Source organism: Miscanthus floridulus, chromosome 4, assembly GCF_019320115.1.
Source record: "Miscanthus floridulus cultivar M001 chromosome 4, ASM1932011v1, whole genome shotgun sequence".
Lineage (NCBI taxonomy): Eukaryota > Viridiplantae > Streptophyta > Magnoliopsida > Poales > Poaceae > Miscanthus > Miscanthus floridulus.
In genome coordinates, this window is record NC_089583.1 from 80,968,738 (window position 1) to 81,040,826 (window position 72,089).

Sequence of the window (72,089 nt, forward strand, 5' to 3'; positions counted from 1 at the left end):
AAGTGTTAAGTGATTTTATAAAGTTTTAGTAGTAATAGAGTGGATGTTAAAATAGATTCATCTGGATGTTGCAAAGGGTAGTCTCACAGACATGCATAATATAGTCTCTCACACATACATAAATATATAGTCTCACACACATACATAAATATATAGTCTCACACGCATGCATATATGTTGTCTTACAAACACACACACTTACACAAACACTCCACATTCAACAACTAGCTAGCCTGCTGTAACGACTTTTGCCATGACACCTTTTTGTTTCCATGGCAATATGTCTTTGGGCAGGTTCTTTTCCACAACATTGATCTTCTTAGGAAAGTCTGTGAATAGCAGCATCTCATCATAGTTATTGTAAGCTTCAACATCGTACACGCCATCAACTCCGATAATGTGTTGTTTCCCGGAGACAACCACATGCTTTGTCTTCTTCTTTAGGGGGAGGTTACTTTGTGGGTTAGGCATATAGAAAACTTATGCGACATGTGAAGCGAGCACCCAAGGGTCACCTTGGTAGCCTAGATTCTCAAGGTCTAGGACTCTTAATATGATCTCATTCAGTTGGTGTTGTTTGATCCAGCGGCATCGAAATAGGGCCACCATTATATCCCTTCTATAGTCAAGTTCCCATATCTCTTCAATGATGCCAAAGTATTGGATCTTTCACCCCACTCCATCGAGAGCTTCTATTCAAACATTGCTATTTTGGTTCACATATTTACTATCCTTTGTGTGGGTATAGTACTTGTACCCATTGATGTCATAAGCCTTCTAAGATGTCACTTATCTCGATGGCCCCTCCACCAACCTACTGATGATAATAGAGTCTATGGTTTCTCCAAGCAGTATGTTTTGGTCCTTCAACCATGTAGTTAGTCGTTGCTTGTGCTGTTTCATGACCCAATCATCTGAACGACCATTTCTCTCCGCCATAATGATAGCCAAGTGTTCATCAATGTATGGTTGCATTAGTTGTGTACTCTACAAGACACTGTAATGCGCTCGACTCACCTCTTTGTAATCATGGTCGATGAACACTTTTCTACCACTGGTGCCCTTCCCAGCCAACCTACCCTTGTGACGATAATCGGGTTTACCAATCTCTTTTTGTACTTTTAGGTACTCTTGACAACACTCGATGATTTCTTCAGTATTGTAACCCTCTATCATGGAGCCGTCTGGGTATGCTCGATTATACACGTATCAGCTTAGAACCAACATGAACCGCTCATAGGACCACATTCATGCAAGTAGCAAGGCCCAATGTCTGTATCTGATGAACCATGTGAATCATGAGATGTGGTATTATATAAAAAAAGTATGAGATAAACACATCTCTAGTTGGTTTTGTGTCTCCACCACAAATTCATGTAGGTCACTCAGCTGTTGCTTGTCAATCATCTTTTGTGAGATCTTCAAAAAGAAGTAGCACATGTGGGTGATGGCCATTTTCAAGAACTCTGGCTTTATAGCCTTGATTGCAATAGGTAGAAACACTATCAGCAGCACATGATAATCATGAGCCTTGCAGTGTGTTATTGGCAAGCCCTTCATCGATAATAGCTTCTTCACATTTGCTGAAAACCTAGTTGGGACTTTGACCCCACTTAGGAAAGTGCATATAGCTCTCTTCTCTTCTGATGTTAGGTTGAAGCACGCCACGGGTAGAGTGTATTTTCCATTAGCCTTAGGTATTGAGTGAAGCTATGGCATCATGTTTAGCTGCACCATGTCTTTCCATGATTTCAGACCATCCTTTGACTTACCTGTGTCCATCAAGGTAGCAATGAGACTCTCAAAGATATTCTTCTCCACATGCATAACATCAATGGCATGGGAGACCTCCAAGTCTGGCCAATAAGGCAGATACTGAAAGAAGATCGATTGTTTCTTAAAAGGTACGCCTTCGACAGGAGGTGTGCTTCTATCTCTGTTCGTCTCATTCGGATTCTTCTTTCCATAGACGACGCGTATGTTTTTCACTATTCTATACATGTGTTCTCCGTTATGATGTCTCTCTAGAGGGGGTTCAATCTTCGAGGTGTTGTCATAAAATCTAAAGAACAATTTGCTATGGTACTTATGACTTGTCTTTAAGAAGGGTCGATTTCTTAGGTAAACTATCTTCTTAGATGCATCTAGGAACACCCATGTAGTACCATCCAAGCAAACTAAGCCTTCCATCTTCACTTTAATCTGTCTAGACAAAGCAAACAACATGGGGTAATCATTGGTAGTAACAAATATTATTGCTCTACATATGAAGTCCTCCTTTTGGAACGCATCGTATATCGGCTCCCCATGCCTCCATAGCCTCTCCATTTCTTGCATCAAAGGCTCAAGGAACACGTCTATATCAATGCCTAGTTGTTTATGGCCAGAAATAAGAATAGTGAGGAGAAGGTACTTTCTCTTCTAACACAACCACATTAGGATGTTGTACATGGTCAAGATCACTGGCCAAGTGCTGTGGTCGCTCATCCTCTCATTGAAGAGATTCATTCCATCGGTGCTCAAGTCAAACCGTACATTCATTGGGTCATCGTTGAATTCTTTGTGCTTCTCATCGATCCTTTGCCACTGACTACAATCAACCGGGTGTGCAATCTTATCATCATCCACCTTGCGCTCATCATCCCACCATGTCATGAGTGTGGCTTCTTTAGGGTTTAGGAAGATACGTCTCAAGCGGTCAGTCACTGGCAGGTACCACATTACCAAGGCAGGAATTCTTCTCTGCTTTGCATCATTGCCTAATGGAGTATCCTCTGGGGGCTGAGATTCTTGTACCACATTTTTTGTACCCTTCTTGTTTCTCTTTTTCTCCATGGAGGCTTCGTCCCCACCATAAAGGTCATTGTTCTTGTACTGGCTGGCCCCACATCAGGGACATTTATCTAGTGACTTGAATGTTTCACCACAAAAAAGGATACAATGGTTGGGGCATGCATAGATTTTTTCAACCCCCATTGTCAATGGACTTATTACCTTCTTCGCTTGGTATGTGTTGGCGGGAACTGAGTTTGGTTGTGGCAGCACCCATGATAGGAGACGTAATAGATCATTGAAACTATAGTCTGACCAGCTGTACTTAGTCTTCAGGATGAGTAGCTCAAGCACAAAATGTAGCAATGTCCAATGTGTTGGCAACCCTTTTCAACACCATACATAGTCTCCTTCGATGTTTTTGTCACCCTTTCCAAATTTTCTAGACCTTTTGGGCTCTTTAGTAAAATCTCTGGTCCAAGGGCTCAAATCATGTCCTCCAAATCATCTTCATCCCCGACACGTGCTCCGCCATCATTATTGGCACCACCTTCGTCGTTACCATCCCAACCACCAGGATCACCACCTTATTCATTGCCAAACTCAGGATCCATTTGTGCATCAAGCTCTACTGAATATTGGGATAGTGATTCTAGGGTTTCGTCATCGTATTCCTCTTCATCCTCGTCGTTAACAATAACCATTTCACCATGATGAATCCACACTATGTAGTCCTCAACAAATCCTCGCATAATCAAATGTGATCTAGTGATAGTCACATCTGTCCATGTCATACGGTTCTTGCAATGTTTATAGGGACAAATAATTGTATCCTTATTCTCTGTCAACATCGTTGCATGCTTCTCTATGGCTTTAATAAATTTATCCACCTCTTTATGGAAACATGCCTTGAACATTAACGAACCATACATTCAAGAGTTCTGGTACTCCATCTTTTACAACAACAACAAAATAAACATTAAAGGACTACTTATTCATATATATATATATATAAATGAATCAAATTAATAATTACTTGAGAATAATTGTATATACTTCAGATATATGAATATAAATCAAATATAATTACATGGAGCATACAAACACACCATGGTAGAGAAAAAATAATTAATGGCCCATTTATCCATAAATAATTAAAATACATATTTGTTGATTACAATAAACAATTTCAAAGACAACAATTATATTTTACCCAATATCTTTCATGCAAACCCTAGTCCAATTTCATCAAACACAAATTTACAAAAACAAAATTAATAAAAAAAACCAAACCCTAGATCTAGATCTAGATGCACATGAAACATCTATAAAACTAACTAATTGTTCACTAAAATCAAGAAACATGGACCAAATAATGGTATGATCTTGTTTCCCTACCTAATTTACCCTAGTACATTCAAAACTTAGGTCTAATTTGCTTCATAAGTAGCTCAAGCACCATAGAAGAGAGAGAAAAGCAAAACTCAAATTACTCACTAACCAACCATTAAAACTTCAAAAAAAATATGGAATAACATTTTCTTACCTTCTACAACCTCTCCACCAAAGGATTTGAGACCAAAACCTTTCCCCCTTAGTAGAGCAATTTTTGGGAGGTGCCCAAGGCCTCCCTACCTTTTTTTCACGGGTTGGAGTGAGTGACCCGAGGAGGAAGAAGGGGCTGTAGGTATTTATACATGGGTCATTTGTAGGGGCGGCTGGTGATTGAGCCGCCCCTACAAATCGTAGGTATTTATACGTGGGGCATTTGTAGGGGCAGCTTATGATTAAGCCGCCCCTACAAATCGCAACACCGGGGGCGGCTGGTGAGTGAGCCGCCCCTACAAATCGATCCATTTGTAGGGGCGGCTCGTATCACCAATCGCCCCTACTGTTCCATTTGTAGGGGCGGCTGGTCTTGTGGGTCCCGAGCGCGCCCACTATAGGGGCGGCTCCATCACCAGCCGCCCCTACAAAAAAATTGCCCATTGCTACAAACGTTTTTTGTAGTAGTGTGATGAAGATCATCGTCGTGGTGCTTCGGCATCAGGCGTGTATTCAGCCTACCACGATGAAGCGTCGGGCGTAGCCCAGACGCGCCGTTCAGGTTGACCAGCTGGTCGTATTGATTCTCTTATCCAATCTCTTCTGGGCTCGTATGCTTGGCTGAACAAGTCATCGCGAGCGTGTGTTGCTACCGTGAATCCACAGCGAGTTGCACCATGTCACCACGGATGATGTTGTTCTTGAGATACGCCATCTGGCTTGTCATAGATCAGCATGCACACCCCCTACCTGGCATGTAACTATCGATGAAATCTGGTTGGCAGTCTACCGAGGGGTATGCCCATGGTAGTAGATGAATCAGTGGAGGTGCACGTGATAGGAGCTGAATGGTGACACAGAACACGTGAAATAGCGATTAGGTAGGTTTGGGCTATCTGCTTGTTGTAATACCCTACGTGCAGTGTCTTTGATGGATTGTATTATGAGATGAGATCTTCTAGGTGACTTGCGGTGTACGCCAAGCTATGTCGTGTGCCGCAAGTCTTGATGTTGTGGGATGGACCGTCCCTGATGGTGCGACCCATGTCCCTTACCATGGGTACCTGGGGTTATACCCCCACACTAATACTATATATTTTGTAGCCACTATCCAACTTAGGGTTTTGGTTTTGCTTAGATGAATATATCATCTAACAATTTTGCCATTATTGATGGTAATTTTACCATGTTTTTATATCATCAAAACCGTCATCAAAACACTCTTTCTGGGAGCTAACAAGTAAGAACATAGTGACTTAGGTATAAATAACTTGGTTTCACATGTACATGTCATTATTTGCTTGTAGGTACACAAAGCATGGACTTTGGGTGGCTGAAGGCTCCATATGTAGGTCGCCTGACCTCTATATGGGCCCACTGCCCCCTCTCAAGCCTCCCATGATCCTCCTAACACTTATAGAGTCAATCTCCACCCTTGGATCCTGAGGTTCTCTTCTCTTATTGGACAAAAGGGAGAGCACACGGATTCATGGGCCCACAACGAAGCATCCAACGTGACCAAAGTATCCAACCTTCACTATGACACGTGGGGACACCTTCTAGAAGATGGTGACATGGCCTAGGGGCCATATATAGGTCGGCCAACCTATATATTACCACTACCTAGCTCCCACTCACTCCATGACATGTGGGACTCCTTCTAGAAGGAACATGGATGGACCCACCTATATCATAAGGAGGTCGACTGACCTCCCTATGGTGGCTATCCAGGCTTAGTTTTCTTTCACCGCCTCTCTACATGTCTCCATGCAAGGGCCTTGATCTCCATCATCCAAGTCAAGTCGGTTTGATCCAAGGATGAAGAAGGGATGTCACGCGGATCGTAGACGTGGCGCAGGAGTAGCCCCTACTCCACCTCCACCTATAAATACCCCCTATACCCCCACTCTCACCTCATGACTACAAGGAGGAAACTACTCTCTCTTTAGTTAGGCGAAGCCATGCTCTAGTAGTAGTAGTGCTATGAGATTAGGGAGAGAGTGAGGGGAGTGTGGAGAAGAGCCATGCCTATCTAGTGTCTTCACCAAGCTGTACCTCGACGGATGCAATCTTCTTGTAAGTGACACATCTAAGATCTTTTATAGCATTTGATACTCTAAGTCTGGTATAGTAGATATATACTTGATTCTCATTAGTACCTGCTTTACTTTAGTTGAGTGCTCTAATCTCTTGCAAAGGTTAGAGTAGTAAGTGTAGTCTAGATGTGGTGTCTAGACTATATCTTACCTATGTATGCCACTTGTCATACGGATTGTTTGTGTTAGCTAGCAGGTGGTGACAACCCTGTCTAGTCTTTGTATTCCACCACATGTTTATTGGCAAGCTTTTAAATCAGCAGGGCTCTAGTAAAAGAGTAGCTGCTTTGGATAGGGGTTTTGTCTCCTCTTGTCTCACCTACTGTCTCCGTGAGCAAGGGATGTGCCATTATATCTACCATACCTTCTTAGATATCATTGTTATATAGATCCTCTCTACCCAAATACCATAGACTCTTTTATATCATCATAGGAAGATCTTGATCCTTAGTTAGTTTACTTCTCATTCCCTATGGAAGTATGATACCTGGAATACTCATGGTGAAGGCTATATATATGCTCCTTGCACTGCTCATGGAAAGAGGAATTTTTTACAATGGTTTAAAAATATCCAAATGCTAGAATATGTTCACTGGTTAGTGGTGGGAGATTTCAATCTTTATAGACCCCCAAGATAGAAACAAACCTATGGGTGATCACCATGAAATGTATCTCTTTAATGAGGCCATTAGTGCCCTTGGGCTAGTGGAGTTCCCCTCAAAGGAAGAAGGTTCACCTGGTCTAATAAGCAGCTATCTCCACTTTTAGAAAGATTGGATTGGTTTTTTACTTCTGCTATTTGGACTGTTATTTACCCTAACACCTATGCTTCCCCTTTGGTTATTGAAACTTTTGATCATGCTCCTTGTGTTATAACTATCTCCACTGTCATACTAAAGAGAAGCATTTTTAGGTTTAAGAATTACTGGATGGAGCACCAGTAGTTTATGCCTTTGGTTTAGCATGCTTTGGCTCCACCAACAAATGTAACTGATGAAGCTAAAATTATCACTGCAAAATTAAAGAATTTAAGAAGGATTTTGAAGGATTGGCAAAAGAATTTATCCAGCCTCAAGGTGGCAATTGAGAATGTGAAGCTGTTTCTAACCTTTTTCATTCATTTAGAAGAGTTTAGGGATTTGTCTGTTCCTGAATGGAATTTCAGAAAGATGCTTGAACAAAAGCTGACAGCTCTTCTTAGGCAACAACATACTTATTGGAAGCAAAGAGGTTCCATCAAGTGGGTAACCTTAGGAGATGCTAGCACTAATTTTTTCATGTTAATTCCTCAATCAAGTTCAGAAGAAACTTAATCACTTCCCTTGAAGATTTTGATGGTAACATTGTTACTGATCAAAATCTAAAGCTTGGTTGATTTGGGAATCTTTCAAAGAAAGATTGGGTGTTTCCTCCTTCTAGGGTATGAATTTCAATTTATCCACTTTGGTCCATGCTGACTATGATCTCTCTTTTCTGGTGAGCCCTTTTTTAAATGAGGAAGTCGACTCTGTGGTTAGACACTTACCTTCTAATAAAGCTCTAGGCCTAGATGGTTTCAATATAGATTTTCTAAAGAGATGATGGAAAATCATTTACAGTGATTTCTATAACTTTTGTTCAGCTTTTTTATAATGGTATTGTCTGCCTTCAAAGTCTGAATGGGTCAAACATCACTTTGATCCCAAAACATGATAATGCGGTGAAAGTTTCTGATTTTAGGCCAATTTCACTTCTTAACACTTCTATCAAGGTTCTCACTAAACTTTTGGCAAATAGACTTCAGTCAGCAATACCCAGGCTCATACATAAAAATCAATATGGGTTTATCAATGCTAGATCAATACAAGACTATTTAGCTTGGTCCTTGGAATATCTTCACCTTTGCCATCAATCTAGGAGTGAGATCATTATTCTTAAGCTAGTTTTTGAGAAAGCTTTTGATAAAGTGGAGTATGAACTTAAGATTCAAATTATGCAAAACAAAGGTTTCCCTGATAGATGGATCACCTAGATGAGGAGGATTTTTGGATCAGGAACATCAGTTGTTCTTTTAAATGGTGCCCTAGGAAAGTTTTTCATTGCAAACGTGGTGTTAGGCCGGGAGACCCTTTATCCCCTTTGCTTTTTGTACTAGCAACTGACTTCCTCCAATCTATTTTAAATGCAGCAAAATAACTTTGGCTCCTAGCTTCACCAGTAAATTTACCACATGATTAGGATTTCCCAATCTGACAATATGCAGACGACACTCTGATTTTCATGCAAGGTGATACAAGGCAACTCTTCTTTTTAAAAGCTATTCTTAACTCCTTTGCTGAATCCACTGGACTTAAGGTCAATTATAACAAGTCAATGATGGTGCCAGTTAATGTCAGTGAGGAGAAAATGAACATTCTGGCAAATACTTTTGGTTGTTCAATAGGCTCACTTCCTTTTACTTATCTTGGTTTGCCTTTAAGCATCACAAAGCCAACTGTGGCTGATTTTTGGCCTCTGGTATCTAAGTGTGAAAGAAGATTAGTTAATATATCATCTTTCTTGAGCGAAGCTAGTCGATTACAAATGACTAATGTTGTCCTTAGTGCTTTGCCTACTTATACAATGTGCACATATCTTTTACCAAAGACTGTGATCAAACAAATTGATAAGTATAGGAAACATTGTTTGTGGATGGGTTCTAATATCAATTCTAAAAAGCCTCCAAAAGTAGCTTGGAAGCTTGTATGCAATTCAAAAGAAAATGGTGGTCTAGGTGTTCACAACCTCTATACTTAGAATGAAAGTTTGCTGCTTAAGCATCTCCATAAGTTTTTTTAATAAGTGTGATATACCATGGGTTCAGCTAGTTTGGCACTCTCACTACAACAATGGCAGCATTCCATTACACAACAGGAGGGGTTCATTTTGGTGGAAAGATGTTTTAAAGCTACTTGACTCTTACAAGGGCATGGCTTCAGTTACAGTTGGTGATGGTTCTACCAGTCTTTTCTAGACAGATGTTTGGCATGGTGCACCTCTGAGTGCATAATGGCCACATTTATTCTCTTTTGCCCAAGAGGAACACATTTTGGTTCAAAACTTCCTGGCTGCAGAAGATAAGTCTGTCTTTTTTCATGTTCCTCTTTCAGTTGAAGCACATGAGTAGTATCTAATGATGATCGATGAACTAGAGGACATTCATCTAACCCAAACCAAGGACATATGGGGTTACATCTAGGGATCCTCTATTTTTGCTTCAAGCAAGGCTTATTCTCAACTGTTGGGTTCTATACTAGTGTCACTAGTATACAAATGGCTGTGGAATTCAAGTTGTTTACCAAAGAGGAAGGTGTTTTTTTCGCTAGTCTTAAAGGATCAACTAAGTACCTGGGAGATTTTGAAAAGGAGAAATATGGAACTACAAAGCCATAATTGTGTTCTCTGCCATCTGGACACAGAGGAGTCATTACATCATCTCTTCTTGGACTGCCCGTTTGCCATGTCTTGCTGGAATTTGCTGGGGCTGTCACATCTTATCTAGAGGAGTATTTTTGACACTCTTATTTTGTTTAAAGCTCAAATTCATAGACCTTTTTTCATGAAAATTATTGTTGCAATGTTTTAGGCTATTTGGTCTGCCAGGAATGATGACATCTTCAAGAATCAACAACATTCTTTGCAAGGTTGCAAAGTAGTCTTCAAACAAGAATTAGCTCGAGTTAAGCTCAGAGCTAAAAATGATCTACGATTACAGTTACAGTTATGGCTAGACAATTATGTGTAATTTTGCTTATTTTCTTTGTCTCCTTTGTTTTTTGAAGCTTGTATTCGGCAAACTCCTTTATTAATTTTTAATAAAGTTCAGTTGGGGGCAACCCCTCCTATTTTCCCTCAAAAAAACAAGGTGAGTAAGGAGATGCACTGATATATCAAAAAATATCAGTGGGCCAGAAATGCATCTCGAGCCTATAATAGTATGGACCAAGTCTATCTATAGCTTCTCTAGTCTGCCCAGATCTATGACCTTGTGTGAGATTGCGTTGAAGAATGAACACACCATTAGGATCCGGTCCCATACCTTCACAGGGTGTCTGAACTTTCCATCATTCAAGCGCCCTTCGGCATGCCACCACATCAGCTTGGCTATATTTTTGTTCATAGATAACAGCTTCTATGGAGAAATTATAGGGAAATATCACATGACCTTTGCAGGCATCTTTTATTCCGACCGCCTTTCATCATGGTAGCCAAGTCACACTTGTAATGTGAAGTAGAGCACACTAGACATGCATGATTTTTTTGTTCTTCGAGCCCAATTGCGTAGATCATTTGCTTGGTCTAGTTTGTGTTCTCAGGCAACTCATTCGGGCTTGGGAGCAACTTTCACAAAAGACTTAACAAATCATCAAATCCTTTGTCGGATAGACCATTACTTGATTTCATCTTCAATAGCAAAAGGTCAGCTTCCAATCTGGTCACATTTGAACCCAAGTACAATGATATTTTTTCACCCTTTCTCATTTGCTCCAGCTTCTTTAGATTTCTTACACCAAGGAATTCTGGCTCCCCATCACGCATCATCTGGTCTAGACCATCTACCACAACATCATAAACTAAAAATTTGTGGCCAGTTTCACTGACATTTTCCTAGATAGTCTCATTCACGGTTTCCTAGCTGGATTCATTCATGGTTTCCTAGCCAATTTCATGGATGGTATCCCGCATGGGTGCATGGATCGTATCTCGTGGGGCTTCCTCAGGTAAGTTCTTACCATCTTCCTCATGCTTACTCCAAACCTTATAGTTTTTCATGAAACCCCTATGCAGTAGATGACAATGGATTTGCTCGATGTCCTAAAACTGGTTCTGATTTTTGCAATCAACACATACTTAGTATATATATATTCATCATCCCATATATTATTTGTGCTATACGCCTTAATAGCCTTCACAAAAAGAATCAGTGCCTTCCATGAACCTATTAGACATGGGCTCCGAACAGTACATCCATCCGCAATTTGTCTATGAATAATGAAACAGGTATGATGTAGCACTCGGTTTTAAGAACAAAACCAGATACACACCATATGTGAGCCCAGGAAGTCAAATCTCACATATAGCTACAAATAAGGATAATATCAATAGACAATGTTCAATATATAACATACTTAGTATAAAGAATATAACCTTACATAGCAAACAATGGAAAGACAACTCCGATCTTCGGGTGAAGACTCCAATTCTACAGGGACAATTGACTGGTTGATCACAAGTAAGCCTAGACGTTCGGGTTACTCGATTTTTTCAGGTCGGGTAATTCGGGTAATTCAAAATTCGGGTAATAAAAATTGCTACCCGATATTACCCCCGAAAAAACACTACCCGCAAATTCGGGTACCCGATAATTCGGGTTCGGGTTTGGGTATTACCCGATATACCCAAATTTACAGAAAACAACAAACTACACTAAATTTCAGTAGCGATCTATACATAATTTCAGCAGCAATTTGTATAGAATTTCAATAGCAATTTGTAGAGAATAATATATTACAGTCACTCATTCAAATAGAGAGAATTATATTCTAATAAAGTGATAAGTTAAATGGTTCAGCTAACAACACATGATGAATACAAAAACAAAACAAATCTTTGGGTAGTTCGGGTAGTTTGGGTACCGGGGGATATTACCCGAATTACCCAAACTAATTTTGGGTAATCAAAATGGCTATCCGAATTTGGGATCGGGTACCTCGGGTTCGGGTAATTCGGGTATGGGTAATGGGTATCGGGTATTTTGCCTAGGCTTGATCACAAGCCTAATTCCTCCAAACTCTAGCAATCTGATACCCATCCAGGATTTTTCCAAAGATTTAAAAAGTAAAGCAAGCATAAGTACATGTCGTACTCAACAAATATAACATGGGGTTCATGAGGCTCAAAAGGCCGACACTGGTTTAACTACAATTAGCTTTTAATGAGTCACAATTTTAAGCAATTGAGTAGCAACAAGTTTATCACAGCCCATGTAAACACATGATCAGGTAAACATGAATAATAAATAGCATAAATAGTAATCATTAGTGAGCATCTTCATCATCTATTCTGTAAGGGTCCAAGGCTGCTCGTGACCATGAGCACGGCTGATATACTAGTTTTACACTCTGCAGAGGTTGTACACTTTCACTATGAGTCATGATTTACCCTTTCGCCCGAGGCGGCCAACCTCTTGACCCACTACCAAGAAAGGTCGACAGTGTTCACTATGAAGCTTTTCAAAGGTTTGTCTAACAAGTTAGGGCCGCTAAGGTTTTCCCATCAATAAGCATGAACCCCCATCCAAGGAGTGACTAACGAAATCCCAAGAAACCAAAGTGCACCCTCTTAGCAGGCCAAGATCATACCTGTCGGAGCCCCTCTTACGTCATAAAGGTAACCACTAACAAGCTACAAAAGGTCCTCATACTGAGCTAAAGCCAGAGCCATGTAGCTTTTCAAAGGTAAGTCCCAGATGTTCGCTTACAGATGAGTCCTTAGGGAGAGGAATCTAGAGCACCATAAAATAGCCCAATGCTCTAGCCCCTTGTTCCATATTGCTAAAAAGTATCTTTTAATGTTTATTGCATATATCATTAGTCAAGTTATAAGATCATGACTTTAGTTGAGCTATAGCATCATACTACCCAATGCAATAACCCATAGGAATCTAGGATATCAAATAGCTAGGAAAATTATTACGGTTACCAAGGTAGACACACGCATATGATTAAAATGATATTAAGCTGAATAGGACAATAAGGAAGATTCCATGCTATACTTGTCTTAAACTCATATCCTTCTTCTATTGAATTGTAACCTCCAAAGGACATCTTCTGGATCACCAACTTCTTTTATATCACCAACGCAAAGCTCACCGACTGGACATGATCATAAAGCACCACACAAGCATCCATCTAATCATACATGAAACAAACAATAGATCTAAATTAGAATGGTACACTAAACATAAAATCAAGATAAAAAGTTTGTAAAATGAATCTATGTCTCGCTATGAACACACAGACACGAAAAGCAATCTAATCGGAGCTATAACAAAAAAATTATAAATTAAACAAGATTTTCTTTAATAAAATAATAGATTAAATCTAACCTCGAATTTCAAAAGTTGAAAATATATTTAACAGTAGGATGAACACGTAGATTACTCAATTACGAATCTAACGCAACTCGAATGGATCAAAACGGAGTTAAAACGAAGATTTTATGACCTAAATAAGACTAGTGGCAAAACTGTAAATAGATGAAAGTGTATTTTGAATCTAACCGAAGAAACTACGTTTTCAAAAGAAGAAAACGTATTTTGAATCTAACAGAGGGATTTTACGCTTTCTGAAAGAGAAAATCTATTCTGAATCTACTAGAAAGAAATTACGCTTTCGGAATAGAAAAACGTATTTTGAAAGTGCGCCATGGACTTTGGGTTATATTACGTGAACTGTAGGGGCTCTTTTGCAAATAAACCCGATGAAGGGGTACGAGCGATCTTAGACCGTTGGATTGAATCTAGACAGCCCAGATTAGAAAGGAGGGGGAGAGAGAGTCACTGGCCGGAGAAGAAAACCGGCGCAGCGGAGCTCCATTACCGGCGGCAAGAAGCTTCCCGGAGCGCTCGGTTCGAGTCCTAGAGGCCACAGTTTGATGAGCTGAGAGCATAGGGAACAAAAGGAGAAGACGACAAACTCACCTAGGGCCTTCTTGCGGTCGACGGCGGGTCTACAACATCGAGCAGCGTGGCGGCGACGGCGACGGCGAGAGAAGCAGAAAAATCTAATTTACTACACGAGAGATTTCCCAAACTAGGGGCTCTCCTTACGTTAGTTTTGGTGTGCTTTGCTCAAAGGATTGGTACATATTTATAGGGAGAAAATATCCCCACATCGACATCAACTAGCAATATGCTACTAATTGATGTTGCACCCTCCACATTTACTGATGGACCTATATAATCATAAAGCTCATTAGTAAATAAATACATGTGCCTTTGAGATTTATTAGGATTATTGCACATGGGCTTTGAGAGTTGGTCGGAAAATGAGATATATTATTTTTTTAGAATTAATTAATTTCACGAATAAAATAATTCTAGAAAAGTCCAGAATTGATATTTAAGCCACGAAAAATACTCCGAGACCTCCAAAAATTTGGGGAAAATTCCCAGAGACACTTTGGAACATGATGAACCCAAATAAAGTATTTGGAGATCATAAAAAGATTGTTGGAAACTTGGAACATAAAGATTAAGGTGATGGAGGTATGAATTAAATTCCAGAAAGAAGCGGGAAAATTCTTAGAGATAGATATTCGTCTCCTAAATGTATTTTAAAATACACAATTTGCAAATAGAAACACAAGGTACGACCGTCATGAATGCAACAAACACGTTTCTACCTTAAGATAAATTTTAATCTAATGAAAATTTATTATTTCCCCATGTTTTCATGAACTTAAAATTTTAAAATTAAATCATTTTAGCTCTATTTCAACATAAGCAAATTTTAGGGTGTTACATATGACATAGACCATACTAATATATGTTACTCAATTTAATGGAAAATGTCCGCTAAAAATCTACATCATTTAATTTAATGAAAAATGTCCACTAAAAATATATGGCATCCAAACGGGTATGCTAGCAGTTAACTGAGTGGCCAGGGATGGACCTACAGGGTATGCAGGGTGGGCCACCGCATACCCTAGGGTCTGCCAGTCATAGAGATAGGTAGAAATTTTCAATGTAAAAAAAAAAATAAAAAAAGAAAATTTTCACCAAATTGCATAAGAAAATTTTTTGCTGCGCATACCCAGAGGTAAAAACCTAGGTCCGTCACTGTGAGTGGCTACATACCAATCTTAGAGTAAGTTGGTGATGTGCAACCTTCAAAATTTGGGAGCCTCCGTGAACAATTTGGTGAAAATTGCCATCTAAAATCAAGGAAGAGCCTCTCCGTCACATTCATATCAATATTGAAAACAATCTAACCAAGCAAAGAAGCTAGCAATTAAACGAGTGGCTAGATACCAACCATAGAGTAAGTTGGTGATGTGCAACCTTTAAAATTCGGGAGACTCCATGATCAATTGGGTGAAAAAGCCCTCTAAAAGGGATGAAAGAGTCTCTCCATCACATTCATCCTAAAATACAAAATCTAGCCAAAGAAACTAGATAGAAACTGAATGGATTGCTAGTTACCAACATTAAAACAAGGGAGTGATGTGCATCCTTCAAAAATTAGGAGCGTCCATGAGCAAATTGGTAAAAAAATGGCCGCAACAATGGTGAAACAATGGTGGGAGTCGGGGAAAAGAAGAAGAGGAGGTGAGGAAGACAAGGGGGACTGTACTCCTTTTCACCGCCGGTTCGTGGATTGCACCGACGGTGAAAATGATTATGACCGCCGGCTCGGGTTATGAACCGGCGGTGAAAACCTGCTTGATTTTCACCCCCGGTTAAAGAGACGAGCTGGGGGTGTGATAACCATTCTCACCACTGGTTCCAACAGCCACTACGTCCACTTACATACAAACCGGTGGTGAAAACTTATCGCAAGCGATTTTTTAACGAAACAGCAGTGAAAATGCTGTTGCGAAAATGTTTTCGGTAGTAGTGCGTGCCAGTTGACATGGTGTACATTATTGCGGATTAACCAAAAGACAGAAGGGTGGTGCCTTCAGAATCACAACAGGTGGATCAAGTGGACCAGTCATGTGTAAATAAAAAAATGGACCAGTCATGTGACAAAAGAAATGGCATCTTCACTTCAAGAAACGCTTATATAAAAGGGACACAGCATGCTGGCCCATAATTTTTTGCTTTACAGTGATTAAATCAAGTTAACAAAGCTTGCAAGAATCATCTCTTTGCTCTTTGCTCTTGCTGCAAGGAATGCATCCGATCCAACGAATAAGATCTTCTGCTGCTATATATACAAGCGTGGAACAACGCGTGCAGCACCCCATCTGCTTTCTTAATCAAGATCGGATGCAATAGTATCCTGTATGCAAGCATTTAGGAAACGATCATCAGGTAATAACAAATCCTTGTCTTATAATTCTTTTTGCCAATTATCTTTTTGAAGCATTGCCATCTCTTCTATCTTGAAGCTTGCTATTATCATATATCCAGTCTTCTGGGTTGGTACCATTCCATGAATTTTCTATATCCTGGGTGACGCTTGTCCCCATTTAAGAAAAAATTCAAATTTTAAGCATGTTGACATGAATTGGATCTTCCCAAAAAAAAATTATGGGCATATAGTAAACATAAGGATGTACAACCCTGCAAAAATTCAGCTTAAACTTATTCGCCAACAAATTCAGTTACTCTTTCCGCTAACCCAAAGATGGTGCGGATGAGTCTTCTTCCATGCTTCCATGCATGGTTGTGGATCGCCGGTAGGTAAGGCCTGAGGCTCCATGGGCCAATTCTTTGCTATCGTTGCCTTAGCGAGGGTTTTGTTTTCGGTTAATAGTCGTCCTCAGTTCTCAGTTGGAATGAGAGCATTGCCCATGATTCGTCATCATCTTTGCTTTTTTCGCGCTGGCTTGAGAACTTATTTAGCAACTTTAAAGGAATCATTGCTGGTTTTGGAACCCAAAATATATGTACTTATATATATATATATATATATATATATAGGGAGAGGCTATTCAGTAGCCGGCTACAAAATAAGTTATTCTGTAGCCACCTCCATTTACTATAATTTTATATACTAATTTACCATAATATAAATACATATTTACGATAGTTGGGTTACTATAACACATGGGGATATTTACCATAACGTTATATTAAACCACTTAGTAAGGAGTTACTATAATCTCGTAAATTAACATAGTAATTATCATAACTCAAAGTGGCTACAGAATAAGTTATTCTGTAGCCAGCTACAGGATAGTAGTTCTATATATATATATATATATATATATATATATATATATATATATATATATATATATATATAATGGCAGTATACCTCATAAAATCCCTTCTGTCTGTATATTTTACAGATCTTATTAAGAAAGAACTTATGGTTTAGATGTATAATTTTCATATATTTGTCTTAATCCTATTATCCATAATACTATTATAGAACTTGTTGTCAGAAAAAATTGACATTAATGAGTGTGGAGAAGAAATTTGTATTTTGTAATAAATAAGTAGACTGAATTATATTATCTACTGATATTTACTAGGTGTTTGAGCCATATATAGAATTCCAACTAGCAAAAATGGAGAGTTTTGGGCAACTAATTAATGAGTGGGAGATTGAGTCTCTTGTGCTCCTCAGCTTCGTCCTACAAGTGTTCCTCTTCTTTACGGGCAGCCTTCGGCGGTGTAGCCGAAATGCAGTGCTCAGAGTCACTATTTGGGTGGCATATCTGGGAGCAGATGTGGTAGCAATTTATGCCCTTGGGTCCCTCTCACGACAAAAAGATGCAAACATGGACAACAACAACAACGGATCACTGAGGAGGAACCACCCCCTAGCTTTCCTCTGGGCACCGTTCCTCCTCATCCATCTCGGTGGGCAAGACACCATCACTGCATTTTCTTTAGAGGACAACAAGCTGTGGCTGAGGCATATGTTGAACATGCTAGCTCAGGTCTCCCTAGCCCTGTACGTGTTTTGGAAGTCAGGCATCTGGCACAGCGTGTGGCTTCTCCTTGTTGCCATCTTTCTGTTCATTCCGGGGATCATCAAGTACGCAGAGAGGACGCTGGCTCTCATGTATGGAAACGTAGACAACGCTTTTGTTAGGGAACCCAGTTCCAGAAGCCGATGGTGGATTCCATCAAAGGACGCGGAGAATGATGGGTATGAGGGGTACATTTGCTTTGCGCTACGCTGGGCTCCTGGCACCAAAGACATGTTTGCAGGGCGTACCATCGGCTGGGCAGGAGAAGGGAATTACAAGAAGCTTACCCACTACAGGCTCGACCCCAACCAGTTCTTTAAGCTCTTCGATGTCGAATTCTGCATCATGTACAGTGATCTGTATACCAAGACTAGGTTGCTCCGAACAACAACTGGTGTTGTACTTCGTTTCATCTCTCTGGTGTCCACCATTCTTGCCCTTGTGCTCTTCACCGTTAGCAGCAGCAGCAGCAAAGCAGGAGGATATGGTGGTACAGTAGTAGCTGACATTGTCATCACCTACACACTGCTGTACGGAGGGTTTCTTCTGGAAGTCTGTGCGGCGGTAACGACGCTCGTAGCGTCACCTTGGACATGGGCGTGGCTAGAGGCTAAACAGCACCATAGTCTCGCTCGTGTGTCCAGGTCTCTTCTCTCCTGTGGTAGTTTTGGGTTGCAGGAGACAAGGCCGCTGTGGTCAAACACCATGGGACAGTACACTTTCCTGAGCTACCTGGGCTGCGACGAGCCGGGCACGAGTCTATCTCTATCCCAACGCGTGATGAGCAAGATAAGGAAGATGGCGAGATGTTTGGGCGTCGGAGAGGCGAAGAAGCTGTTTTGGGTGAGCAAGCTACTGGACTCCAAGCAGGAGGCGGTGGATGACAACATCAGAGCATGTCTGGTGCAGGAGCTTCATCGCATCAGAAGTGGTCGGCCGCGGCGGCAGTGGCGGCGTCTCGGCCTGTTCGTGACGCAGGCGGCACCCGAGTTGGCCTTGGATCTCATTTACTTTATAGGCACGTTGCATCTAATCACAGAGGTTTGCCTGAACAACAGGGTGGCAACGGCAACGGCATCAGCAGCAGCATCCGGCACCGCCGGCGGGGACGACGACGACGACGCTGATGATTTGGCCGACACTTGCCGGAAGCTTTCCAACTACATGTTGTACCTTGTGGTTGCACACTCTGCAAGTGCTTCCCTGCTGCAGGTCGCCACTGGCAGCCCCGAAGACGCTCTAGAGCTTCTGCGTCAGAAATTCCTGCCATCTATGTCGAGTGGCGGCAGCGGCAGCAAGGATGCCATTCTGCGTCAAGTCAGCGATAAACTCCGAGAACGAAGAATCTTCATGGGCCTTTCGGCCGAGCGGCGCAAGGAGACGCTGGAGGAGCTGAGAGATATGTGGGTGCGGCTCCTCCTGTACACCGCCGGCAAGTCCCGGCCGGCGGAGCACGCCGCCCAGCTGGCCAGAGGAGGGGAGCTCCTCACCTTCGTCTGGCTCCTCATGCTCCGCCACGAGATCGGGGATTGCGCCCTGCACCGGATGGAGCTTGCACCACGCCAAGCTGGTGGCCGCGGATATTTCAAGGTGATCTACGTCGCCGATCCCCATGAGGTCAGCCCAGAGCACGAGATCGACGACAGAAATACGGTAATATAATTATTATTAAGTCCGTCATATATACCGTACCTTTCTTCTCTGTATAAATGTTGTGACACATCTGAATTTGTATATATGTTTATTTTTTTTTAAAACAATGCAGGAGATAAGCTAGCTCTAAGAACGGCGTGCGGCAGTTAATTGTCAGTGGTAGTATATGCCCTATTTGTTTCTTGCCTGCAGCTGTGCGTGTGAGCTTTGTCTGGTTTGTATCTGTTTTCTTTCTTTCAGATGAATCGCAGAATACTGTCCGCGAGGTGTATCACCTGCCAGATAGAAATTAAAGTGTCAATCACTTTTTTTTCTCCACTCTGCTGCAGTATGTCACGATGCCATTGAAAGGATCAAGATGTCCAAGAGAGGTTGAATTAGGCTAATTCTAAATTTCTTTATAATAATTAAACTCTACAGTTAGCCCAACTTCACCCCTTGTGCCTAGAAAGTATTTCTAATGTTCTACCGCACAAAAGTTTAGCAACCTATGTTCCAATCCTACTCTAGCATGGCAATTCTATGAATGTAAATGACAATAATTGAATTGCTCAAAGTAAATGCTCAAAGTAAAGAGAGAAGGAGGAACACGGCGATGTTTTGCCGAGGTATCGGAGAGTCGCCACTCCCCACTAGTCCTCGTTGGAGCACCCACGCAAGGGTGTAGCTCCCCCTTGATCCGCGCAAGGATCAAGTGCTCTCTACGGGTTGATTCTTCGACACTCCGTCGTGGTGAATCACCCACAACCGCTCACAACTTGAGTTGGGTCATCCGCAAGCTCTGCCGGATGATCACCAAGCTCCCAATCAGCACCAAGCCATCTAGATGATGGCGATCATCAAGAGTAACAAGCACGAACTCTCACTTGACCACGATAAGTCTAATGAGAAGGGAGGATGCACACTTTGCTACTCTTGCTTTCACTAGTGAGGTCTCACTCTTGGATTCTCAAATCTCAATCACTTTACTAGGACCTTGCTCTTCTTGGCACTCTTAAGGATGTTTCTCGGCTGTTGGAATGAGCAAAAGTACCCCCTCACACGAATGGAGGAAGTATTTATACACCCGTGTTCAAAACGAACCGTTATGTGTCTCTGCGGGGTGACCGGACGCTCCGGTCAGTTCACCCCGAAACCCAGTGTTTAAGTGGTGACCGGACGCTGGACAACGTCCGGTCAGCACTGACCGGACGCGTCCGGTCGTGATTTTCTCTCTCTAGAACCTTACTGGAGTCGACCGGACGCTGGCACCCAGCGTCCAGTCGCACCAGACGATTTCACCTTGATCAAATAAACTGACCGGACTCTGCGCCAGCGTCCGATCACACCGGAACCAGCGTCCGGTCAGTATTTGACCCTCCATTCACTTCCATCTCGCAATCATATATGAATGAAGTTTGCTCCAATTGATCTAAGGGCTTTTTAGGAGCTACCTAGTGCTAGTTATGATAAGTGTGCATCACACCTAACCCACTAGACTCACCTAGGTCAAGATACCCGTCCATACCCCCTCTTAATAGTACGACCAAAGGAAAAACAAAGTCCTAAACTACTCTAAGTGTCTCTTCAACACCAAACGACACTTAGAACTAGTCCATCATTAACCTTGTCGTCCATCCTTTGAAAACCAAAACGATTTCCATCGTAGGGGCATGACAACCATTATTGCCCAATCGATCTCCATTACAATGACCTAACTTAATTGCCTTTGCAAAATACACGTTAGTCATAGTAATCACGTATTGTCATTAATCACCCAAACCCAACTAGAGGCCTAGATGCTTTCAGCCATTCTGCTGGCAGACATGGAATATTTGCTCTCATAATATCGTCCTTAAAATGTTGAAACTTTGTCTTCCCCATATTTTGCGCCCAGATGGCACCACATCTGACATGCATCGGGCAACAAAATGTCCCTCTTGCCCTTTTTGGGCTCCCTCACGCTCACATCAATGCAAACATCATGTTCATCAGCAGAAAAATGGGTCATTGTCTTCATCAGCATCATCATAAAGACCCTCGCAAAATTGATCACCACCAGATCGAATTGTCATCCGAAGTGAAATGAAGTTCTCAAACCATCTAAAGGCATAGGTATTTAGAAAAAAAGGGCATGAAACAGAAACACTCATTTATAGCTTCTATATTACAATCACTTCAACACACCACACATATTCGTATTACATAACATCAAATTAGTACTACCTTAAACTAAGTCCAGATTCCATAAGAACCTAATCAAGCCTTCGTACTAAGTTCATAGGATCTTCAACAGCAACAATAATTGAACAGCAGAATCAATACAACAAGTGGGACAAGGGGCAAGGTAGCCATTAACCGTCTTTCTTGCTACAAATCTAGATCAACGATTAATGTTCTCATCCATAAGATAGATTAGTTGTCGGTGGCATATACCCGGGGTACCCCACAATGCGACTAAAGGCGCACTTCGGGCGGCCTAGCAGGCCGCGGCCCATCAACCATGAAACGCCTCGACCTCTTGCTCCCCCCGACCACGCGGCCAGGTCGGGATGCGCGGTATGACCTCGACCACCCCTAACCTCGGCTAACCGTCAACGGATAGGACCGGGGGCGGTTGGCGCATTCAATGCGCCTGCCACGACGAGACCCACACACCTACTCAGGCCGAAAAAGACAGCGACCACCCCATGGATCGCAGGGCCTTGGGATGCATAGACCGCCTTCCGAAACCGCAGGATCTTGGGGTGAGTCATCACCCCTCGGACCGCTCCCCTCACAGGGTCCGAAGGCCACTCCGTGGCAGGACATGGCTCGGGCACCGTTCAACCAATATTTGGCTCGTCGGGCATGTGTATGGCCACGCTTGCCGCAGGGCACAGGACTCACGTCCAGGGACCTGACTCCTCGGAGTCCGGCCAACCACTCGCGTGTGGTCGGGGACGACGCCTCGCCATCCCTCCATATTTGGAGGTGGGCGGTCAATAGAGGATGACCGCTATGGTCTCACACTAGCCCCATGACGCCCCCCCCCCCCCACCCAAGGACGGAGGCCACGACTCACACTGTGTCCCACATCCCACAGTGCCGCAAGAGGACAGCCACGACCCGCACTGTAAAGGCCTGACTCGCACTGTGCCACCATACCTCAACGTGGGGAGCAGGAACCAGTAACGACATCTGAACGACTGGAAGCTACTGCTCCAGCGCTAGCGCCAGACGAATAGCTCCTCGCACCGCTGAAATCCAGAACAGAACATAATCTGACTGACGGGCACCAAAAGTTAACGAACTGAGCAAATCAAATTCATTCTGATTGAGCTGAGATTTTAAAGGTTTGCTTTGTTACTCCAAAGTAATTAAAAAATAACTATGGATCGTTGATCTACAGGGCATTTATCATCATGTATTACTCCCTATAAAATGTAATAAGGGAAATATATATTTATATTATTCTATTTAGAAAAATAGATAAAATATCCTCCTATTAAATCTAACTTCCATATATGATGTAAATTGTCATCAACGTGACGAAGCAAACGTTGTGAGGTGCGTGACATTAACATGTGCTAGTCAGCCTAAGATGATCGATCTGTTCACGTGACGTAACCTGCTAAGGTGCTTTTAGTTTTATTACCATCCTTTTGTAATACTTTGTCACACATGTATGTATGTTGTTACTTGCGATGTGATGTATCCTACACATAGACACGATGGTGATATATGTATACGTGACATGATGGATCTAAAATTTCATACGTGAAATCATCATGGGATGTGCAACAAACACTGTTTGTTCATAAAAATGGGGTACAGTAAAAGGATGAACATAGATCTAGAAATTCAATAAAAGATTAAGCTGGCAACTATAACTGATGACAGTTAATATTAATTAATGAGAAAAACAGGGAAAACCCGGCTGGGTGTTCGCTCGCGCGAGCAGAGCGTGACCACGTGAGGCACGCCCATGATGCTCGAGATTTTTCTTTTTGACCGGGAATCTCTTTTTCCTGGATTATTTTAATTATTTTGTTTTTAAAAATCAAGGATTGGGAAATTTTTAAAAACCAATCTTACCTTAGAAGGCCGCTGGCTGGCGTGGTTTAAGGCTATAGTGCCCAAACTGACAAACCCTCTGCAACTATGTAGTCTCTATTCAACCTCCACTGTCACAACACGAGTACCCACCAACCCACCAAGTATTTTTGCACTCCAGCTTGACTTGTTTAGGTTCCCGCCTTGTCTTTGATCAGTACCATCTTTGACCTCATCTCGCATATTACTCCTGCTTGTCGCCAACATGCCAAAGTGCTAGGTGTGCATGGTCCGCCCTTCGTCATTTTGTCCCTTGTTCCAAGTCTCCGTGTTCATTCTTGACCGCCTATATATGTGTCCACTGGTCCAAACCTCTCGCTTGACCATTGCTCTTAACTATTGCCAATGATCATTTTGATGCACGCAAACCCTACACATTACAGGCCAAAAGACATGTTGCACCACACACACATCAATTCCATATTGGTTAGCTCAAGTCACCCTAGAGCCAACTCAACCCAGAACTCGATATCTAATCTTGACAATCAGTCAATCACCTATCATTCTTGATATGAATATAAATCCACCATATCATCTCACCATCAATGAAATATCAGGTGCAGGACTCTTCGACTATATCAAAAAATTATGGAGCTCAACAACTCGGCTGAACACACCTCAAGCTAGTTTCGAATGGCACCAGATTGATGCTACAGAAACTTGTTCAGCTTCTCTCTCAAATCGCCAGCTGCACCTGTTAGTTAGACACGCTCCATGCTGCTGTACCGTGTTCCCTCAAATGCAACTCTTGAAATGTTACTGGAGCTTATGAAAACGGATAACACAATTCACAAAAAAAAATCGCAATATTACAGGTTCCAAATGGGCTCCAGGCCTCCAAGCATGAAAGGAACAGTAAACAAGTCTCAAATAATCAAAGTATAAACCTTAGCTTAAAAACTGAAGGAGCACTGCTCTTTCATTTTTAAGGAGAAAGAAGAAGATAAAACTCAATCCAGATGTCTTGAAACATATAAGCTCAAAGCTACATTAAGAAATATAGGCCATATGCTAAGTTTCCTGAGGTATATTTCTTCCTTGACGATGAGCATCTGTAGGGGACCTAAGGTCGGAATTCGTCCGAGCCCTCAGTGTGATCAAGACTTTTAAGTGCAGTGCGCAGAGGTGATCATCAGTCGTTCAGTGCTTGGGAATTGAATGCCGTCCCTCCCCCTTTAATCGACCCACAGCAGCATGCTCACAAGTCAAGTGTACATCACTGCATCCTCACCGGTGGCTGCAATCTCTCCCTAGCATAATCTGAAAACATACAGCGCGGAAAACATAAAAGCATGATATTACCAGACCGAGACTGAGATATATGCTTCAGAGTTCAGATTGGCTACAACGCGGAGAAGAAAACAATATAATAAAAAGTTCCTGTGTATAGACAATTTCAAAAAAATATTGGGGGCTATTTGAATGGAGTTCCTCCCAGACAAATGCATCCTGGTGCAGGCAAATATTTGAAGCCTTCATCCAGACAGCCCCTAGTCCTTAGCAAGTTGAACCAACCAAAGATAAAGTTGGAACAACTATGTGAGATTGCAGTATTTTAGATATGGATATCCATTTTTTCTTGATCCCGGCAGGTATCATAAACCATACTTTTGTGTCACTAAACTGAGACTGAGATAAACACTTACAAGACTGGAACACTATGAACGTTCTAACAAGATACGTCAATTATTCACAAATCACAGCTGAGGAAACTTATAGATGAGTATGTATACCAGGAGTGTAGAAACTTGCGTAGGGAACGATGGCCTGGAAGTTCTGGCTCTCGCATATCTGCTTGATCCGGTCAGATTTCAACTCGACGGCGAAGATCCCGTCATTTGAATGTATGAAAATGGTATTAGCACCCTCTGAGAAGCCGACCGCAAGGAGTCTGGTGGAGGGGTCACCAATGGTCATGGGGAGCATCGTATCCAGCTCGATCACCCTGCCCTGCACCCATCCCGCGGCAGCACCCCTCCAGGACCACAGGTGGAGGCTGTAGCCCTCCACGCCGGCGACTCCCAGCCCGCCGTCTTCCGCCTTCACGAGGGCCATGTTTCCCACGAGCAAGGGTGGCAGGTTATTCATCACTGACAGCTCATGCCTGCCCAATTCGTACCTGAGGACTCTGCGACCGTCCTCTAGGAGGAAGTAGAGCGCGCCTCCGGCGAGCAGGCTGGGCCCCATCACGTCGCGGGACCTCGAGATGGGCCCGATGTGAGCCGAGGCCAGCGCGCTCCACGTTCCGGTCTCCGACGAGTAGACGCTCAGCCACGTGAAACTGACGTCGTCCTCCACGAGGTTCTCGTCGTCGGCGGTGCCCCCGAAGACCACGAGGAAGGGGCCCCCGCGGCCGCAGTGGACGTGATCGCAGCCATCCGCCGCGCAGAGGACGGCTCCGGTGAGGTGGTTGTACGGGATCTCCGGCGCGTCAGGCAGGTGCTGCTGGTTGCCGGTGATGGGGATGAGGCCAGCCGGATGGATGGTGTGGACAAGCACGCGGCCGTGGCAGCAGTCGAGGGCGACGCAGCCGTAGCAGTCTAACGCCGGAGGGATGAGCGGGCAGGCGACGCTCGTGGTGGTCACGAAGCTGTTGTAGTTGAGGAAGCCGAGCACGGGGGTGTTCCGTGGAACTCGCGGTAGCGGCGGAGGAAGCCGAGGTCGGAGAGGAGGTGGCGCCAGGATCTGCAGACGAGGGAGGTGCGGAAGAGGTGCGCAGGCTCATCCGGCGAAAGGCGGACGAGGATCTCGTCGATGAGGTCGTCCGTCAACTCCGGCAGTGAGCTTGGTGGCGCCATCTCGCTGCTTCTCGGGCCGGAGGACTCGAATGGGACGACGCGGAGTTTTCTTTCCATTTTTTTTTTCCTTTAAGGCCTACTTCGGAAGCAGCTTTCCCCGCGGGGTCCCGCCATTTTCCCGGGGCTAAAAACCCACGCGGTAATTTTCTACGCGTCGCGGCTTGAGTCCATTTGGAAGCTCTCCGCACAGGTGTTTCGGCCCCGCGGGAGCCGGGTTTTGACGGGGAAACCTGCCTGGCCTCCAGACACGGGGCGTCGTTCCCGTCCCTTTCCCTCTCGCGACCCTCCGCCTCGACTCGACTCTCCGTCATCGCCTCGGCTCCTCCGGCCTCGCCTCGACTCTCTGTCGTCGCTTCGGCTCCTCCGGCCTCGACTTCTCCTCCGTCGCCATCACCTTGCGGCACCAGCATCTACGTCTCCGCAGGTGAGCTCACTTCCACTTGCATATCCCTGCACCGCATCTAGGGTTTCTGATCCTATCCTCACACGTTTCCTGTGGATCTTGGGACTGTGGATGGCCGCATCTTCCTCCCCACTCCGTCCTATGCATCCGCTCGCGAATCACGACCGCTCGCACAGCTCTTCATCCGCCGCCCGCCGACCCGACCACGACGGCTCCACCACTACTCCGTGACTGATCGGCCTCGTCGCAAGATCTGGTGAGCCATTGTGTCGTCCGCGAGCAACACCGACATCGCCAGCAACACGACACAACCTCTGCCTCTACAAGTTAGTCTTCTGTTCGCATCTCACACCCCTTCTTGTAGATCTGGCCAAAACAACTACTAGGAAGATCCACCGTGCTGTACCAAGGTTATTTCAGATCCAATTGCTTCATGTAGCTTAAAGAACTCAACTGTTGAACTACTTTACTATTCATTAGCAGAGTGATTCTATGGTTTCTTGTTTGTGATGTGAAAATAGATGTAGCTTAAAGAACTCAACTATTGAACTACTTTACTATTCATTAGCAGAGTGATTCTATGGTTTCTTGTTTGTGATTCTATGGTTTCTTGTTTGTGATGTGAAAATAGAACTCAATTGCTTCATGTAGCTTAAAGATTCAACTGGTGAGCTGGTTTCTGTGTTCAGAACACCATTGCAATAGAATAGGATGGCATGTCGTGATGGATTTTTTTCTAGCATTGCACAACAACTATATGCATGCTTATAACGGTTTAGACATACACTGGTTGGGACGTTTGGTAGTCTTGCTATTTTCTAGCATGCAGACTAGTATAGTAACCGATCACTGTAGTAGCAATTTTCTGCATGGTGACTGATGCATTTCTTTTATCCCATTGCAGTAGAGAAAATAGAATGCAGTTTATTTAGGAGCTGAGCACCTAGTTTTTCAAGTTTATGGGGGCTTAGCTGTGGCAATCATGCAAGTTTAGAGGAGCAAACCACAACTGAATGCCTTCTCTCTTTTCCTTTTTGTTTACACTTGTTTCTCTACTTGTTTACCTTGCATTCAGGTGCACATAGCTCAGTTCTCAAGTGCATACGACTCTTGCTAAATCTCTCTGACTAATGAGGGCATGATGCTTTTGCAGGAGTGATTTTCTGCTGCGTCTTGGGACGGGGTGACACTGGTGTTAGGTTAGTTTCCCCCACTGTTGTTTTTTCCTAATTTGGCTGTTCGTTTCTGTTGTCAGTTATGTTCTAAAAAAAATTGAATGCATGCATGCCTGGATGAGTAGGTGCTGCCTGGATGATTAGGTGTTGCTGGATGATTAGATGTTTTCTCCACTTTTTTAGACTTTTAATACTTCTTGATGCTACTATGTGAGTTGTTGGTGATTTTGTATAGAGAACTTTGTGGTATGGATGAGATGATGCATGTAGCCTTGTGATTAGTTATCCAAAGGTACAGTAATTAGCTAGCTGCTGGGCAAAGTTAGTTAGGGTCCATGTAGACTTGAGATGCTACATGTAGCCTTGTAAATGTTTTTCGCCCACTAGTTAATCATGGAGCTGCTGAAGGGACTGGCTTCTGGTTCTGGGTTTTAGACTTGAGCAGCTCGTCACTCAGCTGGGGCAGTGATAGTTGAAGTTTATTTTCTGTGATGTGCTTGAGTTTATTACATATGACACTTGTGACTTGCTGTGCTTGAGTATTGGCCTTGTGCCTTTTATTTTATATATATGTAATAATATAATTTCATATATGTAACACTAGATGGCTTCTTGGGAAGAGCTTTCTAGAAATTTTTTATTGGAAGAGGAAGAAGAAGAAGATGAGCTATTCTTTATTCTTCTCCCTGTTGTAATGCCCTTTCTCGATGAAGAGAAAACACCTGAGCATACCTCTTCTCTTCCTGGTGCTAAAAAGGTTAAAGAGATTCTCGAAGGACACGAGAATTGGTGCAAGGAAGAATTTAGGATGGAGGCTGAAATATTTAGAGCTATAGCAAACTTTCTCAGGGCCGAGAACTTGCTGCATGACACACGTGGTATGAAGATTGAGGAGCAACTTGGTCTTTTTATGTTCATGCTCTCTCATAATGCAAGCACAGAGAGGCTAAAGAAGGAGTTTCAACATAGTGGTGAGACAGTGCATAGGAAAATATATGATGTCTTCAATATCATTCCAACATTAACCCAAAAATTCATCAGACTTCTGAATCCAAGCCACACACACATGAAGATTACATGTGACCCTAGATTTATGCCATTCTTTCAGGTTGGTTAATACATACAGTACGCTTTCCTTAATACCATTCCTAAATACAATCCAAATTTTTAGTAAATTTTCTTACCTGCAGAACTGCATCGGCGCTATTGATGGTACGCATGTCCCAATCACAATTGGACAAGACAAGGCCAGTCCCTATAGAAATAGGAAGGGGACACTATCGCAGAATGTTATGTTTGCCTGTGACTTCGACTTGAAGTTCACTTTCATCTCATCTGGTTGGGAAGGATCCGCATCTGATGCAGGAGTGTTGCGGTCTGCCCTTGGCAAGGGATTTACTTGTGCCAGCAGGCAAATTCTATCTTGTAGATGGTGGATATGCAAACACACCATCATTCCTTGCTCCCTACCGAGGAGTTAAGTATCATATCAGTGAGTTCAGGAGACGTGGCAAGAGGGGAAATGCATATGCCAACTACAAGGAATTAGTTCAATCATCGGCATGCGATTCTTCGAAATCACATTGAGAGGGCCTTTGGGGTTCTCAAAAAGCGGTTTCCAATTCTGAAAGTGGGGACACATTACCCAATTGAATCTCAAGTTATGATTCTAGCAGCTGCTGCTATGTTTCACAACATCATTAGAGGGTTGAATGGGAGTGAAGAGTGGCTAGATATCCTACCTGATAATATCAACCCATCAAATTATGTTGACATGCCAGAGGGAGACACTAACTACCCAAGTGAGATGGAATCAAACCATGGAAATACCCTACGAGACTAGATAGCCCATCAGATGTGGGCTGCCTACAATGTGTAGGATATTAGTGTTTGAAATGTAATTTATGAGTTATGTATTTCTGTAATACATTATGTGATGCAACATTCTATAATAAATTCTCCAATACATTCTATAATACATTATGAGTTATGCATTTTCTGTGTGATGCAACATTCTGTAATAAATTCTCCAATACATTCTATAATATTTTATGAGCTACGTATTTCTGTAATTATTTCTTGCAGCAATGTTGAAGGCAAGGGCTACATGGAAATCTAGATATGAGAAAGGGCTTGTTGACATTATGAGGGACCATGTGAACATCCCCTTGTTCAGGGGTCAGAATGGATGGAGTGGAGAGGGTTGGAGAAGTATCTCAGAGAAGTTTACCCAAATGTATCCTTTAGCATGCTTCACAAAGCAACAACTACAAGAGAAGGAAAAGGAGCTAAAGGGTAGCTGGAAGGCGATACATGTAGCGTTAAAGGATAGTGGTGTTGGTTGGAATGACTCATTGGCCATGGTCATTGCGGAACCGGAAAAATGGAAGAAACTGATCAATGTAAGATTTTTTCACTAAACCAAAAAATTGTTGCCATATTCTGGTTGCAAGTACTAACTATGCTGTTGTCTTGGTATTAAATAGGATAATGGAAAAATGGCTAGGTTCCAGAAGAAGCCGTTTCCTTTATATGAAGATTGTACGTCATTGTATGCTAGTATGTTATTTGAAACTTCTCTCTAAGGTTATGTAGCCTTATTGTTCTACTTGAGACTAAAGCACCATCTAACTTGATAGTATGACTGTGCACTGCTTTTAGTTTACGTTATAGTATGCCTGCACTTGAATAGGAAGAGTTAGTTTTTATTAGTCACTCTCACAGCCTCACTCGCCCACTCTCTAAACGCAGCGAGCGATCTCTCTCTGCTTTTTTCTCGCCTTTGCTTTGCTTTCCTATATACTGCAAAGGCGCACCGTTAAAAAAAGGAAGAAAGAAATAAGGAGATCTATAGTTCACATCAACTGAGCACTATAGTGTTAGATCAGCATTTGCATAACTAGTATATCTATAGCGTCTCTTGGTTGGCCGCTCTATAGTTCCCTCACCATCATTGTCAGTCCCTCCAGTTGAAGGCAGTGCCGGCCTCTGCTCTTGATTCTTTATCTTAGGACAAGAGCCCAAGGTGATGTGCCTCTTGCGATGACTAGTCCCAGCAATCTTTGAACTAGAGCTGTAAGCAAAGGTTTGCTTGCAGAGCTTGCAGCAAGCCCTTGTGTCCCTACCCATGATGGCTTCAATAGTGAAGTGCTCCCATACCAAGGACTTCTTTCTCCTTCGTCTGGTTCCAGTAGTAGGAGGGGTTGTTACCTCAGAAACAACCAACTCATTTCCTTGAACCAAATCATCACCTTGGGAATGGTAAAATCAGAACATTGTCGAAGTACAAAAATGGCAGGGGTTCGATTCTTGAGCATAATAGAACCGACAAATACATCATAATTTCATGATAGAAAGTCCTAGTAATCAAAGGAACTAGAGCACAACTCCAAAAATAAGTTGTATTAACAACTACACACTAAGTTCCTTCCTCAACAGCTCAGATTCTTGCACAGGCTCATACAAATCAACAAATCCTATACTTTATTTTTCTTGTTTAGACAAGATTTAAACCATAGGAAGTGTTCCTATTTTTCGCCCACCCATCAGTTTCTAGTAAAAGTAGTAACTCTTCCTTTTTTTTTGCATAGGAAGTGTTGCTACAGGAGATCTAAACTTCACATCAACTGAGCACTTGCAGCCTGCTCCTCTTGTTCCTATTGCTGCTCCAGCTGCTCCGGCTACTCTGGCTGCTCCAGCTGCTCCAGTTGCTCCTGTTGTAGTGTCTGATAGCACAAGTCCAGGTGCTACTTTTGATGGGCTAGACGTCTCAAGTGCACGCAATGAAGCTCAGTCTGCACCTTCCAATCAAGATTCTATGCAAGGAACGAGTGGTGGGAGAAAGCGTAAGCAAAGTCACATTAGTGCTGCTATTGATGGTTTTGTGCAGTTTAAGAAGATGCAAACAAGTAAAACAATGGAAGCACTCAATGAAAAGAAGAAACAAGACGAAGCATTTTCAGTCGACAAGTGTCTCGATGAAGTTGATACAATGGAACTTACTGATGTAGAGAAGGCGTATGCTATGAATATCTTCAAATCTGAGATAGATAGGGAGGTATTCATGAAAATGAAAAACAAAAATGTTCTCTTGATTTGGCTCAAACAGTAGATTAGGTAATAATGCTTAGCTGCCACTGGATTAGTTTACTTTGGTATGTCTTAGCTGCTAATGCTTTTCCTTGTGCTTACTTGTAGTGCTATCTGTAGAGGCAATGTTTGAATTGAGAAGAAAAATGCAGCTGCAGTCATTGTATGCAGGTATTTCCATCATTGTGAGCACAGTATATTGCACTGGTTAGGTCAAATTTTTTTATTAGTGTGAGCCTAGAATTTGTCATTTGTCCTTGCTTATGTTCTCTACAGAACTTGGATTGCTGTTGTCAGGTTAGCTATGTGTTGCTAAATTGAGATTCTATTTTCCTGCTATGAAAGCATAGCTCAGTCCTTGTCAGGTTGTCATGATGATAGCTTTCCTAAGACCTTTCCTACAGGGAGGGTTGAACACACATTGGTAGATTGGTCAGTGTCTGAGCTGTGTTTTCCGATCTTATTTGCAAGTAGCCTCTTTTGTTTATAAAAATAATGCCTCTGGTTTTGTAGAGGAGCTGTAGTACATGCCGCTCAGTCCTTGTCGCTTGTGTATTCATGTTATGGTGTTGGAATTTTGCTACTCCTGTCCATTTTGCTAGGTTTGCTCATATCTCTCTCTGTAGTACATCTTGCTATATGTACAGTATGTCTCGGCCTTTTTTTATCTTGTGATAGAGAGGTGAGTGAGCCTGTTTGTTTTGTCCATTTCATGTGTAGAGAGATAAGGGAGATGAATGCAACTCACCAGTTCATGATATGAAATGTGTAGCAAGCATGACACTACATTGTTCTGCTGCGTATTCTTGTAAGCTGCGTATTCCCTTGTAACTCACCATTTCCTTTGTGTTACATGTAGAGGACTTGGTGGAAGCAACACATGATTAGCGAAAAAAAGTTTGTTCCCTTCATCACAAGCATCTGAGAAAATGTTCAAGCTCATAGCGAGATTTCACTCCTCCTGACTGTCAATTTTTATATACATACAGCTACTATTTGTCAATTTTTTTATGCTACAAGCATCTATGTAATATTGGTGTGTATGAACTGGAGGACCATAATATTGGTTAAATTTTTGTATCAATCAGTTTAGGTTTATGTTGATTTTGGGAGGTCTGGAGGTGTACTGCTATGCCTTGTATCGTTACTGAAACTGCAGTTCAGTGGGGATCGAAAAATCTTTTCTCCACTGCAGCTTCTTGCTATAGCAACAGATTGTTTATTTTGTTTGGACCTTAAGCTAAGCAGTGTTCTCGTTTGTTTTTCTTGTCTGAACTGCAGCTCGATTCTAGTCTTGTGTTGTGTTTCAATTCAATTCAGTTCAGTTCAGTACAGTTTAGTTTTCCCTGCACCGGCATCCTGTTGCCAAAGGACAACGTGGAAACTCCCCCCACCCGTGGTTACCTACCCTGGGAAGAGGCGGGAAGAAGAAGTTCAAAAAAATTCCATCGGGGGTTTCCTGTCCCTAGGCTAATAAGCACCTGTTGCCAAAGTAGGCCTAAGAGTGTTACTGTACACTACCTACTCGAGATTACGAACGCATGCAAGATGGGGCCAGGAAATCAGTGGAAGGCCCCTATGTGAACTATATAGGCTTACTTAAGCTTAGTGGACCCCGCAAACGCGTGGGGAAAATAGTTCTGCGGGACGGTTGTATATAGCCATGGAATTGCTGTGGATTCACAACACGGTTATACGTAATCACGTACTTTCTCCATTTCAAATTATAAATTATATTGATTTCTCTAGAATCATAAATTATTTTGATTTATCTATAATCACAAATTTTACTATATGTATGTAGATATAGTTGTATATCCAGATGCATAGTAAAAAACCCTACATCTACAAAATCCAAAACGGCTTACAGTTTGGACTGGAGAGAGTAATAACATATAAGACTGTTGTATAAATTTAGAAACAATAGTTAAAAAAAATTCTCATGTGTTAGATGATTATACAAACACACATGACATGAATCCGCCGCACGTAGATGCCCACAGCTAACCCATGAGGACCGATTTTTTCCGGATATGGCATACAACAAGAAAAAAGAAATCAACACACTGTTGTTGATACTAAGACACATAAAAGTATGTGCACTAACATTAGACATGTCTCATCTAACCATCTTGCATGCGCTCCACGCGACTGTAGATGATATGGACTGATGGGTGATGAAATGGTAGTCAGTGAAGTGTTGACGATGGTAGATGTTGGCGCTAGCTGTGCCAGATAGAAAAACGTCTAAACGAAACGTGTCCAATTACTTCACACAAATAAACGAAGATTGAGCGAGTAGTGACTCACATGTCTTGTGATACACTATTGATAGTCTTTGATCTATTTTATAGCACCGAGATATGGCATTGAGCCAAACGCTATCCGCTACCAACAAAAGGGGGTCATCGTCATTTTTATGATGTCATTGGGACGCATAGTGCTACTGCCAAGAGATAAACTAGTCGAAAATGATGTCTAGTTGATGCCCCAATACTACAACAAAACTGATGTGTACTTTATGGTTTATAGCCCCCTCCTAAGAATGTGGCGTACAACAACACAAAAAAGGCAATCAATACACGGTGATGTTACATGACACATAAAAGTGTGCACGCCACCATTAGATACCTCGCATCCAACCATGACTCATACGCTCCACATGACTATAGATGATGTGGACTAATGGGCAATGAAACGGTGGTCAGTGGAGTATTGGCGAGGGTAGACATTGTTGGTGCCAGCTGTGCTAGAGAGAGAAACACCTAGGTAAAGGTGCCCAATTACTTCACGCAAAGAAGTAGAGATTGCGCAAGGAATGATTCACCTCTCTTGTGATACACGATTGATAGTCTTTGATATGTTTTATAGCATCAACTCCTTCGAGATGGCATTCATCCAAATGGCATCTGGTGCCAACAAAAGGGGCCATGTCGTTTTCATGATGTTGATAGAGCACATCATGCTTCTGCCATGAGTACTACAACCAAGTTGTTGTGAACTTTATGGCTTATAGTCAGTTCCCCTCACCCCTCTCAAAAAAGCTGCATGGAGTACAACAATGCAACAAATTTGGGGCTAGGCTCGGGCCGAGAATTTTTTTCTAGATAGCAGGATCTGTGCCTAGGCCCTATCCACTAAGGCTCATGGGCAGCCCAAAACCCAGTGGGCTCGGGTCAAGCTCACAGGTTGATGCTTAGGTCTAAATATGACACAAAAGTATGCACAGGAAAAATAGGAACATCCTATCTTACCATCTTCGATGTGCTCCATGTGATTGTATCTGATGTGGATTGATGGGCAATCAAATGGTAGTTGCTAGCGTGTTGGCGAGGGTAGATTGTTGGCACTAGTTGTTCTAGATAGAGAAATGGTGAGATGAAAGGATTGAGTGAGGAGTAACTCGCATGTGGAGTGGAGATAGATTGAGTGAGCAATCTATCTCCATTTCTTTGAGTGAGGAGTAACTCACCTCTCTTGTGGTACCTATGGTAGTCTTTGACCTTTTGAAAGGATTAAATGGTCCCAGATGAGATGGATTGGGGCTTTAAAACATCAAAGCAACAACCCTAACTTATTCAAATTTCTGTTTCACACCTTTCATGGTTAAGCCCTAGAACTAAACAAGATCAAACTAAGAGTGTCCTTTGATAAGTCCAGTAGAAGCCCATTAGAAGCCTTGAAAAAGGCTAAACATAGTCAAATTTTTAGTATGCCTAATGATGAAAACAGAAAGAAACATGTAGGAAAGCCCCTCTCCCTTTTCTGATTCTACATTTTTTCACCAAAATGGGATAAGTGGTAACCGACAGAGGTTATATGGAGTCTAGGTGCTAGCTATTCAAGCATCTCTACATGGAATACATAATGTTCCATCAAACGAAAGGGATAACTTGATAGTGACATGTGTTATACATGGAACTTTTGAGGTATTCAGCTATTCATCTAGCACCTCTACATGCGAACCAAGGGGTCATACTTGATAGTACATGGAACTATTGAAGTATTAAGCTATTTGGGAATTGGTGGTGGTTCTTATTGCAAATATATCACTGCCAACATAATATGAAAATGACACATTCCATGATACCACCATAGTTGTAGGAGCTTATTCTAATGAGTTCCATAGGTTTTCATGAATATTAGGTTACATGAAAGACATTATGCAAAGATGAAGCACTTAAGGCCAAAAAGTGGGTTGTCGACCTACCCATAGCTTGCCCAGCTTACTATCTAGCCAAACCAAGTACCACTCCCCAACATGCAAAGAAACATAATCTAAGTCCCATGGAGCAGTTGGATCAATGATAGTGTGATCCAATAGACACGATGAATGTCCCATGGACCCAATGGAACACCAACAGAAGACAAGCAACCAACATTGCAACACCCCACCATGTCAAAGTGCATCCCAAGAATAAAACAAGTGTCACAAGAAAAACCAATGGAACCAAAGCTCTCATCTAGGTCAGATGAGCTCGGGCCCAATGCTCCTTAAACTTGGTCACTGTGCAAGGAAACACAATGTAAATCACCATAGGATCAAGGTCAGTTCAGTTAAGTGGGCAAGATGGAACACCACATGGATAAAAAGAGGTACTTAGAGAGAGGCATGCAGGTGGATAATACTAGATTAGGCATCGAAGCAAAACTGGAGGCCTAAACCATATTACTAGTTTTGAGTCCACCTCAAACTCCAAGAGATGCCTGCACTCCAATCACTATGAAATCGCATATCGAGTCTAATTTCATTGTTCTATATCTACACAGAAAGTTGAGGATATAAGTTTTCCAATGGAGCAAGTCCATGTCTAAATTTCTCAAGAGTTAATAGGAATCATCAAAACAAGTGGGCACCTGGAATCTTTAAGGTGATGCATCATCGTCTTTTGGGTCACTCAGTTGTGTATCATGTCAGAGTCCATTAGGGATGCTTAGAGGAGTCCTCGACCACCCCTCATACTATATATTTTGTAGGCACAATCTAGCTTAGGGTTTTGGATTTGCTTAGATGAATATGTCATCTAACATTTTTGTCATATATGTGTAACGCCCCAAAGTCCAAATGGCACATATCCACTCTGCACGTTGTATATCTCCATTGTGCTTTGGATAAAGTGCCACCAGTGGTATTTATAGTGATATGGAATGTGTAAGCTACTTATAGACTATGGCAGAACCACCCAAGTTATATGGCCCACATGTGCCTATCATTGTCTTTTAGACTTCTGAGTGCTGCACATGGGAGCCACACAACTCTGGTAGTCTGTCGGGTGTCCTCGGGAAACCCTGAATCATCCATGTTTACCTTTCCAAGCAGTATACATTATAGAAAGCATTGCATTATTACAACAGTTGTACAAATATGTTACATCAGAGTAATAGCGGAAATCTTACAAACCATAAGTTTACAAATCATTCATTAAGTGATTACAATTTATAGGTTTTAGCCAACTCGGTAGTAGGGTAGCATGATGGGTACCACTTGAAAGACACACAAGAGAGTTTCACCCTACCCATGGGTGCACACCAAACTTCTCTACTGCTGGCTCTCCTTCTGCAACAAGGGTTAACAAACCCTGAGTATAAAGGTACTCAACAAGACTTAACTAACGAAAAGGAAAGACTCCAAGGATATGCAGGCTTTACGGGAATCAAGGTAAGTCTATAGCAAGAATCAAGATTACTTTTACAGAGAAGCTTACTAAAGATTGATCCTTACTTTTAATGTTTTAGCTCAAGTTAAGTAACTAGGAGTCCCTAGTTTGCACCTAATCTAAATGAATCACTTCTTTAACCATATCATCTCATGATCATAGTACTAATGTTTCAGTTGTTAACTACAATGCAGGGCAGTTGATCAAGTCTTCTTCTCTGAGAAGCAGCAACGATTCAAATCGATTTGGCCCAGCTGGGGTTTCCTTACCACACGACATTTGCAAGTCCTAGACCTACATATATCAACCTTCACATAGATCCTCCAAAACATGAATGGGTTTGCGCCACTCGAGAGCACAGTACTCCACCATCATACGTCATCCCTGATGTTTCCGTAGGGTGGGTACACGCTACTCTCGCCATCTCTCCACTCCCAGTGCATAGTTGTCCTTTCTCATAATGGAATAGCCAAGATATTAGGCTTACCGAAGTATGTGGCTAGTACTACGAGGTCTCAACACAAGCAAGCCTATAACAAATGGTCCTCAATCAACACAGGTGGGGCACTATGTCAAGACTCCATTCTTGACGCAAGCAAAGAGTCCGCCTGATCTCAAATAAAAATTCATGATCATTATTAAACCTCAGGACCAACCTCGAGTATAGAACCATAAACTCATTACTCAACTTTTATCAACTAAGCATGGCTAAGCATCATACAACTACCATACCAGCAGGGTGACAAGGATATGAGAATCGAAAAGACAAGACAGGAATGCAACAATTAGTATTCAACCAACTCCAATTTACTTAAATGCAACAAGCATAAGACCTATGTGAATAGCATTTGTAAAACACAAGGAAATGGGTTTATGCTTCAGGGCTTGCCACATAAAACCACAGAAAAGAAAACCAACTCCACTGACAAGAAATCCACTTTTGGATCTTGCTCAACAACGGAAATCCACTCTCGATCACTAAGCGTAAATAAATATGCATGCTTTAGAATGATGATGTACTTAACATAGGTTATGATGATCAAACATGATTAATTAGCTTGAGTACCACTTTCCTTCATAGTAATATTGAGTTAATTACTCACAAAGCAATATTGGTATTATTATTATCAATTTGAATATGAGCACAACCAATAGTAATTAAATTGCCAAGGAACATCAGAGGTGTTTATGTCCCATGGCCTTCAATCAATCCAAAATAACACTCAAGTCATTTAATGATTAACCCTAATCATTTAAGCATTTATTAAATAATTATTAAAGCATGGAATTAAGTGGATAATTTTTATTCATCAAAATAGTACCAATTTTTTTGTGAATGCAGGTCTAAGCATGTAAAGCATACACAAAAATTTTCATGATTAAACGATAATTATTTTGACCTATTGCATTTATTAATAAAAAGCTAATTTTTAAGCTTGCCAAAACTATTGATTTTCATCATTTCTTATTTTCCCTAGGTAGAGCACACAAAGACAAGCTTACAAAAAAATGTTCATAATTTTATCACACTTCTAAAAATTTATATGAATTAAACAAGAAACTACATATTTGAATCATTTCTGAAAAAGATAAAACAGATGAAAATCATTTTTCACTCGAGTCCAGTCTACCTGCGCTCACTGACAGTGGGCCCAAGTCAACTCTGGTGGCTCCTCCGTGTTGACCGGTGGGTTCTTGCCGCTGGCGAGACCTCCGGTGACACGCTAAGCATGATGACGTGGTAGAGATAAAACAAAAACAACCAGAAGCATCAGGGGCTCACCACGGGCCTACTAGACCACTCGAAAGAGGCGAAGATGTGATGGAAGTGCATCGTCGTCGACGATGGCGACTACGGCGGTGCGGACACGACGACGAGATGGTGTTCTAACCCTACTGGTACACGAAACAAGCAACGGGAACTCTGGTGAGCACCAAGGCCTCATGGCTAACCCATAACTGCAGTGAATTGAGCAAGAGGCTTACTAGAGCGGGCTAGCCACGGTGAGGGTGACCTCACCGGTGATGGCAAACCACCATGGCGGAATCGATGCATGTGACCAATTTTGTCGACAAGGGTCAAGACAAGACAGTGTAGGCGATGCGTTGGATCAAGGCAGAGCTTCAGACGTGAGGAATTGAACTGAAAAATTGTGGCGGTGATGAATTTGACCAAGGAGACAAGGTGCATGGTGTCAAGAGAGAAAGGAGGAAGGAGGAGGATGATGACGTCACAGGCTTTAGTGGCAAGGGTGTGACATCCGCGTGCGACAGCAGCAGTTTGCTAAAGCCATGTGAAGTAGCTGCGTGCCTCCGCGCGGTTGTAGGGTCGAGATGGCAGACTAGAGGGGGGGGTGAATAGTCCTTTCTAAAATTAATCACGTCGGCTAACCAAAATAAGTGCGGAATTAAAACTATTGGTCTAGCCAAGACTACACCCCTCTATCTATGTTCTCTAGCACCTTCCAAAGATACTAATTAAGCAACAAAGGTGCCAGACTAGCTAGAGCTCACCTAACCAATTCTAGAAGCAAGGTCACACAAACCTATGCCACTAGTACTTCAAGCAACAAGGGAGCTCCTACACATGCTAGTAAGCAAAAGCACAAAGCCAACTAAGCTCACTAGCAATGCTTAATAACAAGGCAACCAATGCCAAATTAGAGAGCAAATACTTAGCTACACAAACTAAGCAAAGTGACTAACAAGGTTACACAAACCAAATTAGTCATGCAAGGGAGCTACTTCTATGCTACACAAGCAAGAAGGTAACTAGTGAGCTATACAACCAAACTAATTACAAAAGCAACTACACAAGCACAATGTATATGAAAGTAATTACAAACTTGTGTAACAAGGATGCAAACCAACGAGAAGAATAAAGTTGACACGGTGATTTTTCTCCCGAGGTTCACGTGCTTGCCAACACGCTAGTCCCCGTTGTGTCGACTGCTCACTTGGTGGTTCGGCGGCTAATTGGCATCACCCACCAAGCCCGCACATCAGGCACCGTAAGAACCTACCCTGAAAGTGAGGGTAGCTCAATGACACGCTTTACTAGAGTTGCTCTTCGCGGCTCCCACGGGGCGAGCACAATGCCCCTCACAAAGCTCTTCTCCAGAGCACCACACAAGCTTCTTGCGGGCTTCGACGGAGACCACCACCAAGCCATCTAGGAGGTGGCAACCTCCAAGAGTAACAAGCACCACCGGCTTGCAACTTGATCACCTAGTGCCACTCAATGCGACCTCATGATGCAATCGCACTAGAATCGCTCTCTCACACAATCGGATGATCACTATCAAGCATATGTGAGATGGAGGGCTCCCAAGCACTCTCAAGCATGGACACAAAGTCCCTTGAGGTGCTTCACACTAGCCATGGCTGAGACCACCTTCTATTTATAGCCCCATGGGCTAAACTAGCCATTACCCCTTCACTAGGCAAATGTTGGGACGACCGGACGCTCCAGTCGTATCGACCAAACGCAGGACCTCAGCGTTCGGTCAATGGATGCTCGCCACATGTCGCCTCCATTCAACCTCAGTCACTTGATCTCAATGGTCAAGTGATGACTACACACAGCTGCACAAACTGACCGGACGTAGCAACCACAGTGTCCGGTCGTTTCCAGTAAGGTACCAGTCGCGACCCGACGCGTTCGGTCGGTCATGATCAGATGCAGCATCAGCATCTGGTCCTTCTCCAACTTTTCTTTGTCATCTACATCACTGTATGTCAGCCTGACCGGATGCACCCTACCAGCGTCTGGTCACTTCCAGCGCCAGCGTTCGATCGAAGACCGACGCCTACATGCTCCCTACAGTCACTGACCAGACATAGGACCCCAGCGTCCGGTCACCATGTGACTAGCGTCTGGTGCACTCTGTGAGACCCTGTCTTTTCTATATAGGGTGCCGGTGGAGTTAGAACCCATGCCTCCATTCCTTCACCGAGTTGATCCACATCAACTCCAACTTCATCTCCTTTGTAAATGTGCCAACACCACCAAGTGTACACCACCATGTGTATGTGTGTTAGCATTTTCACAAACCTTTTCCAAAGGATTAGCCACTCAACTTGCCATGCCACTCAATCCTAGCAACGATGCAAAGTTAGATCACTCGAGTGACACTTAGAAGACCGATATGCAAACAAGTTTGCCCCTCTTGATAGTACGACCATCTATCCTAAATCCGATCACAAACTTCTCTACACACCTATGACCGGTGAAATAAAATGCCCTAGGTTATACCTTTGCCTTGCGCATTCCATTCCATCTCCTCCAATGTCGATGCAACACATGCACCAACAAGATCAACAATGATATGATCCACTTCATATCATCACGTAATCATATTGGTTCATCGATCTTGACTTCACTTGCTTTTCACTGTTGCCTTCATCCATCAGCGCCAAGTCTTGCTCAAGCTTCACCGCCACGTGGTCCATCGCTCCAAAGCCTTCGGCTTCCCCTTCATGCTTACAACTGATCCATCAAGCCAAGTCTTGTCTTGATCTTCTCCACCTTGATCAAATGACTCAATGTCATGTCTCATGTGCAATGAGCTCCTTCATCATCACATGTGTGAGCTTTGCAACATCTCCAAGCCATTTTCACCTTCATGGCATATGTTGCTCACACATATATACCTATGGACTAATCACCTGTGTATCTCATATAAACACAATTAGTCCACCTAGGTTGTCACTCAATTACTAAAACCACACAAGGACCTTTTAGCAGTTCAGCGGCACCAAAGCGGTGGTGGTTAGCAATGAGCTAGCGAGCTGCCTACTGCCCAAACTAACACTAAACCCAACTAAAACCTAGCTGTTCATCATGCTCTAACTTTCGATTCCTCAATGAAAATTGATGAGAATCCTTAATCAAAGTTGTTCCTTATACCAAGGTCTACAACTTTGGTTGAAAGACCATCATCAAAGGATAACTTTTTTTGAATATTTTTGGACTCAAACATAGGTACTTTGAAACTATTTTAAAACTAAAAATAGAGTTCGGATTAGGGTTTTGCAAATTAATAACTTAGCAACTTTGGCAATTAATTTGTGATTAACTATTAATCAAACATATCAATCAATACCACCATTGCATAGTACAAACTTTGTACTAATAAACGATACTATTGTTTGAACAAATTTAATTGAGAAATTCATTTTAATATTTCCCCCAAAATTGAATTTAAAACCAAACTCCAAGACAGCTAAAAGATTGTTAGTGTTGGAATTCAATCCTATTTCCAAATTTGGGGTTCCAATTTTAGTGAGTTAAACTTGAATTCATCCCCAACCCTTGTCACTAGTGTAAAGTACACATCTTACACTTCAAAATTTATTAAGGCATGTTTCCAAGTATTTTAGTGAATTTTTAAAATAGAAGGTCACAAAGTACCTTGGAAACATTTTTTGTTCTAGCTCATACACCACACCTATGCATTGCTTAACTAACCAAATAACATTGATTTTAGTTCATGCAAGACATGGTTAGCTAAAAGGTATGCTTATGATGCATGATGGTGACATGACCAAGTTTTAGTGATGCTTAACACCAGGGGTGTTACATCTCTCCCCCCTATAGAAATCTCGCCCCAAGATTATGAAACACCTAAAGCCTAGGTTTAAGTAATGGAAAAGGAAATGTGTCAAACACATTTACAACAAGGTTTCCATAAAACAACAAGGGAGGTTACAATATTACATCAACTTTCAAAAGAAGCTTACGACGGTAGAGGAGCTAGCAACCTAAATAGATGCAAGGAAATCCGGATGATTCTCCATCTGATAATCCTCCGACTCCCAAGTAGCTTCCTATTCTAAATGTTTGTTTCACTGAACTTTATAGAATTTGATCATTCTCTTTCGAGTGACTCGATCTTTCTGATCCAAGATCCTAATAGGATATTCTGCATAAGTTAGATCTGGTTCAAGTTCTACCCCTTCAATCTCAATGATCTGTTCTGGCACTCGCAGACACTTTTTCAACTATGACACATGAAACACATTATGCACAACTGACAATTGTTTAGGTAACTTTAGACGATAAGCTACCGATCAACACTGCTCTATAATTTGAAAAGGACCAATGTAGCGAGGTGCTAATTTCCCTCAAACTCCAGAATGATTAACTCCTTTCATAGGTGATACCTTCAGATAGACATGATCTCCCACCTTGAACACTAAAGGTCGATGTCTCTTGTTAGCATAACTCTTCTGATGGGACTATGCTGCTTCATATTAGCTTGAATAAGCCGAACCTTTTCTTTAGTTTCTTTCACTAAGTGTATACCAAAGAACCATCTTTCTCTAGGTTTAGACCAATTCAGAGGAGTTCTACACCTTTGGCCATAAAGAGCTTCAAACGGTGCCATCTTAATACTTTCATAATAACGGTTGTTGTAAGAGAACTCTGCTAAAGGTAGACACTCATCCCACATAGCTGAATAAGTGAGAACACATGATCTCAACATATCCTCCATAATCTGATTGACTCTTTTAGTCTACCCTCCAGTCTGTGGATGATAAGCTGAACCATGGATGAGCTTAGTACCCATTCCCTTGTGCAACTCTTTCTAGGACTTGGAGACAAATTATGTATCCCTATTAGAAGTAATAGTCTTTGGTACACCATGAAGACTTAGGATTCGTGCAATGTATAAGTTGGCATAGATAACTACTAGATCCCTTGTCTTTACTAGAAGAAAGTGAGCTACCTTAGTGAGACGATCAACAATGACCCAGATAGAATCACAACCTTTGGATGTCTTGGGCAGACTAACAATAAAATATGTACTGATGTCATCCCATTTCCAAGATGGAACTAGCAAAGGGTGCAGTGGCCCTATAGATTTTAGATGGATAGCTTTCACTTGCTGACAAGTGTCACACTTGGCAACATATTGAGCAATCTCTATCTTCATTTTGGTCCACCAGAACCTCTATCTCAGATCCTGATACATCTTATTACATCCTAGATGAATAAAGAATCTAGAAAAATGAGCTTCATCGAGGATCTACTAACATAATTCAGGAACTTTTGGTACTACCAGATGATTCTTGAACCAAAGAACTCCATCATCAATCCAAAAACACAGAGCTTTTTTGGTCATGACTCTTTCTCGGATGTGAGCTATCCCTTTGTTCCCTTTCTGAGCTACAATAATTAGACTCTGAATAGTGGATTCAACTGTAATATTGGCTAAAGTTCCTTGTGAAACAATCTCTAGATTCAACTTTTCCATCTCTTGGCACATAGTTCTATCAAAAGGCCTTGCTATAAGACAATTGCAATTTGACTTATGATTGAGTGCATCTGCAACAACATTTGCTTTGCCCAGATGATAATGAACTTCTAGATCATAATCTTTGATTAATTCTAACCTTCTTCTCTATCGCATATTCAACTCAGATTGAGTAAAGATGCACTTTAAACTTTTGTGATCAATATAGATATGACAACTGCTACCCAACAGATAGTGACGCCAAATCTTGAGTGCATGAACAACAGCAGCTAACTCCAAATCTTGAGTAGGATAGTGCTCTTCATGATGCTTGAGTTATCTAGAAGCATATGCAATAACTCGACCTTCTTGCATCAGTACACACTCAATACCAATACCAGAGGCATCACAATAAACATCAAATGGCTTTTCAATGTCCGACTGAGCTAGAACAGGAGCGGTGGTCAGAAGCTTCTTCAAAGTTTCAAAAGCTTCATTACATTTAGGTGATCGAACAAACTTGACTTGATTCTTTAGCAACTCAGTGATAGGTTTGTAGATCTTAGAGAAATCAAGAATGAAACGACGGTAATATCCCACCATTCTAAGAAAGCTACGAACTTGGTTGACAGAGATAGGTGGTTTCCAACTAAGGATATCTCTCACTTTGCCAGGGTCTATAGCAACACCGTTGGTAGACAGAACATGCCCAAAGAATGGCAATTCATGAAGCCAGAATTCACACTTGCTAAACTTGGCATATAGCTAGTGTTCTCTCAGACGACTTAGAACAATGCGTAAATGTTCTGCATGCTCTTCTTTGTTTTTGGAGTATATCAAAATATCATCAATGAAAACTACCACAAACTTTTCAAGCTCTGGCATGAAAACAGAGTTCATTAGGTACAAAAAGTAAGCTAGAGCATTGGTTAGGCCAAAAGACATGACCAGATATTCATACAGACCATATCTGGTAGTGAAAGCAGTCTTAGGAATATCTTCTGGGCGGATCTTTATTTAGTGATAGCTAGATCTGAGATTGATCTTAGAGAACACTTTAGCTCCCGCAAGTTGATCAAAGAGTAGATCAATGCGAGGAAGAGGAAACTTATTTTTGATAGTAACTTCATTCAACGAACGATAATCAACACACAACCTCAAAGTTTTATCTTTCTTTTTCACAAAGATAGCAGGACATCCCCACGGCGATGAGCTTGGTCTAACATAGCCTTTGTCAAGCAACTCTTGCAACTAAATCTTAAGTTCTGCTAACTCTTTTGGAGGCATTCGATATGCTCTTTTGGAGATTGGAGTAGTGTCGGGTTTTAGTTCAATTACAAACTCTACATCTCTATCAGGAGGTAAACTAGGCAAATCATCTGGAAACACATCTAGAAATTCTCTCACCATCGGAATGTCCTTCACTTCCTTAACAATGGTTCCACATACTCTCTCCACTGCCCTCTTAGGAGTAGGTAGACGAATAAGTAACTTAGAACTATTATCAGGTGAGTTCAACTATATAGTCCTATTCAGAGTATCAATGACAGCTCCATGTTGGCATAACCAATTCATGCCAAGGATTACATCTATATCCTGACCTTTAAGAACAATCAGATTGGTAGGAAAGGTATGCCTAATAAGATCTATAGGTATCTGGTATACCGCTTCCTTAGTAACTAGTCGTCCACCAGGAGATTGCACACATAAACTATCCTCCACAGTCTCTATTGGTAACTGGTGCTCCATGACAAATGCTCTATTAATGAAAGTATGTGATGCACTAGAGTCAAAGAATATAACTACTGGTTGTCCGGTAATTGAAAACAGACCCATCATTATAGGTTCACCTTCTAGGATTACTTTAGCACGAGTATAGTGAACTCTGCCCTGCTTGGGAACAACTATATTCTTCCAAGCTCTCTGCTAATCATTCTGCTATTGACAAACTACGGGTATTGGAACCTTGGCCTACCTGGGCAGCTGACAATCCTGAGCATAATGTCTAGTCTGTCCATAGTTATAGCATGGGTAGTTATTATTTGGTGGGTTATTGGGATGAACACCAGTGGTATCCGGCTGGTGTGGATAGGTAAAAACTATAGCAGATTGGACAAATAACTACTGTTAGGCTTGTTACTGAGGTGGATGATACAAGGAATGATGAATAGGTTGATAGATAAACCTTGGACGCTGAATTTTGCCTCTAGAGGATTCTACAGGTACATTCTTCCTCTTCTTCTCCTAGTGCAGACGATCCTTTTCCCCGTAAGGGATGGCAATACTAACAATCTCATTATAACTAGTAGTGGGGCAGGTGGTTAGAAAAGCCTAAAGTTTGAGGTTAAGACCATGTACAAACCAAAACTTTTTATTGGCATCAGTAAGGACATACTCAGATGCATAATGAGATAAGTGATTGAATCTACCCAAGTACTCCATCACACTCTGATCTCCTTGCTGCATCGTGAGAAACTATTCCATCCTCATCTCCCTTACCCCATCAGGAATATAATGTGTTTGGAAAGTAGTACAAAAGTTAGCCCATGAAACTTGATGTCCTTCGGGCTGTGTTACAAGGAAACTCACCCACCAAGCGCCAGCAGGGCCTAGGAGTTGTTTTGCTACAAACAGAGTGTTCTAGACATCACTGCAGCAGATGAGACTAAACTTCTGCTCTATGGTGCAGACCTAGTCTTCTGCCTCTAGAGGTTCTTTAGCTTTATGAAATATGGGAGGTTGAGTTTTCAGAAAGTCATGATAAGTGTGGTAGGCTTTGGGATTCAGAAGACCCTGTACTAAAGTCTAGAGCATACACACATTGTCGATGCTGACATTTACCAGAGCAACAAGTGTATCATCTATGGTTGGTGCTTTTGGTGGATTAGTTGTGTTGGCATGGCTGCGTGGAGTACTAGGTTTAGTGGTTTTTTCAGAATGAGTCCTCATATTGTAAGGTAAGAAAGACCATCAACCACCAGATTTCCATAGATAGATAGAACAACATGGGGAGAAGAAAGGTAGCATGAATAGGACTGACAACTTAACCCAAACTACTAGCAAGGGGGAAAGTAAAAAAATATTTAATTAATGACATGATGCATGAACGATCCAATGCTCAACTAAATAAACCTATCTACTTACTTAAATTTATTATTTTAAGTAAAATAAACAAGCGAGTGACAACACACTCAGTTTTACAACATCGAGTGATATTAAACATGCTATCCCACTTTTACATAACATCTGGGTGTATCTATCACCCTTATGATCATACGGAAGACTCATAAAATAACGAAGGGAAATGCAAGAAGATTCTAAGAAAACATTCTACAAGATTAGGGCCTATTAGAGTTGAATAGACAAGGTATTCCGGTGCGGTGTAGAAGTTGGCATGCCACATCAACTCCTGAAGCATGGCTCAAAAACCCTCCCTGCCTTTAGCTCTTGTCAGGACAATCAGGTTTTTGAGAGACAACTATAGCAAGCAGGGGACGAGTTGAGAAGCAACCCTTTTGACCAAAATAGACTTCAAACTAATTTGTATTTGTTCATTTGAAAGTTTTGTAAAGTAGTACTATAATAACTTCTGTAATGACATGCTTTGATACTAGCTATGGTAGAACTGCCCAAGTTTTATGGCCCACATGTGCCTATCATTGTCTTTTATACTTTTGATTGCTGCACATGGGAGCCAGACAACTCCGATAGTCTATCGGGTGTCCTCGGGGAACCCTGAATCATCCACGTTCACCTTTTCGAGAAGGATACATTACAGAAAGCATTGCAATATTACAATAGTTGTACAAATATGTTACATCAGAGTAATAGTGGAAGTCTTACAAACCATAAGTTTACAAATCATTCATTAAGTGATTACAATTTATAGGTTTTAGCCAACTCGACAGTAGGGTAGCATGACAGGTACCACTTGAAAGACACACAAGAGAGATTCACCCTACCCATGGGTGCATAACAAACTTCTCTACTACTGGCTCTCCTTCTGCAACAAGGGTTAACAAACCCTGAGTACAAAGGTACTCAACTAAACTTAACCGACAAAAAGGAAAGACTCCAAGGATATGCAGGCTTTACGAGAATCAAGGTAAGTTTGTAGCAAGAATCAAGATTACTTTTACAGAGAAGCTTACTAATGATTGATCCTTACTTTCAATGTTTTAGCTCAAGTTAAGTAACTATTAGTCCCTAGTTTGCACCTAATCTAAATGAATCACTTCTTTAACCATCTCATCTCATGATCATAGTACTAATGTTTTAGTTGTTAACTACGATGCAGGGTAGTTGATCGAGTCTTCTTCTCGGAGAAGCAGTGGCAATTTGAATCGATTTGGCCTAGCTGGGGTTTCCTTACCACACGACATATGTAGGTCCAAGACCTACATATATAAGCCTTCACACAGATCCTTCCAAACATGAATGGGTTCACGCCACTCGAGAGCACAGTACTCCACCGTCGTACGTCATCCCTGATGTTTTTGTATGGTAGGTACACGCTACTCTCGTCATCTCTCCACTCCCAGTGCGTGGTTGTCCTTTATCATAATGGAATAGCCAAGATATTAGGTTTACCGGAGTATGTGGCTAGTACTACAAGGTCTTGACATAAGCAAGCCTACAATGAACGATCCTCAATCAACACAGGCAGGGCACTATGTCAAGACTCCATTCTTGATGAAAGAAAAGAGTCCGCCCATTCTCAAATTAAAATTCATGATCATCATTAAACCTCAGGACCAACCCTGAGTATAGAACCATAAACTCATTACTCAACTTTTATAAACTAAGCATGGCTAAGCATCATACAACTACCATACTAGCAGGGTGACAAGGATACTAGAATAAAAAAGAAAAGACATGAATGCAGCAATTGGTATTCAACCAACTCCTATTTACTTAAATACAACAAGCATAAGACCTATGTGAATAGCATTTGTAAAACACAAGGACATGGGTTTATGCTCCGGGGCTTGCCACAGAAAACCATAGAAAAGAAAACCAACTCCATTAAGAAGAAATCCACTTTTGGGTCTTGCTCAACAATGGAAATCCACTCTCGATCACTAAATGTAAATAAATATGTATGCTTTAGAATGATGATGTACTTAACATAGGTTATGATGATCAAACATGATTAATTAGCTTGAGTACAAGTTTCCTTCACAGTAATATTGAGTTAATTACTCACAAAGCAATATTGGTATTATTATTACCAAGTTGATTATGAGCACAACCAATAGTAATTAAATTGCCAAGGAACATCAGAGGTGTTTATGTACCAAGGTCTACAATCAATCCAAAATCACACTCAAGTCATTTTATGATTAACCCTAATCATTTAAGCATTTATTAAATAATTATTAAAGCATGGAATTAAGTGGATAATTTTTATTCATCAAAACAGTACCAAAATTTTTGTGAATTCAGGTCTAAGGATGTAAAGCATACACAAAAATTTTCATGATGAAAAGATAATTATTTTGACCTATAAAAATCATGGAATTTGCATTTATTAATTAAAATAGGTAATTTTTAATCTTAGAAAAACTATTAATTTTCATCATTTCATATTTTTCCTAGGTAGATCATACAAATTTAAGCTTACACAAAAATTTTCATAATTTTATCATACTTCTAAAAATTTATATGAATTAAATAAGAAACTGCATATTTGAATCATTTGTGAAAAAGATAAAACAGATGAAAATCATTTTTTCACTCGAGTCCCGTCTACCCACGCTCCTTTGTGCTGACCGGTGGGTTCTTGATGCCGACAAGACCTTCGACGATGTGACTTGCACCACCCTACTTAGGACGCTACCGCGCATCGAGCTAGGATGCTAATTCGGTAGCTAGGGTTACAATATGAGCTCGACACCGGCCATGGCGACCATGGCGGAGCGGCGGTGATGCGCCAAGCATGATGACATGGTAGAGATAAAACAAAAGTGACAGGAAGCATCAGGGGCTCACCTGGGGCTTGCTTGACCGCTCGGCAGAGGCAGAGATGCGATGGAAGTGCGTCATCGTCGACGATGGTGATTGCGGCAGCACGGACACGATGGCGAGACGACATTCTGACCCAACTGGTACACAAAACAAGTAATAGGAATGCTGGTGAGCACCAAGGACTCACAGCGGACCTAGAACTGCAGCGAATTGAGCAAGAGGCTCGCCAAAGTGGGCTGGCCATGGTGAGGGTGACCTCGGCGGCGATGGCGAACCGCCGCGGTGGAATCTATGCGTGCAACCGATTTCATCGGTGAGGGGCGAGATGAGAGGACACATGCGATGCGTGGGATCAAGGTGGAGCTACAGTTGCGAGGAATTGAGCTAAGAAGCAATAGCGGTGATGAATTTGACCAAGGCGACAAGGTGCACGACAGTGAGAGAGAAAGGAGGAAGGAGGAGGATGATGACGTCATGGGCTTTAGCGGCAAGGGCACGATGTCCGTGTGCGACAGCAGTAGCTTGCCAAAGCCACACAAAGCAGGTGCGTGCCTCCACATGGTTCAGTGGTGCCAAAGCAGTGGTGGTCAGTAGTGAGCCTGGCAAGCTACCAGCTGCCCAAACTGACACTGAACCCATTGAAACCTAGCTATTCATCATGCTCTAACTTTCGATTTCTCAACTAAATTTGATGAGCATCCTTAATCAAAGTTTTCCCTTATACCAAGGTCTACAACATTGGTTAAAAGACCATCATCAAAGGATAACTGGTTTTGAATATTTTTGGACTCAAACATCGGTACTTTGAAACTGTTTTAATACTAAAAATAGAGTTCAAATTTGGGTTTTGCAAATTAATAACATAAGCTACTTTGGCAATTAATTGGTGATTAACTATTAATCAAATATATTTATCAATAAAACCATTGCATAGTACAAACTTTATACTAATAAATGATACTATTGTTTGAACAAATTTAATCAAGAAATCCATTTTAATATTTCCCCCAAAATTGAATTTAAAACCAAACTCCGAGACAGCCAAAAGTTTGTAAGTGTTGGAATTCAATCCTATTTCCAAATTGGGGCTCCAATTTTAGTGATTTAAACTTGAATTCATCCCCAACCCTTGTCACTAGTGTAAAGTACACATCTTACACTTCAAAGATTATTAAGGCATGTTTCAAAGTATTTTAGTGATTTTTAAAATAGAAGGTCATAAAGTACCTTGGAAACATTTTTGGTTCTAGCTCATACACCACACCTATGTATTGCTTAACTAACCAAATAACATTGATTTTAGTTCATGCACGACATGGTTAGCTAAAAGGTATGCTTATGATGCATGAATGTGACATGACCAAGTTTTAGTGATGCTTAACACCAGGGGTGTTACATAGACCAAAGATGAGACAGTTTTGTGGTGGACCCAAGTTGGCCAACCTAGGGGAGGTCAACCAGCCCTCTGATTGAACGACTTGATCAATGCATGGCTTGGGTGCATTCTTGATGGAGGTTGGAAGTTGGAAATGTTAGTGGTGCCCTGGATGCTACTGAGCTAGATTAGGCGACCTAATGAAGATCGCCCCACCCCCTTTGGACTCTAATTCGTTTGATTTCCTTATGTAGATGATCAATGGCATGTACATTGTCTTAGCAAGGCAGGTATTCCAAATTGTATTTTTTTGCATGGTGGAGGTGGGCCCTTTGATCCATGTGACATCCCATCTCATCCACTCAAAATGAATCAACCTTGATCCAACTAGTGTAGGATGATGGTCATTGTGTTTTCCTAGTATTCATCAAGTTTGAGGATCACTGGCTTCCGAGGGCAAGTTGGGCTACATAGGTGAGGTTGGTCAATCCCCCTATGGCCCATCTTGCTCCATTTTGTTCCATTACCTATGCTCAAATATAACCAAAACTTGTGGAACCCATTAAAATAAACCCTATAACTATGGACGTGACCATGGAATATGTCACTTTCATATTATGTTGGTGGTAAAAAGTTAGTAATAAGACCCACCAATAGAGGGCATTACTAGAACTAATATTATCATGTCATGTTTCTATAGTATTGTTTAAAGAAGCAGGATAAGTTAGAAGAAGGGGAACATTGTCGGTTATTATCAAGAATGGAGGATGATAGGACATTAGTCCTTTGGATACAAATATCCCTCCTCAAGATGGGTGAATTACTAGAGTTCGAGCAAGACAGTTTACTCAATGAGTGAGCTCAATCTTAAGTACTCCTTTTTTATATTATTTTAATAGATTACTAGCTAATGATATTATTATCCTTAGGAACTATGGAGATATAAAGGAGTACTTGGAGAGATGCATGGAGGTGGAGAAGACTAGCATGGGTGTCCAAGCCAGGTTGGAGGCTGAAACCATATCAATTTCGAGTCTACCTCAGACTCCAGGAGTCATCCTCATTAAAATCATCATCCAGATCGCATATAGACTCCCTTGTTATGTTCTAGATTTGCATGGAAAGCTAAGGAGATAAAATTTACAATGAGACTAGTCTCACATACAAATTCCTAATAGGTCATCAAGAATCTTCAAAACAAGTGAGAGTCCAAAATCTATGAAGGTGCTATGTCATCATCTTCTAGGTCATTGAGCCATTTATCATATCAAAGTCCATAAGGGATGCATACAAAGTCTATAGTCGCCCCTTATACTATATATTCACTAGCCACTAACCAAGTTTGGGTTTGGATTTTGCTTAGGTTAATCTTTCATCAAATAGAATCATTGTACATTAGTTTTAGGAACCCTAACTTGTGAACTTAATCATTCTTCTGCAATTTGATTTGCATCATTCTTGTTCTTGCTTGTGTTCTTGATTCACATGTAGGGATTGGACTTTGTGGCTAGGTCAATTGGGTAGAGCACGATTGATAACCAAAGGAGATATGGTGCTATGATTGCAGGGTTTAGGTCTTTGTGATTTAAAATCAGATCATGTGTATCAATTCTCCACCAAATTGAAAGTTATCTTCACATAGCAAAAGATTGGGAACCCTCATTCCCATCAAGTCAGATCATGTCTATCAATTTGCCACCAAATTGAGATTTATCTTCAGCTGATAGAAGATTGAGCACCCACGTTCCCATCACCTAGTACAACTCTGAAGTGAGATCTAAAAGAAGCTAGTGATAAATTAGCTCAAATTAACCAAACTAATATTTTAGCACTTCAAAATAGTAGATCCTTTCCAACTATTGAGGTGGGCAGGAGTGAGTTTGGATCACACCGTTAAAAGCTATAATAAAACACTTATTCAGATGTGGTGGATTACGTCGATTTGATAGTGTTGTCATCCCTGGTGGGGCTACCACAACTATTTGTGACACATAAAGCAAAAGCATCCAAACTCTATGTAGGGTTGAGATGGTGGACTAGAGGGGGATGAATAGTCCTTTCTAAAATTAATTGCACTAACTAACTGAAACAAATGTGAATTAAAACTATTGGTCTAGCCAAGACTACACCACCTCTATCTAAGTTCTCAATTACCTTAAAATGATCCTAATTAGGCAACAAAGGTGCCGAGCTAGCTAGAGCTCACCTAAATAATTCTAGTAGCAAGATCACATAAACCTATGCAACTAGTACTTTGGCAACCGGGGTAGCTCCTACACAAACTAGTAAGCAAAATGTCACACCCCAAAATTTCTGATTTTGGGTTGTGCATAGAAAATACTAAATAAAATGAATTATTTTAATATTTAGATAAAATTTACCAAGTTTAGTTTGAGCTAGTGTAAATTTAGTTATAGGAAAAATGTGAATTTTTCAAAGTTTTCTAATTTTGATGGGTGTTTGGATGATGTGATGTTTGCTTCTTGTTCTTTATGTGTTGAGAGTGAGCAAAGTCTTTAAAATGCGTTAGTAGGTCGATTTTTCTTCTCCTACACGCCTTTATCTTTTTCTACAATCAAATTCTTTTTTTCTCGGCTCAAGTTTTTGTTGGGAGCTTCCTAAAATCTTTTCTTTGTAACGCAAATCACTCCTTTCAGTTCCTCGTCTGTCAATTAATCTCTACAAATTTCTCTGGAATTTTTTTAGCTTTTTCTAGAACTTGTTCCTGCTTGTCTGTGAGCATATGTTAATTTTTGGATGCTTCCAAATTATCTTATCATGGGTTTCAAATACTTTATTTGGGTTCCTCATGTTCCATAATGTCTTTGGGAATTTTCCACCAACTTTTAGAGCTTTCGGAGTATTTTTTGTGGCTTAAATAATAATTCTAGATTTTTCTAGAATTATTTTATCCATGAAATTAATTAATTCCAAAAATAATAAATCTCTTATTTTTCCCAATGCTCAAAGTCCATGTGCAATAATCCTAATAAATTCTAAAGGCCATGCATTTATTTACTCATGGGCTTTAATGATTATTTAGGCGCATTAGTAAATGTGGAGGGTGCAACATCAATTAGTACCATATTGCTAGTTGATGTAAATGTGGGGAGTTTTTCCAATTAGTACCATATTGCTAGTTGATATAGATGTGGGGAGTTTTTCTCCCTATAAATATGTACCAACCCCTTGGATAAAGAACAACAAAACTATCATAAGGGGAGCCCTTAGTTTGAGAAATCCCTCGTATAGTAAATTAGATTTTTCTCCTCCTTCTCTCGCCGTCGCCGCCACACTGCCTAGCCCGACCATCCTCTCCTTCATGCAACAAGTCGAGCCCACTCCTGCGCAGGCTGCTGTTTCCATGGCCGTGTGGTGGCTGTCGGGAGGCCATAGGGTGAAGACAAGGTAATTACGAAATTACCACCAGTTCATAATATCATTGTCGTATATTCGTTTTAAGTCCATTCGAGTCGTTCCAATTTCATTAGATTCGTATCGATGTGATCTACATGCTAGTGTTGTTGTTTTTTAGGTCAAGTGACTTATATATATATGCTTAAATATTAATTTGATTAATATGCATGCAACTAGTTTTTATAAATAAAATCAACATAATTATATACAATGCTCTTTTGCAAATAAGTTTTAACATGACTAGTTGCTAACATAAATATGTTTATAAATTATAATATGTTTAGTCTAAACACACATCAAATTTGATTAGATGTTCTCACATGTCAGTTTGTATTTGCAAGTTAAAGTTGAATTGGCATAAATGATATCAAAATATTTATAAATAAAATATGATTAGCTTCAACTCAGTTTTTAAGTATAAATATGATTTGTTTAATCTAAATTAATGCTACTCACATAGTTTTTCCTAATTAACATAAATCAAGCTTGTAGTCTTCTCTTTTCTTTTATAATATAAAACCATGTAGTCATTTCTTTATAACCGTAGTTCCGATTAGTGTGCTTTTCATGTCTGTGTATTCGTAGCGATGTGTAGAATATCTTTAAAACCTTTTTACTTGTTGTTTCTTATGTTTGGTATATTGTTCTAATTTAGATCTATTATTTGCTTCGTGTATGATTGCATGGATGCTTGTGTGGTGCTTTATGATCATATCCCATCGGTGAGCTTGGCATTGGTGATATAAAAGAAGTTGGTGATCCAGAAGAAGTCCTTTGGAGGTTATAATTCAATAGAAGAAGGATTTGAGCTTAAGGAAAGTATAGCATGTGATCTTCCTTGTTGTCCTATACATCTTTAATCATTTAATTCATACTACATGTGTCTACTTGATTACCACTAAGGATTTCCTAGTACTTTGTTACCATGTACCTTGATTCCTATGGGTTATTGCATTGGGTAGTATGATGCTAGTACTCAACTACAACCATGATCTTTGCAACTTGACTAATGGTATATGCAATAAACATTAAAAGATGCTTTTTAGCAACATGTAACAAGGGGCTAGAGCATTGGACTATTTTTATGGTGCTCTAGATTCCTCTCCCTAAGGACTTATCTATAAGTGAACATTCGGGACTTATAGTACAACTAGTGAGGGCTACATGGCTCTGGCTTTAGCTCAGTATGAGGATCTTTTGTAGCTTGTTAGAGGTTACCTTTATTGGTGTAAGAATGGCTTGCCGAATCATGTATAGGACAGCCTCTGTCCCCTTGTGTAGGCTACGTGTCATTGTGCCATCGGGAAGGGGGCTTCCTATATCTGTTTGCTGAGTGAATCTAATGACCCTAACTTGTTAGACAAACCTTTGAAAGGCTTCATATGAACCTTGCCGACCTTCCTTAGAGGTGGGTCAAGAGATTAGCTACCTCGGGCGAAAGGGTAAATCACGACTCACAGTGAAAGTGTACAACATCTGCAGAGTGTAAAACTAGTATATCAGCCAGTGCTCACAATCATGAGCAGCCTTGGACCCTTACAGAATAGATGATGAACACTGATGATACTAATGATAAAGATGCTCACTAATGATTACTATTTATCCTATTCATTATTTATGTTTACCTAATCATGTGTTTATGGGCTGTGAATAAACTTTTTGCCACCCAATTGCTAAAAGATGACTCATTAAAAGCTAATCACAGTTAAACTAGTGTCAGCCTTTTGAGCCTCATGAACCCTATGTTATATTTGTTGAGTATGACATGTACTTATGCTTGCTTTATTTTTCACATATTTAGAAAAAAATATCGGATGGGTACCAGATTGCTAGAGTTTTGAGGAATTAGGCTTGTGATCAACCAGTCAGTTGTCTCTGTGGAATTAGAGTCTTCACCTGAAGACCGGAGTTGTCTTTTTGTTGTTTGCTATCTAAAGTTATATTCTTTATTCTAAGTACGTTATATATTGAGTATTGTCTATTGATATTACCCTTATTTGTAGCTATATGTGAGATTTGAGTTCCTAGGCTCACATATGGTGCGTATCTGGTTTTATTCTTAAAATCGGGTGCTACAAAGTGGTATTAGAGCAATGCTGACTGTAGGATGCAAGCCTAGTAGAAACTAGTCATTCTAAGGTTTAGAATTTGATACAAAACTACTTTTTCATCTCCTTGATGAGTTGAATTTATTATTTCTTATCCTTGTCCTATTTTCTTCTCTCCTTGATAGCTTCCTTTGAGCTATTGCTTCTTATCTCCTTGATTTTTATTTCTTTGGTTTACTAAAGTTTTATGATCTCACCTTATTCAAATTTATGATGGCCTTTTATCATAATCCACTCCTTAGGATGCCCGCCATTGCTACAAAAGCTAGTAGCAAGGTCACACAAACCTATGCAACTAGTACTTTGGCAACCAGGGGAGCTCCTACACAGACTAGTAAGCAAAAGCACAAAGGTCCTAAGCTCACTAGCAATGCTCACTAACAAAGCTACACAAGCCAAATTAGAGAGCTCAAATTAGTTAGCTACACAAACTATGCAATGTGACTAACAAGGCTACTCAAGCCAATTAGTCACACAAGGGAGCTACTTCTATGCTACACAAGAAAGAATGTAACTAGCAAGCTACACAAGCTAACTAATTACAAGAGCAACTACCCAAGCACAATATATAAGAAAGTAAACACAAACTTGTGTATGGAGGTAGCAACCTAAAGGGAAGATGATGACACGGTGATTTTTATCCCGAGGTTCACGTGCTTGCCAACACGCTAGTCCCCATTGAGACAAGCTCCAAGGTTGCCACCAGTCCTCTTGCTAGTGGTGATCTATAAGTCAACTCTCCCATGTGGAGTGCTTACCACAAGCTCTAGCACTTAACCCCACCGGACCACTTGTAGCCCTTCGTGTCTTGCTCTACTAGAGTTGCTCTTCGAGGCTCCCATAGGGTGAGTACAATACCCATCACAAGCTTCTTCGGAGCACCAAACAATCTTCCTTGCGTGCTTCGACAGAGATCATGCCACCAAGCCATCTAGGAGGTGGCAACCTCCAAGAGTAACAAGTACCCCTGGCTTGCAACTGTTGGTGGTCCTTAACGACCAAATCCGACCACCAATTAAGACATAAAAAGGGAGAAATTAATAAACTTAAACACATATGCATTTACCACTAGCCAAGTTCCACATGTATTTGGAAGATTATTATTTTGCAGGATATATACACAAATACATGGGAGAATACACCACAAGGCGCTTCCCGACGTTGATTTCAGCAAAGTAATAAATAGGAAAAGCCCATCAAATCAAAGCATCCGGGTGAAGTATCGATCGAGGAGCGCTCCATGCCCACTCCAGAGCCCACCATGTGAAGGTGGTGGCGTGAGGGCCTAGTCAGGGGTGGCCAACCCCTAGGGTCAACAAACCCCCCACCTGCGCCTCTCTGCCACCCCTTTGTATGGCAGTTGCATGGAGCCATGCGGAGATGGTGGAGACTAGGTTTCGCACCAGAATTAGCTTTAGCACCACCTCTTACATGCTCCCATGCATGGAAAAACACGTTGGGAGCTTGACAACCCTCCATCAAATGGTGGTTTGGATCAATGGCTCACAAGCTCAATCATGAGGATCGTTGACATGGCGCTTCTAGTGGCTCCTGTTACTCCACCCCTAGTATAAATAGAGGGGCAGCCCCTCACTCTTACACACAACACAAAGGGAGACACAATGTAGCAAGAAGAGAGAAGAGTTCCATTCATATCTTAGCTATCTAGCTAGTTCTAGTGTAGGGAGTGAGTGAGTAAGAGGGGAGAAGTACCAAAGTTGTCGAATACCTCCACTTGTGTACTTGGGGCCCCTTGTACACTTAGCGGAAGGAATGCAGGGAATCATTGGCTCCTCTCCACTTGTACCTCTACGATCCGAATACTACTTGGAGTATAAGGTTCATGTTTATGTTTGGTGGTGAGTTCTACTTTAAGTTAGTCTTGTTCATTATTTACTTGTGGGTTTGTCATCCATTCTTGTAATGGATACTCTAGCAGAGGGCCCTGATAAAGATGGATAACCCTGATCGTGCTAGAGTAGTAGTCAATAGTGTAGACATGGTGTCTAGGCTAGAGGCTACCTTTGTTTGCCTTGTACTCCAAGGTTGAGGGGTAGGCGACAGGTGGTGACAGCCCTATCCATCCCTTGTAACCCCACACGTCCAGGTATGGAGTAGAGCCATAGGCCGGCAACGCTTGGTAGACCAAGTGTTATCCGATGTCCAAAGCAAGTCTATAGTGGCAAATCTATCTTGATTTAGGATCTCTATCCTTAGAAAATCTCACTACCCGAGCTATCTTTCTTCTTGTCATCCTAGGTGAACTAGTTAAGAGACTTCTACACTACCATTCCTTGTGGAAATATGATACCCTGAATACTTTTGGGTGAAATGCTACAACAGTAATTCCGTGCGCTTGCGGATTATTTCTGTATGCGTTAAGAAATACCAACAAGCATTTCTAGGGCCATTGCCGAGGAACTGTTACTATATTATCTCTGAACGTAGTTCACCCATGTGTCCTTGTGTTTTACCTTTCAAAAAAAATTCCTTTTGCTTTTTTCATCATGAAGCCCTTCAACTAAAAATATTTTTGCTCTTAAGGATGAGTTGTCAGAGCCACCACCATCAAAGCCAATCACAGCTTCTGGCTATGAACTCCGTCCTGGCTTTATAGCCATGGTTCGGGAACAAACCTTCTCAGGTTAAATTCACAAAAACTCTCACCATCATCTATGGGAATTTTGAGCCCCTCTGTGCATGCTTGGCAATCTCAGGCATCGCACAAGAAAACCTTTGGTATAAGTTGTTTCCCTTCTTTTGAAAGGGCGAAACAACCTCCACCCACAACGTAGGGAAGATAAATAGAGATTAGGAAAAATTGAGGGACATATTCTGTTTCCCTTCTTTTGATAGGGCAAAACAACCTCCACCCACAACATAGGGAAGGTAAATAGAGATTAGGAAGAATTGTGGAATAGATTCTATTTTGCATTCTTCCCTATATCTCAAATTGCTTCCCTACCACAAGAGATTTTCAGCTCCCACTAACATGAGAAGGAAACCATAGGTGCAGCCTAAGCTAGATTTTCAATCTTAACACACTCATGCCTAGCCTAGCTTATACTAGACCATGTGTTGATACAACACTTTTGGTTAGGTCTTAAGCAAGGAATCTGCCCTATAGCTTGATATCGCTACCGAAGGGTCATTTGACCACAAAACCATAGCAGAAGGAGAAGCGCTTCTAGATCACATCCTAGAAAACACCCTTTCCATCGAAACCCTCTGTGTAGAATCAAGCCATGAGGAAGTCTCTTGGCTAAGGCTGAACCAATACCTCCCATCCTGAGATCCTCACTCGAACCGGAAACTCCGGAGGAAAGTTTCCAATCTTCGGACTTTCCATTTTTTGAGGACAAACTTTTTGACGATTTTGGAAATACCTCAAGTCAATAGACAAAACTAAGGTTCATTCTGACTACCACATCCTTTTGCCCGCCTCAATTTTGATCTTCTCATAGGCTACCCTAAAAAATTCAAGAAAAAAACCATCCTATGGGAGCCTTGATGAAGAGGTCGGGAAAACTGCTCTCGACACGTCTAAAAAATCCAATGGCAAAACATCATCTCAACCATGACCCGTTCAAGGAGATGAAGTTCAAATCCCCGTTCATTTCACCTCACCTTGCTTGTGAAATAGAACGACCATCACCACCCTCCCTCAAACCAAAGCTAGGTCCCTCTAGCTATCCAAACGTCGTTCTCAATAGCGATCTACATTCAATCGATGTATTTCTTGAGAACAAAAACTTCTATGCCATGGACATTCTGTTTGGTGCCACATGCTTCCACGAAGATCACAACCACCTCTTGATCCTTCTCTCCAAATTTTTAAGAGGATGGCCGTTGATGCCTTTGTTTATCACAAATATTGCAAATACTATAGATGCATTGTGGCACTAACCTTCTAGCTTGAATGATTACGTTATACGTTTGGTGGTGAAGCTAGGAACTACACCACCATTGATAGTTGCAAGATAAAGTTCCCACAGTCAAGCTTATGACCATAAACAAAGCACTACCAGGAGATACCCCGGATCATCATAAAAAACAATGTAATAATAGTAATGAAAAAATAACTTTCTTGTCGATAAAAGCAAGAACATGTTTTCAAGTTAGTATGCACCTTTGGGTATTCTTGGTTGCTAACCTTTTTAGGTTGAGGTCAAGAAGAACAAGGTACATATGATGCTAAAGAACATGGGAGCTGCATCAACCATACACGTCGATGTCCTTTGGTGAAGGAACACACTCAAGAGGAGACCCTGACACTACACACTTGACTTTTACACAAAAGTCCAAGTGTGGGGGAGGATGGTGAGGACCTCGTCACATGTTCCATTCGCACCAAAGACCATCTTGGTTAAAAAGAAAAGATGTTAGCTCTATCTTGCTATAAAAAGAGTAAAAATAGAGAGTGATATATAAAAAAGGGGGCAGTGAAAAAAAATGATATACATAAAAAAAGAGAGAAGGACGATTCTCCTCTTTTAGACCTTTGCTCCTACAACCAAGGCCCAAGGTCTATGCACACCATTTGTGTATACGGCCTAGCCTTGTTGTTCGCCGGAGATGGACCATGAGCGATAAAGCCACCATTGTAGCAGCCTCAAAGCTTCCATCCACATATGTTGCCAGTAAAAACACTTAGGTATGCAAAGGTAAATAAAAGTTCACTGACTCCTTTACTCATGTTTTATCTCCATAAAAGAAACTTGCTCATACAAACTCATGCTTCTCTTGTTTATGCCATATGCTCTAGTTTGGTTGTATTCACATGTGGTACATCCATATGCTATTTTAAATTAAGCATGGTGCTTAGGTTAAAATAGCTTTATTTAGTCAAAACTTGACATGGTGTTGAATTTTGATTAATGAACTTTGAGCAATTACTTTCATAAACATGGAGGTAATATAATATGGAGATAAACCAAGGCTAGGAATAATTGCAACTTTACTTTAGCCTTGTATGAGTTATGGTAGAAAGTTAGGTGAACAAATTAAAAAAAATAAATAAATAAATAATAAGATTAATAAGATTTAGGCTCCATGGTGTCCAAACCGGCAGAGCCCTTGTTTGATTCCACCTTTGTTTATTTTTGTTTAAATAAACAAGTACAAGAATAAGTGTGGGGGAGGTCTCTCGTGTACAATGAACACACATTCGAAACCTCCCACCAACAAGTTGCACAAACATCGAATGATCCAACAAGCAAGGACGGACGAATAGCTCCAGAGAGGGTTGACTGAACCTTCAGTTTGTTCAAACCACCTCGGACTTAGCTCCTTCTTCTTCAATGATAGTTTGCGCAACACAACCCTCAACCCCCTACAATTTTGAGTTTGAACGAACATAAAATCTTGATCACTAAAATTAAACTCAATTTATCTTTGTTATCTCCTCCAGAGGAACAGTGCCCCTATGCACCACAGTTCATCTAAAATTCTAAAAAGTGACATGTTCATAACATCTTTAAGATAGAAGCTTGCATAAAGTTTGTTCCATATACATACACTTATGCTTGTGGGAAAATATTCTAATAGGACAACCATGTTGACTAAGTTGTTGTGAGGTGTGATATAGTTCTGACATAGAAATCCTACCATTTCTATTCAAAGTACTTGGAGAATTTGTTTTGATAAAAAATGTAAAACCATAGTATCACATACTCCTCAATTGGTGAGCAATTCCTACCAAAGCCAAATTTGACATCTTGCAAGTTTCAAGTCTTTCACATATGCTGCTTGTTATTGTGCTGAGTTTGGTCAAGTCTTGTTGACCCTTGTTGAGAGATTTATCATGCTCCTAAGATCAAGATCACGTACACTCCACATACACATGCTGCTCCTATACTTGGAGTATGTAAAAACATGCTTTCATCTAGATCCACTAAAAATTCTGCTCCTACACTGGGAGTAGACAAAAATATGTTGCTTAGGGAAATACTCCGAGTTCTAAAAAGATAATGATCTCTCTCTAAATATGTGGTTTAGAAGAAGAGACATGAACTATGCAAAAGGTTTATGATAAAGAAAAAAAATATATGGACCCATCAAGGTCCTAGTAAAAAAAATATGGACACAAGAAGGTCCAACGTACAAAAAAATGATGAGCACATGAAGGCTCATGTATTGAAAAAAAGAAGGAAGAAAGATAGCCATGTTTCAAAATAATAAGTTATAGAGAGAGATCATATCTATAGAAGGAGTATAGTTTTAGTTTACCTTTTTCCACACACATGCACATCTTGATCTAAGAGTATGGCACTTCTCTTCTTGGATCCTCGATTTGACTTTACTACATATGCAATACAAGTATGCCATATTGTTTATCCCTACATAAAGCTCCACATAAACCTTTTTTAGAAGTAGAAGAAAACAAAACAAGGCAAAAATATTGCTATGCCTTGGTAAGGATTTATACACCATTGAGTGATTTGAGAGTGCCATTTGAGGAGTATAAAGTGAACTATGCTTTTTTTCTTGAGAATAACTTAAAAAAACTCCAAGTTACGAAGATGTGATTTGGTAAGGTGACTTTGTTTCAAGAACTATTTCGCTTTTCAACAACACAAGGAAACATGTTAGCTAACACCACACATCCCACTTGTGTAAAGAATTTGTTGGAATAAATTTTATGTAAGCCACATATCTTAGGATATTATGCTCATGATTACTTTTATCTCTAGGCCTTGCTCGATGACGAGCAAAGGGCTAAGTGCGGGGGATCTTATTGACGGTCCTTAACGACCAAATCCGACAGCCAATTAAGACATAAAAAGGGAGAAATTAATAAACTTAAACACATATGCATTTACCACTAACCAAGTTCCACATGTATTTGGAAGATTATTATTTTGCAGGGCATATACATAAATACATGGGATAATACACCACAAGGTGCTTCCCGACATTGATTTGCGCAAAGGAATAAATAGGAAAAGCCCATCAAATCAAAGCATCCAGGCGAAGTATCGATCGAGGAGTGGTCTAGGCCCACTCTAGAGCCCACCATGTGAAGGTGGTGGCAAGAGGGCCTGGTCAGGGGGTGGCCAACCCCTAGGGTCGATCGACCCCCCACCATTGCCTCTCTGTTGCCCCTTCATATGGTGGATGCATGGAGCCATGCAGAGATGGTGGAGACTGGGTTTCATGCCAGAATTAGCTTCAGCACTGCCTCTTACATGCTCCCATGCATGGAAAAACACGTTGGGAGCATCACAACCCTCCATCAAATGGTGGTTTGGATCAATGGCTCACAAGCTCCATCACGAGGATCACTGACGTGGTGCTTCCGGTGGCTCCTGTTACTCCACCCCTAGTATAAATAGAGGGGAACCCCCTCACTCTCACACACAACACAAAGGGAGACATAATGTAGCAAGAAGAGAGTAGAGCTCCATTCATATCTTAGCTGTCTAGCTAGTTCTAGTGTAGGGAGTGAGTGAGTTAGAGTGGAGAAGTACCAGAGTTGTCGGCTACCTCCACTTGTGTACTTGGGGCCCCTTGTACACTTAGCGGAAGGAATGTCAGGAATCATTGGCTTCTCTCCACTTGTACCTCTATGATCTGAATACTACTTGGAGTATAAGGTTTGTGTTTATCTTTGGTGGTGAGTTCTACTTTAACTTAGTCTTGTTCATTATTTACTTATGGGTTCATCGTCTGTTCTTGTAGTGGATACTCTAGCAGAGGGTCCTAATAAAGATGGATAACCCTGATCGTGCTAGAGTAGTAGTCGATAGCGTAGACATGGTGTCTAGGCTAGAGACTACCTTTGTTTGCCTCGTACTTCATGGTTAAGGGGTAGACGATAGGTGGTGATAGCCCTGTCTGTTCCTTGTAACCCCCCATGTCCGGGTATGGTGTAGAGCCATAGGACGACAATGCTTGGCAGACCAAGGTTATCTGGTGCCCGAAGCAAGTCTATAGTGGCAAAGCTATCTTGACTTAAGATCTCTATCCTTAGAAAATCTCACTACCCAAGCTATCTTTCTTCTTGTCATCCTAGGTGAACTAGTTAAGAGACTTCTACCCTATTGTTCCTTGTGGAAATACGATACCCTGAATACTTTCGGGTGAAATACAACAATGGTAATGCTGTGCGCTTGCGGATTATTTCTGTATGCGTTAAGAAATACCAGCAAGCATTTCTGGCATTATCGTCGGGGAACTATTGTTGTATTATCTTCGAACCTAGTTCACCAGTGTATCCTTGTGTTTTACCTTTCAAAAAAAAACAAAAAATATTCCTTTTACTTTTTTAATCATGAAGCCCTTCAACTAAAAATCTTTTTGCTCTTAAGGATGAGTTCTCAGAGCCACCACCATCAAAGCCAATCATAGCTTCTGGCTATGAACTTTGTCCTAGCTTTATAGCCATGGTTCAAGAACAAACCTTCTCAGGTTAAGTTTACAAAAACTCTTACCATCATCTATAGGAATAATGAGCACCTCTGTGCATGCTTGACAATCTCAGGCATCGCACAAGAAAACCTTCGGTAGAAGTTGTTTCCTTTCTTTTGAAAGGGCAAAACAACCTCCACCCACAATGTAGGGAAGATAAACAGAGATTAGGAAAAAAATGAGGGATAGATTCTATAATCCCCCATGTCTAGGTATGGCATAGAGCCATAGGCTGGCGATGCTTGGTAGACCAAGTGTTATCCAGTGCCCGAAGCAAGTCTATAGTGTGAAAGCTATCTTGACTTAGGATCTCTATCCTTATAAAGCCTCACTACCTGAGCTATCTTTCTTCTTGTCATCCTAGGTGAACTAGTTAAGAGACTTCTACACTACCGTTCCTTTTGGAAATACGATAACCTAAACACTTTCAGGTGAAATGCTACAACGGTAATTCTGTGTGCTTGTAGATTATTTCTGTATGCATTAAGAAATACCAATAGTAACTCGATCACCTATTGCGACTCAATGCAATCTCATAATGCAATCGCACTAGAATCACTCACTCACAATAGATTCACACTCTTGAAAGCACAAGTGAGTTAGAGGGCTCCCAAGCACTCACAAGCATGGACACTAAGCCCCCAAGGTGCTCAACCTCAGCCATGCCCGAGCACCCCTTCAATTTATAGCCCAAAGGCTCAAAAAAGCCATTGCTCAGAAGCTGCTCGGGGAGGTCTAGACCCAAGCTCCGAACCATGGTTTCGGACCATCTACAATGAAGGTCTAGACCCCCAGATCTCGCCACATGTCCCCATGTTCAAATGCGCTCGTTAGATCTCAATGGTCACTAAAACACGTCATACTGCGTAGCACCAGACCCTAAAATTGGACTAAGGTCTGGACCAACTCAACTCAGGGTTCGGATGTAAACAGAGAGGATCTAGAGAGGGTTTTGCTTCCAGACCCAGTTTGGACCGAGCAACCGGACCATCTCAGGGTCTTGTCCCTCCAAACACATGTAAAAACACTCAACTAGACCCAGAGAACATGGTCTAGACCCTAGCTCCGGACCCTAGGGACATGGTTCGGACCCTAGCTCTGGACCTAGGGGATAGGACCCTAAGCCAGACTCCTGAGCTCTGGACTCAGTACTAAAATGACTATAACTCTTAGCTCTAAACTCTGATTTCGATGATCCTAGAAATTTTAGAAAGCTTATGCAGAGGGCTACACATCCCACATGCATATTTGATCCAAAGCATAATGGATCAACACAAAATTCCAATCCAAGAACAATCATATAGTTCAGAGCACACCAAAAAATCTTTTCTTTACCAATTCTTCGGCTCCTTTGCAAATGTGCCAACACCACCCCGTGCAAGTGTGTTAGCATTTCACAAACATTTTTTCAAAGGATTCGCACTCAATTCACCATGCCACTCGATCCTAGCAACGATGCAAAGTTAGATCACTCGAGTGGCACTATATGTCCGATATGCAAACAAGTTTGCCCTCTTGATAGTACAACCATCTATCCTAAACCCAATCATTCACTTCTCTAGACACATATGACCGATGAAATGAAATGCCCTATAGGTTATACCTTTGCCTTGCGCATTCCATTCCATCCCCTCCATCGTTGATGCAACACATACACCAACCTTATCACAAATTATATGATCCACTTCATATCATCACACGACCTTATTGGTTTATTGATCTTGACTTTACTAGCTTTTCACCATTGCCTTCGTCTATCGGTGCCAAGTCTTGCTTAAGCTTCACTGCCATGTGGTCCATCGCTCCAAAGACTCCAACTTGCCCTTTGAAAGGTCCTAATGGCTAGAGGGGGGTGAATAGCCTATAAAAGTTTCTACAATAACACTTAAGCCAAGTGGTTAGATAACTAAGAAGCGAAGCGAGTGTTGCGCTAGCCTACTCAAAATGCAATCCTCATATACACAATTCTAGTTATCTATGATCTCTATAACACACAAGAGGCTATGTCACTACCACCAAGTTAGTGAGCTCTCAAAGACTAACTAAAGAGCCTCACTAAGCACTAGACAACACACAAGCTAGCTCTCAAAACTAATTACACTAAAGAGCTTAGCTACACTAGAAATGTAAGTACAAGGTTAAGGTAGTGAAGATATACCGTCGTGTCAAGTGACAATCAATCAATCACAATAGAAATCCTTGGAGACAATGATGACACAAGATTTTTCACCAAGGTTCACTTGCTTGCTGGCAATCTAGTCCCTGTTATGGCTGATTCACTCACTTGGAGGTTCACACGCTAATAGGCATTACACACCTAACCCGCAACTAGGTGCACACAACCAACACAAGATTGAGGATCCACAAGCCATGAGTAATCCACTAGAGTACATTTTGACTCTCTGCTAGGGAAAGGTCAAGAACCCCTCACAATCACCACGATCGGAGCTAGGAGACAAGCACCTTCCTCCACTCAATGATCCTCGCTGCACCAAGCCATCTAGGTGGTGGCAACCACCAAGAGAAACAAGTGAATCCCATAGAGAAACACAATCACCAAGTGCCTCTAGATGCAATCACTCAAGCAATGCCCTTGGATTCACTCCCAATCTCACAAAGATGATGAATCAATGATGGAGATGAGTAGGAGGGCTTTGGCTTAGCTCACTAGGTTGTTATGTCAATGAAGATGGCTAAGAGAGTGAGCTAGAGCCGACAATGGGGCTTAAATAGAAGCCCCCATAAAATAGAGCCGTTGGGTCACATAAGTGACCGTTGAACTCGCTGGCATGGGCCATCGGACTATCCGATGCTCGGTCCGACGGCATGCCATGTCCACTCATGCGCTGCCACGCATCCCATTGAAATCATAGTGACCGTTGCCATGCGCAATAGCTCACTACCATGCTCTGATCACACCATCGGACCTAGGCCTCAGACTCATCATTAGACTCCATATAGGGAGGGTCCAATGCGGTCCTGGTAAGGTCCAGAGAGGGTTAAAACCCTCGGACACCGGTCTGACGCCCATCGTCGAATGCATCTCAGGGTCTGACATTGCCATGTGTCACTCCTTCGCACACTACATTCTTTCCTACACGTAGAACAGTGCGCTTGACCTGTCCAACGCCTCCTTTCAATTGGGTTCAACGCCTGTCAAAATCACACCAAGACAATCTAGAGCTGTTGGACCTAGTTCAAACCCTAGCCGTCGGACCTAGGCAGGTCCGATGTTCTCCCATGAACGCTCATAGGCCACCACGTCAGCATCCTAGCTAGGGTTAGCCATCGGACCCAGACAGAGGCCGGTCTGATGCTCTGTGAAGCAAGGTCCAACGCCCCTGTTTCAACTCCTTTTGATCTCCAACTTCACCACCCTTGCTCAAATGTGCCAATCACCAAGTGTAAGACCATGTGCACATTGTTAGCATATTTTCACAAACATTTTCAAGGATGTTAGCACTCACTAGAATCTAAATGGTTATGCAATGAGTTAGAACATCTAGTGGCACTTTGATAACTGCATTTTGATACGAGTTTCACCCCTCTTAATAGTATGACTATCTATCCTAAATGTGATCACACTCGCTAAATGTCTTGATCACCAAAACAAAGAGCTCTTGTGGATATCACCTTTGCCTTGAGCATTTTATTTTTCTCTTTCTTCTTTTCCAAGCCCGAGCATTTGATCAACATGGCCACCACCACCAACATGATCATCATCACTTGCTCCACCACTTGGAATGTGCTACCCTATCTCATGATCACTTAGAGTAAAAAGGGTTGGCACTTAGGGTTTCATCCATTCACCAAAACCAAACTAGAGCTTTCAATCTCCCCCTTTTTGGTAATTGATGATAACCCTTTCACAAAGATACGAATTGAAATTCAATTGAATCCATGTTGCTTGCCCAAGCATATTTACCATGTGTAAAAGATTTAGGACAAGTTTCATGAACCTAAATTGGTAGCATTAGCTCCCCCTACATATGTGCTAAGAGTTTGGATTGAAGCTTGCACATATGCATGAATTGGAAGTTGTGGGAGAGTAATGCTTACCAAATGATGCTAATGTATAAGAGATGTACCTTTGAAGCAGTGATACCAAATCGGAGTGCACCAAATATACCATCCTTAGCACCATGGTTAGTTAGATACCACTTGGAATTACTTGCAAAACACAAACACTAGATACCTCAGTGAGATCAACATTATATGCAAGGCTCTAGTACCACTTGTGAAAGCAAAGCAAGTAAGCAAGGTATATCTAACTATCACCTATGACATGCTAGTTTTTCATTCCATCAATCAATCCTACAACTAGCATACACCACACAAGCATGGGATTTTAATTTAAAACTTGTGCCATGCAAGCAAACATATGAAATTTACATTCAAATACATAAATCTAGTTTATGAGCTAGCTCCCCCAACTTGTGTGGTTAAATTTTAATTGATCCCCTTACTTTCCTACTTCTTCCCCAATTTCTCTCCCCCTATCTTTGTGAATTACTTCTCCCCCTTTGTCATCAATGACCACAAAGGTTCAATTTTAGATAGGTTAAGATTATCAATGTCAATCAATGGGGTGAGGATCATTTTCCCAAATTTGGTCTAATCTAGAACACTTGCCAAAGATGTTTAACCCGGTTTGATCCAAGGACAAGCTTCTTCACACCTCATTTCAAGGGTTATCTTGACCATGTTGAGTTAAACACTTATAGGTCATTTTCTAGATTAAACACTAGATTCACAAGCCCACAAACATGTCATATGCTACCACTAGATCAAGTCAAGCATAGAAGCAATAGTGGTACCATACAATCATCAAATTAATTTGATTTTTATGAATGAGCCTATAAGGCATGAGGAATGACTAGATGCACTAAACGTGTCCTTAGCAAAGGATGTATGCCATGTCAATCAACTTTTACCTTGGATTGCTCGAAGAAGAGGCATGTCATATTAGTGGGGGATGCATCAACACATATTTGAGAAATCCAATATGTTCAATTCATTCCTTAGCTTGCAAAACCTTTTCTCATCTAATGGCTTGGTGATATGTCGGCAAGTTGATCTTCGGTGCCCACACTCTCAATTAAAATGTCCCTTTTTTGTTGATGATCTCTTATAAAATGGTAGTGGACATCAATGTGCTTTGTTCTTGCACGTTGAACCAGATTGTTGGTTAGCTTGATTGCACTCTCATTGTCACATAGCAATGGCACTTTCTTGAATTTGATTCAATAGATCAATGTGGCCTTCATCCAAAGAATTTGTGCACAATAACTACTGGTGGATATGTATTCGGCTTCGGCAGTTGATAATGCAACACTATTTTGCTTCTTTGATGACCATAAAATAAGTGATCTTTCCAATAGTTGACATGCGCCCAAGGTGCTCTTCCTTTCAACCTTGCATCCTGCATAATCAGAGTTCGAATATCCAACTAGTTCAAACTTTGCTCCTTTGGGATAGCACAAACCAACATTTTGTATATGCTTCAAGTACCTCAATATTCTCTTTGTAGTCTTCAAATGAATTTCTCTTGGTGAGGCTTAAAATCTTGCACACATGCAAACACTAAACATAGCATCCGGCCTTGATGTGGTCACATAGAGTAGGCTTCCATTCATAGAG

General features: G+C 41.4%; 1 protein-coding gene and 3 pseudogenes across 1 annotated transcript; 3 read left to right on the forward strand and 1 right to left on the reverse strand.

The window, feature by feature from the left end:
* Positions 1-17,678: 17,678 nt before the first annotated feature.
* LOC136548698 (uncharacterized) lies at positions 17,679-19,943 on the forward strand. The gene is made up of 2 exons (XM_066540133.1): positions 17,679-19,739; positions 19,932-19,943. Exons 1-2 carry the CDS (start codon positions 17,679-17,681, stop codon positions 19,941-19,943), a joined length of 2,073 nt encoding a protein of 690 aa, XP_066396230.1.
* A 5,086-nt stretch (positions 19,944-25,029) lies between these two features.
* On the reverse strand, positions 25,030-26,611 carry LOC136548699 (uncharacterized; annotated as a pseudogene).
* Positions 26,612-28,793: 2,182 nt separating this feature from the next.
* Positions 28,794-30,068, forward strand: LOC136551835 (uncharacterized; annotated as a pseudogene).
* A 24-nt stretch (positions 30,069-30,092) lies between these two features.
* Positions 30,093-32,300, forward strand: LOC136551837 (uncharacterized; annotated as a pseudogene).
* Positions 32,301-72,089: the final 39,789 nt, after the last annotated feature.

Bases quoted from the DNA above. Each gene is read 5' to 3' on its own strand.
- LOC136548698 (XM_066540133.1), top strand. From the start codon at position 17,679: ATGGAGAGTTTTGGGCAACTAATTAATGAGTGGGAGATTGAGTCTCTT.